Source organism: Choloepus didactylus (assembly GCF_015220235.1).
Source record: "Choloepus didactylus isolate mChoDid1 chromosome 25 unlocalized genomic scaffold, mChoDid1.pri SUPER_25_unloc1, whole genome shotgun sequence".
Taxonomy (NCBI): domain Eukaryota; kingdom Metazoa; phylum Chordata; class Mammalia; order Pilosa; family Megalonychidae; genus Choloepus; species Choloepus didactylus.
Window position 1 is genome coordinate 2213389 of NW_023637606.1, and position 51375 is coordinate 2264763.

The 51375-nt window shown below is 41.8% G+C and overlaps 2 protein-coding genes across 3 annotated transcripts in view; both read right to left on the minus strand.

Annotated features, from left to right (window-relative positions):
- LOC119525237 (zinc finger protein 77-like) overlaps nucleotides 1–7706 on the minus strand; it is a 12159-nt gene extending 4453 nt beyond the window's left edge. Inside the window, exon 1 of one of the 2 annotated variants that reach the window (XM_037823865.1) lies at nucleotides 7603–7706. In XM_037823865.1, coding sequence (XP_037679793.1) covers nucleotides 7603–7686 — 84 coding nt within the window. In that variant the 5' untranslated portion in view covers nucleotides 7687–7706. Of the gene's footprint in view, nucleotides 1–7468; nucleotides 7487–7602 lie in introns of those variants that run through there. The other variant, XM_037823866.1, reaches the window with a different exon arrangement.
- Nucleotides 7707–19676: 11970 nt separating this feature from the next.
- On the minus strand, nucleotides 19677–44383 carry LOC119525418 (zinc finger protein 14-like). The gene is made up of 4 exons (XM_037824155.1): nucleotides 44314–44383; nucleotides 23949–24075; nucleotides 22610–22670; nucleotides 19677–22186 (listed from the first exon to the last, which is right to left on the minus strand). The coding sequence occupies exons 1-4, from the start codon at nucleotides 44314–44316 to the stop codon at nucleotides 21067–21069; spliced, it is 1311 nt and encodes a 436-aa protein (XP_037680083.1). The 5' UTR covers nucleotides 44317–44383; the 3' UTR covers nucleotides 19677–21066.
- Between the last annotated feature and the right edge of the window lie 6992 nt (nucleotides 44384–51375).

Consider the following 51375-nt stretch of genomic DNA (forward strand, 5'->3'; position numbering starts at 1 on the left):
CAAATTAGCTAACTTAGATGAAGTGGGCAAATTACTAGAAAGACACAAACTACCAAGTGACTCAAAAAGAAATGGAATATCTGATAATGTGAAACAAATAAAAAGATCAAATTAGTAATTACAAAGCACCCCACAAAGAAAACAGGGCCAGATGACTTCACTAGTGAATTTACCAACAATTTAAAGAAGAATTAACACCAATCCTTCATAAAATCTTCCAGAAAATAAAAGAATAAGGAATATTTGCCAACTTATTCTATGAGGCCAATATTACCCTGACACCAAAACCAAACAAACAACCCAAGAAAAAAATAAAGACCAATATCTCTTACGAATGCAGATGCAAATAATCCTCAGAAAGTGTACACTGAATTCAGCAAAATGTAAAAAGAATCCCCTAAACTATTATAACAAATAAATGAGTTCACCAAGGATGCAGGATACAAGATGGATATATAAAAATCACATGTGACAACTGGATAGCCACATGTCAAAGAGTGACACTGATCCTTTACCTCATGCCATTTACAAAAATTCACTCAGAATGGTTCAGAGATTTGATGTAAGAGATAAAATCACAAAACTCCTAGAAGAAAATTTAAGAATAGATTCTACTGTCGAATATAACATAGATACATAGAAGTGATAACTTTCCAAGTGCAACTTAACAAATAATTAGAGCAAATTTCAAAAAATATTATAGTTACAGTTCTACAGTTTCAGTTATTTCCTTATTAAGATATATATACAAATATATTTACACACACAAAAAGGTAATATCTTTCAAATTATGATTTAACTAGTAGATATAAAGGAAATTCCCAAGTTGTTATGAGTTATAATATCATAGTTTCAGTTATTTCCTTACTGTGAAATATAACATATATACACAAAGGTATAGCTTTCAAATTACAATTTAACAAGTAGCTATAGAACAAATTTCAAAGGATGTTACAGTTCCACCATTTCAATTCTTTCCTTCTAGCTATTCTAATATCCTAGCAACTAAAAAAAAGGAAATTATATATAGATTCAGTATTCATAACCCTTTGTTAAATTCCATCTTATCTTTTGCTACCCTTTCCTCTAGTTTAATCACTTTCCCGATCTTCAGGGATGTCTAGGCAGTGACCACACTAACCTGTTCATGTTGAAAAGGGGTGTCAACTTTATGAGCAAAGGGGACACATTTAGTTAATGTTCTTGAAGAGGCTGCTGCCTCTGGGTTTTGGCACTTAGCTGGCACAGGAGCACTATAAAGGATTTAAGTCTCTGAAGAATAAACTTAGTGAGTGAAACTTTTATAGAGTTCCAAATAGGGACCCAGGTATTCCTTAGGGTTTTAGGACTACTGTTGACTTGGGCTTACCACACTGTGGCCATGTGGCATATCTAGGTGAAGCTTGCATAGGAGTAACCTCCAGGACAGCCTCTTGACTCTATTTGAATTCTCTCAGCCACTAAAACCTTATTTTGTTGGCTTTCTTTCCCCCTTTTTGGTCAAAAAGGCACTCGCAATCCCTCCATGTCAAGGTCAGGCCCATGCCTGGAATCCATGTCCCGCATACTCTTAAGGAAGTTACCAGGCAATAAATAAAGGGCAAACAGAGATACCTCTTCATAATCATCACAACTCCTGCCTTGTCTAAATTTCCCATGAGTATAGTGCCCACTGCCCTAAAATCTCCCCAGGAGAAAACAGTTAATATCATACAACAGAAATTGAAAGAAGTCTCACAGGAATTAAGATCCATCATAAAAGACGTTCTAAAAAAGGGGATCATTGATCCTACTATCTCGTCCTTCAGTAGCCCAATCTGAGCCATGCTCAAACTTAATGAGCACAAATGACAACCAAAAGTGGGCCTCCATGACCTTAGGACCCCCAAATAAGGCCCCCTTGCCCAAATTTTTAAAAATTACTGAGCCCATCCATTTCGTAACTGAAACACATTTAATGTTATAGATTCGGCTAATATGTTCTATCCAGTTCCTATTTCTGTACCCTAATAGCCACATTCTGCTTTCACCTTTGACAAAGCACAATATCCTTTCACTTGGCTCCCCATGGGGTATCTCAAAAGCCCTGCCTTCAAGCAAAATCATTACAAGCAAGACCTTAGCTGTATCCAACTATCCGCAGTGGCTTTGTAGGATACCATCATCCTATCAATGGATACATATATATATATATATCAAGCCCTCCTGTGAGGACCAGTCAAAGGATACACTCATACGTGATATACAAACACACGTCACAGAACTTGCTACTCAGGGACAAGCCAGTACACCCATAAGGTACAAGGCCCCAGCACCCCATGAAGTTTCTGGTCATTTTTATGGTCAGCTTAAAGACAAGCCATTCCTCACCTTGTCCATATCCCCCACTTTAAGGCAAGCCTAACACTCATTGGGGCTATTTGGGCTTGAGAGGCACGTATGCCTCATTTACAAATTTTACCCTAGCTCACTGATGCTGTCACTCACAAATCAACTCACTGTGAATGGGGCAACAAAAGACTTTAGAATTGATCCAAAGCATAATAACAACAGATACTCTATCAGTGCCCCTCTTCAACCATAAAGGCTTTGGCAGCCTCCTCTTATGCTTCTGGGAGTGCCTAAGCCACATAATGGATATAAATTTCAGTAGTCCATGGGTATTTGGTGCAAGAAACAGCCGTCCTGGTGCTACACACCATTACAGCAGCCAATGCCGACTACATATTGGGCCCTTCTGGCAGCAAGGTTCTCACAGATCCTGAGCCTGTGATTCTCCCCACCCAGTTGCCCAGTTTCCCTTGGGTCATGGAAGCTTGCACAACCACAGAGGCCTCCATATCAAAAAGAAAATGGTACTTACAAGACTGAGCCAAACCTAGCCACGTGGAGTGAATTACCTACAGGCCTTTCGCACGTGACCAGATGCAATGGCACCAGAAGAGGCCAGCAATCTTCTAGGCCCAGGGAGAGACTGCCCCTCTCCTTTGCCATGGCTAATAACAGTGATGAACCAATACACTTGATGTGGGAAAACACCCCACTGGCAAGAGTCTATGATGCATAATCCCTGGGGGTCGGAGAGCGTCCCTACGGTCAATGGGTCCCTGCCCTCCTCTGCAAAGTTTATTCCTTAGGCTCTGGTCATCGGAGGCAGAGAACTTGCCTATCCCCCAGACATGCTACTAATGAAGCCATAACATAAGGCCTCACCAGGACACTCCCTATGTCCTTAAGAGTTTCAGACATTATGGATGGTGCCCAAGGCACTCAACTCACTTCTCAAAACACACAATGGGCTCTTGTACAAGGCATTCAACAGAATGTTCACCTCTCTTGCTGTGGCAGGAGGAATTCTCTAAAGATATCAGGTCCTAATCCCGGGTACCTGTAAACGTCACCTTTCAGGCCAAAGAGACTTGGGAGATTAACCTAGATTATTCAGGTGGGCCTTCCTTCTAAGAGAGGGGCAGAAGGAGATCAGACCACAGACCAAAGGAAAAGACAATGTGACCACAGAGGTAGCGAATGGAGTAACACAGACACAAGGCAAGGAATGTAAGAAGCTACCAGAAGGTGGAAGAGACTAGAAACACATTCTCCCCTAGAACCTCAGAAAGTGAATACACTTGCCAAACTCATGCTACAGGCCTCACAAAATACCTTAATGACCAACTTCAACAAACCTTACTAGTATTACACAGCAGTATTTGGTCTTTTAAATGGGTCTCCCTCCTGTCAACAGTCTTAATTAGATTCAACTCCCAGCAGCAGGGTCCTGGTCATTCAGCTTCATGAGTAGAGTCCTCCCCATACCAGAAGCTTTTACAACATGGCTTCTTGCAACACGGCCTCTCCCACACGCCTTTGGTTTGTCATAATAGTGCCCATTAGGCAACTCTCATATCCCACCCCCAGGCCTTCCTCCTAACACCACCTGTACACTATGTACCCTGGGTGCCAGCATATCATCATGGGCACTTACCCCAGGCCTCCTCCCAGCTCTCTCGACACAAACGTGCTATTTTCCTGCCAACTCCACACATTTTACTTCATGCCATGGAAGTCAGTCACTGCCTGTGCTGGTTTGGATATATTATGTACCCCAGAAAAAGCCATGTCCTTTAATACAAGCTTGTGGGGGCAGATGCATTTAGTCTTGATTAAGTTGGAACCTTTGGATTAGGTTGTTTCCATGGAGATGGAATTTACCCAACTGCAGGTGATAGCTCTGATTGAATTATTTCCATGAAGGTGTGGACTCCACACATACAGGGTGGGTCTTAATTTAATCACTGGAATCCTATAAAAGAACTCACAAACAGAAGGAGCTCAGAGCAGCTGAGAGAGACATTTTGAAGACAGCCATTGAAAGCTGATGCTTTGGAGACGCTAGCTCAGAATTTGCTCCAGAAGCTAAGAGAGACAAACCTAGAGACACTTTGGAGAAAGCCATTTGGAAACCAGAACCCCAGAGTAGACGCCAGCCACATGCCTTCCAGCTAAAAGGTTTTCTGGATGCCAACAGCCTCTCTACAGTGAAGGTACCTTGTAACCAAATAAACCCCCTTTATAAAAGCCAGTCCATTTCTAGTATTTTGCATAATAGCAGCATTGGCAAACTGGAGTACTGCTCTAGACACACGATGTCATCCAACAAACTCCCATCACTGATGTCAATCAGGAAGCATGCACAGGTGACAAAACTATGAAGAAAAGCAAGGAGGTTTCCTCATAATTCAAGATCATCTGAAGAGAGAAGGGACCTTTGGGAATCATTTCAAGTAGGGTGACTGGTGCTTCCAAATCTCAATGAAGTTCATTTTATACAGTTTCTGTTGACTATACAATTGTTTTCTGCACTTTCTACACGTCTTACAATAAAATGCTATGAAATCATCTAACAATTTATTACAATACCACATTAAAGGATAACTAGGTGAAATCATCTGAATACCTGCAGAAAAAGCACTTTATAATGTTTGGAACTGCATGTATCCCCAAAAACACCATGTTCTTTTAATTCGTTATTGTGTGTGCAGAGCTTTCGTGGGTAGGACCTTTGGTTAGGTTGTTTTGATTGGAATATGTCCCATCCAATTCAAGGTGAGCCTTAATCCTTTACTGGAGCCCTTTATGAGAAGACAAAAGGCAGAGACAGAGAGAGAGGGCAGAGAGAGAGAGAAACTTAGAGATGCTAAGAAAGGACCCACAGACGCTCAGAGAGAAAGTCACTGAAAAAGAAGCTAAACCCAGGAGAGAAGGACCAGCAGACTCTAGCCATGTGCCTTCCCACGTGACAGAGGAGCCCCGGAGGCCAGCAGCCTTTCCTCAGAGAAGTTTTCCTCTTGTTGATACCTCAATGTGGACATTTTTCATGGCCTTAGAATTGTACTTGTAACCTAATGAATCCCCACTGTTAAAAGCCAGCCCACTTCTGGTATTCTGCATTTCAGCAGCTTTAGCAAACTGAAACACCGTTCAACATCCATCCATATCCAAAACTTTTTCTGATTTGGGGATAGCTGGGAACCTGCTGATATGGATGAATTGTGCCTACAGTTTGGACATGTACTTGGTGTTGATCCGCATCCTGGTGGGTGGACCCCTTATAAACAAGATCCCATTGAGATGTTTCTCCAGATAAGGTGTAGCCCAGGTGAATCAGGTTGGGCTTTAATCCACATTACTGGGGTCTTTTATAAGCAGAGTGGAAGTCACTGAGAGTGTGGAGGTAAGCCACAAGCAGCAGCCAGAAGCTGGAAATCAACACAACCCAGAAGAGAAAGAAGACGCAACCATGTGCCTTGCAGTATGATGGAAAAGCCAAGAAACCCTAAGGATCACCAGCAAACAGCCCCAGAATGCCACAGTCTTTGGAGAGATACATGGCCTTGCTGATACCTCAATTTCAGACTTCTCCTAGCCTCAAAACCCTGAGTCAGTAAATTCCCATTGTTGAAGCCACCCCATTATTACCCCAAATACATGGTATTTGTCTTAGCAGCCAGGAAACTAAAACACCTGGAGACCCTGGCAAAGGGCATAATGAAAAGGAATGTCATCATAGAAGACATAAATGATGAAAACTGCCACCTTCTGACAGCAGCAACTCTGTGCCTCCACAAACCAAAATCAACTGTAGGGCAACAGCCCCAAGGCAACTATGACAACTTCAGAAAGGAAACCACCCCTCCTCAAGCACATCTGCAGGAGGATCTCCCCCTTCCAAAGCTCTGCAGCTTCTCTCAGCATGAACAGCTCTTTCTGTGGCTGGAGGCCACCTGCAGGGGGAGGTTCCCCCAGGAAGACAGGGGACTTTCATTTATCTCTTCCTTTGCAGGCTCAACTTTGCACTTGGCTTGGCGTGGGTCACTGGCTTCAGGCCTCTGCTCCAAATGCCAGGTGATTCACCTGCTTTCAGGTCACCATTGATCACTTAAATAAGACAAAGACCAACAATCTCACGGTTTAAATAAGAATATCATAGAATCTCTACTTCCACGCTATGCTCAAGAATAAAATAGAGGACGGAAATTCTAGGCACACTTTATGGCTTTAAGTAACTGGAAAACTTGTATCCATTCACGTACCAGATGCCAGTTAATTATTATTATCCGTGGGATCACAAACTGTAAATTAAGTAATCTGAATAGAATGCTTCTTGGTCTTACAGGTCACATTTTACAGAATTTACATTAATCTCAGATGCCCAGATAGTAACAGGAAGCCAAACAGAATCACGCACTGTCCACACTCTGTCCATGCAAAGAGTAACCGTCGTTTCTATGAATATTTTGAATCCCTATCTTCATCCACTTCCCTTTTAGGTGTGGAACTGCGTACATTTTCCCAACCATTCTACCGGAAGGGAAAATATTCCTGAAACCCCTTCCCCAGCAGCATTCTCTGGCTGCGCCCCAAAATAACAGGGGTCAGCACCAAAAGCAAAAGGACAGACCTGAGGAACTCACTATCTTCAATCAAGAGCAGAAAAAAGGCAAGGAGTAAAATAAAATAAAATCATTATTTTACATTTCCTGGAACCTGAAGCCCAAAGAGGAGAAAACATACAATACCGAGCTGTACACACACGAGGGTGGTCACAGCAATCAGCCTGGAGTGAAGCGTTCACAGTGGCCATTCCTTACCCTGTTCTGGGTTCAAGCAAGCCTGGGTCCGGCTTCTCCCCTCCCCACTGACTCCTGACCTTTGCCCCTCCCGCAGGCCGGAGCAAGCACCGAGGAGCACCTTATCAATCAGCTCATCGGGGGAGCCGCCGACCACACCGCGGGACACACGTCCCCTCAAACCCGATCGGGCGGCCAAACCTCCCCCAATTTGCTGCTTACCCCGCCCCATAAGGAAACCCTGATTTCTGACTGCTTTTGCGACCCTCACGGATTTCTGACATGGGCGCGTTCTCCCTCCTGCCAGGCCTTTTTTTACAAATCCTGTCTCCCCCTACCTAAGACCCGGTCTGCTCCGGGACGGGTCACCCTCCCTCGTGGGTCGCCCCTGACCCAGCGTCGGCCCGAGGGGCTGGGCCCGAGCGCGGAGACCCTGTCCCGCCGCCCCGGTTGCCCGGCCCCGCGAACTCACCATCTCCGGCGCCCCGGTATCCCCGCGGCGTCCTCCCGGCGGCCCTCGCGGCCGGAACTGGTGACAGAATGACCCGGAAGTCATAGCCGCGACCGGAAGCGGGGAACATCCAGCGAGTCGGCGTCGCCGCGCCCCCAGAGCCGCTGATTGGGCAGTGCTCGCGGCACCGCCCCTGGCGCGCCTGATTGGACATCGGTCCCCGCTTCCTCCGCCCCCCGGAGCCTGAGTGACAGGCAGGACGGAGAGGGTGTGCACCGCCCCCCGCAGGCCCAGGAGCTCCCCGCGGAACAACCTCTGGATCAGAGATGTTTATTAAAATTCTCAGGGGGGACTTTTTTTAATGCAATTTTATTGAGATATAATCACATACGATCATTCAAGGTGTTCACTATATCGTCATATAGTTGTGCTTTCATCACCACAAACTGAACATTTTCATTACTCAAAAAAATAAAATTAAAATTAAAAAGAACATCCAAAACATCCACAACTACAATCAGTTATTCACAGCACCATCAGACAGTTGTGCATTCATCGCCAGAATCAATTTTTGAACCTTTTTCTTACTCCAAAACAAAAATAAAAGCAAAAAAGAAAACCTAAATATTTCCATTACCTAGAGGGGCTTTTTACATGGGAAGGAAATTAGTGTTAGAGGTGATTTCAGTGTGCCCCTAGAGAATTTTTATTTTGTTTTATTGAAATATATTCACATAACATACAATCATCCAAAGTGTAAAACAGTTATTCACAGTATCATCATATAGTTGTGCATTTATCACTACAATCAATTTTTGAACATTTTCATTATTCCAAAAAAATAAAAATAAAAGTAAAAAAGAACACCTAAACATCCAATACCCCTTCTCCCCCCTATTATTCATTTATTTTTGTCCCCATTTTTCTACTCATTTGTCCATACACTGGATAAAGGAGGTGCAATCCACAAGGTTTGCACAATCACACTGTCACCTCTGATAAGCTACATTGTTATACAATTGTCTTCAGGAGTCAAGGCTACTGGGTTGGAGTTTGGCAGTTTCGGGTATTTACTTCTAGCTTTTTCAATACATTAAAATCTACAAGGTATTATCTATATAGTGCATAAGAATGTCCACCAGATTGACCTCTCAACTCCATTTGAAATCTCTCAGCCACTAAAACTATTTCGTCTCATTTTGCATCCCCCTTTTGGTCAAGAAGATGTTCTCAATCCCACACCACTGGGTCCAGATTCATCCCCGGGAGTCATATCCTGCATTGCCAGGGAGATTTACACTCTGGGAGTCATGTTCCACATATGGGGGAGGGCAGTGAGTTTACCTGCCGAGCTGTCTTTGAGAGGCCACATCTGAGCAACAAAAGAGGTTCTCTGGGGGTGAATCTCAGACACAATTATGAGTAGGCTTAGCCTCTCCTTTGCAGTAACAAGCTTCATAAGAGCAAGCCCCAAGATAAAGGGCTCAGCCTACTAAAGTGGTAGTCCCCAATGCTTGAGAGAATATCAGGAATTCCCCAGATGAGGAAGTTTAATTTCCACATTTTCCCACATTTTTCGCAAGTCCCTCAAGGGGACATTGCAAATACTTTTTATTCTCTGCCCAAAGCCCCTGGAGAATTTTGAAATGCAAAAATGCTATGCTATCCCTAAGGCAACTGAATTTGTATTTTAACTGATAAAAGAAAAAACACAAAAAAAGGTTATATAAATTTGGGTTGGACCTGAAAAACCTTAATACACTTATCAGATTGGGTCAAAACACATTTAACATGACTGCTCATGTCAGAAAACACTCTGTAGTTTGACACAAAGTGGAAGCACAACTTCTGGTATCACTTGTCACTTTATTAACAAATGGAAAGAAGTCATTTCTTGTGGTTTCACAAAAGAATGTATACACTTTCATTAAAAATAGTGTTTAGAAAACCAAGTCATAGAACAATTTCCTATGTTAGAAAAGTGACATCCAATTAAAAATGAATTACTCCTTTGATTTATAAATTTTCAAATATGTTAATACATTTGTTGGCTTTTTAAATGAATTAGTAATATGCAAATTTCAAGAAAATCACGCTGATACTCACTCAATCTGCCTTATGACTTGCTGTCACCATGTCCTCATATCGTGTTCAATTTCACCAGCCCCTGCTAGATACAAATTTTGATAGTTTCTTGTACATCTGGCAGAAAAAGAAACATCTCCCCAAACTTCCTTTTCTTTATTCCAATCATTATACAAAGATAACCTGGTTTACATGTTCCAATATACTTTCCTTTTTTGTTCAATTAAAAATAAATCCTGTAGCTCTTTTCATATCAATAAATGACATCTTAAATTTTTGGAAGTTACAGAAAGTGATTGTTCCGGTTTGCTAATGCTGCTGTTATGCAAAATACCAGAAATGGATTGGCTTTTATAAAGGAGTTTATTTGTTTAGAAATTTACAGTCTGAAGGCCATGAAAATATCCTAATTAGGGCATTAATATGAATATACCTTCAATGAAGGAAGGCCAATGGCATCCGGAAAACCTCTGTTAGCTGGGAAGGCACGTGGCTGACATCTGCTGATCCCGGGTTGTGTTCCAGCTCCTCTCTCACCTCCTGTGCGTTCTTCAAAATGTTGCTCTTGGGGGCATTTTGTCCTCTCTTAGCTTCTCCTGAGCAAACTCTGGTCTAGCATCTTCAAAGCATCGGCAAAAGCCTGCTTTCAATGGTCGTTTTCAAAATATCTCTCTCAGCTGCTCTCTGAAAATGTCACTCTCCAATTGTATAACAATGTAGCTTATGGGGGGTGACAATGTGATTGGGAAAGCCATATGGATCACACTCCCCTCTGTCCAGTGTATGGAGGGATGAGTAGAAAACGGGGGCCAAAAAAAAAAAGCACCCAGTGTTCTTTTTTACTTTAATTGTTTACACTTTAATTTTTATTCTTATTACCTTTGTGTGTGTGGTAATGAAAATGTTCAAAAATTAATTTTGGTGATGGACACACAACTGTATGGTGGTACTGGGAACAACTGATTGTACGCTTTGTATGACTGTATGGTATGTGAGTATATCTCAATAAAATTGAATTATTAAAAAAAATTTAAATGTCACTCTCAGCTGCTCTGAGCTCCTTCTGTCTGTGAACTCTTTTACAGGACTCCAGTGGTTTAATTAACACCTCCATGAAAATTATCTAATCAAAGGTCTCTTTCACAGTTGATTGAGTCACATCTCCCTGGAAACACTCAATCAATAGGTTCCAACCTAATCAATACTAATATGTCTGCCCCCACAAGATTGGATTAAAAGAACATGTCATTTTGGGGGACATAATACATCCAAACCAGCACAATGATGTAAGTTCACGTAACCAGTTCTTTCTAAGTAGACACTGGGCTTTTTTCCCAATCTTTTGCTACCAAATCTTACTCCAATGAATAAAAGGTAGATTTCAATGGGTCCAGTATAAAAGGCTTGAAAACCCCTTCTGAAATCAAAGACTGGGGAGGTGGTCTCATAACATGGTAAATATTTGAAAAGTGCATATTTTTCATGCTTCAATCATTTAAAAATTTTTATTGTGAAGCACATTACACTCAAAAAGGAATGCATAAATTGTTTCATGTTTAGGTTAAGTCATAAAATTGTATGAAAGTCCGTGGCCTGGGCACCTGCATTCATGAATGGACCTTGGGCATTTGTCACTTTCCTGGTGAGCCCCACCCTGACCTCATTTCCCTCCTGCCCCTAGAAGGGATGAGTTTCCTAAATTGTATGAATTTAGAATTTTACCATGTATTACTTACCTCTCAGCATTGTTCTGTTTCATTATCTCTCTTTTGGACTCTCAATAATTGAATATTCCTGGAACGACACTGAAAAGCCTTCTCTGTGGTCTCTTGACCTCACATTGTGTCACACATGCTGGCGTCACACAATCTACCCATCTTTTTCAGTTTGCTAAAGCTGCCGGAATGCAACATACCAGAAATGGTTTGGCTTTGACAAAGGGGGTTTATTAGCTTACAGTTTTATAATGCTAAGGCCATGGAAATATCCAAATTAAGGCATCAACAAGAGAATACCTTCTCTGAAGAAAGGCTGATGGCATCTGGGACACTTCTGTAACATGGAAAGGCACATGGCTCGTGTCTGCTGGTCCTTCTCTCCTGGGTTTCATTGATTTCAGGTTCTGGCTTCAGTGGCTCTTTGGCATCCGTGGGTGTTTCCCTCTTTCTGAGCTCTCTGGCTTTTTCTGTCTTTTACCCTCTCATAAAGGATTCTTAAGAGCCTCTGTGCCAGTTTGGATATATTATGTCCCCCCAAAAAAGCCATGCTCTTTTGATCCAATCATATGGGATACTGGGATTCTGTTGTTTCCATGGAGATGTGACCAACTGTGAGTGACACCTTTGGTAGGGGTGTGACCTCTGATTGAATGTTTCCATGGAGGCGTGGCCCGTCCATTCAGCGTGGGCCTTGATTTAATCACTGGAGTCCTTTAAAAATGCTGGCACAACCTTGGCAGGGGATCTCACTGCCCTCCACCCCCCTACTTGGGACTCGACTCCCAGGGATGTAAATCTCCCGGGCAATGCAGGATATGACTCCCGGGGATGAATCTGGACCTGGCATTGTGGGATTAAGAACATCTTCTTAACCAAAAGGGGAATGTGCAATGAAACGAAATAAAGCTTCAGTGGCTGAGAGATTTCAAATGGAGTCGAGAGGTCACTCTGGAGGGCATTCTTACGCACTACATAGATAACACTTTTTAGGTTCCAGTGTATTGGATTAGCTAGAAGTAAACACCTAAAACTACTAAACTCCAACCCAGTAGCCTTGACTCTTGAAGACGATTGTATAACAATGTAGCATATAAGGGGTGACAGTGTGATTGTGAAAACCTTGTGGATCACACTGCCTTTATCCAATGTATGGATGGATGAGCAGAAAAATGGGGACAAAAACTAAGTGAAAAATAGGGTGGGATGGGGGGTGATTTGGGTGTTCTTTTTTACTTGTATTTCTTATTCTTATTCTTATTCTTTCTGGTGTAAGGAAAAAGTTCAAAAATAGATTGGGGTGATGAATGCATAAATATTTGATGGTACTGTGAACAGTTGATTGCACAGCATGGATGATTGTATGGTATGTGAATATATCTCAATAAAACTGAATTTAATTTAAAAACAAACAAGCAACAACAACAACAACAACAAAATGCTGGCACAGACCTAGACACTAGCTGGCTTAGCTCAGAGATTTGGAGTTGTGAACCCCTGATGTTGGCTGCAGCTCAGAGGGACATTCTGAAGACAGCCATTGGAAGCTGACACTGACATTTTGGAGAACTCCATTTTGAAATGCAAGCTGGGAGCAAGTAGATGCCAGCTACCTGCCTTCCCAGCTAACAGAGGTTTTCCAGATGCCAATGGCTTTTCTCCAGTGAAGGTACCCGATTGTTGATGCCTTACCTTGGGACACTTTATGGTCCGAAGACTGTAACTTTGTAACCAAATAAACCCCCTTTATAAAAGCCAATCCATCCCTAGTGTTTTGCAAAACGGCAGCATTAGCAAACCATAACACCCACCTTGAATTGGGTGAGTCACATCTCAATTAAAACAACCTAATCAAAAGTTCCCACCCACAATAGATCTACACCCACAAGAATGGATTAAAGAACATGACCTTTTCTGGGGGTACATAACAGCTCCAAACCAGCACACCATTCATTCTGATGCTTATGAGACCTGGTTTATTCAAGTTTAATTTTTACTCTGGTTGACGATGCTGCTACAATCATTTTTACTTGTCTCTAAGTACAAAAGCATCATAAATTTTCTACCCACTGGAGAAAATTGCTGGATTGTAGATTATGGATAAATTCAAATTTATTAGGAAATGCAAAAGGACTGTAGGAATTGACACTCTCACAGTTGTCCATACATCTTTATTTATTCCAAGTGATTACCAACACTTGGAATTATCTAACATTAATTTTTGCCTATGTAGTATATGAAACAGGTTTTCTTTGTGATTATGTACTGCTTTTTACTGATCACACTTGAGGATGAGCACTTTTCCTGTGTGGTATTTCATCTTCTGTGAAATAGTTTTCAGTCATTTTCTCACCCTTAATTCTTAATTCATTTGCATTTATTTGTTTCTCATATTTTCTTTACATGCTCAGGATGCAAATCCTTTTCCACCTGAAGGTACTGAAAATATTTTCTACCAGTTTAAGGTTTATTTTTTCACTCCTTTTGCCGGTTTGGATGTACTCTGTCCCCCAAAACACCATGTTCTTTGATGCAATCTTGTGGGGGCAGATGTATTCATGTTGATTGGGTTGGAATCCTTTGATTGTTTCCATGGAGATGTGACTCAATCAACTGTGGGTGAAACGTTTGATTGAATTATTTCCATGGAGATATGGATCCTGCCCATTCATGGTGGGTCTTGATTTAATCATTGGAGTCCTATAAAAGAGCTCAGACAGAAGGAGCTCAGTGCTGCAGCCAAGAGAGACATTCAAGACAGCCATTGGAAGGAGACTTTTGCTAGACCAGAGTTTGCCTGAGAGAAACTAAGAGAACACTGCCAGATACTTAGAGAGAAACGTCCTGGGAGAAAGCCATTTTGAAACACAACCTGGGAGCAAAGGAAGAAGATGCCAGCCACGTGCCTTCCCAGACAACAGAGGTGTTCCAGATGCCATTGGCCATTCTTCTGTGAATGTAACCTATTGTTGACACCTTAGCTTGGACACTTTTATGGACTTAAGACTGTAACTTTGTAAGCAAATAAACCCCCTTTATAAAAGCAAGTCCATTTTTGGTATTTTGCATAACGGCAGCATTAGGAAACAAGAACACGTTTCTTCCCTATGAGACCCTTCACTTTAGCATAGGAGACCTCCAAAGGCTCTGAATTATTTAGTTTACTCTTTATTCCAGCACTTCATATAATCCAGTCCTAGAACTGGTTTCACCAGCTGCAGGAGGAGAACTTTTTAAACACTGTCATGGAAGCCACCTGACATCACACTATGCTCCATGTTGACAAGTGGTTGACATGAGAATCTCATGAAACTGATTCCTCAATAAAGTCAAGCAATAAGTGCCCCCTTCCAGACTCCTTATAATCACCATAACCTCCACATTTCTCAAAAATCCTGGGACATTGCAAGAGCTGGTTGCATTCGTTTCCCCCTGTATCATGCCAAAACACAGGCAAGGTCAAAAATATTTGCAGGGCTACAGCATTTGGGGACTAACAACACTCCACTTAGAATCATTGCTGGGATTCATTAACATCCAGAATCTCACCTTTAGAGTCTGGACCTCCAGGGCCACATCTAGGTTCTGTCTCCACTAGATCAAGCTCCCCAGAAGTAGACCCTGAGGTGAGGAATCCTGAGCAACTGATCGACTAAGGAAGTTCTCCCAAATAACCTGGTGAGGGAGAAGCATGGTGTAGATGTAGAGGCCAAGCAATTGTGTGATTTGGGGTAAAGGCCCACAAGGGATCTCTGGATGATAAATTAGGTGCCAGTTTGTCCCACCCCAAAGAAGTGAGCTTGTCTTTCAGACAACTGCAGCCAACAGCCACTGGCCAAAGGCCTCTCTAGAGGGGCAGGAAATGACCAGGCACTTACGGATCCCTCTATATGTGAGCAAAGGGGCTCCACTAGTCTTCAGAGACCACTAAAGAAGAATCACGTCCAGGTCATTGGAAGCACCCTGCACTTGTGTGCAAAGGGTGCACATGGATCAGGAAAGGATGAGGGAATCTTGGCAGAGCATCAGAAGGAAGCATATTTTTGGAAAGTGCACTGAGAAGCATACCACTGAGAAGCAGGTTATACTCACCTGGCTCCCACCACCCCATCTATCTACATCCATATGAGGGACAAAGTTGAGGCTGAAGGAGCACAGGTTTGCATACATGGAATCTAGTCCACATCCTGACTACAGAAATCACTAAGAGAAGCAAGGATGGCTATGCTGACTGGGAGCCAACAGGCCCATGTGGGGCCCTCCCCAGGGGTATACCAGATGCCTCACCTCTTTCTCAGGTGATATGGGTATAAAATTGTGTTATCATACTGGCTTTCCTGGTGTTTCTTAGCTTTAGAATTTTCTACATAGTGCCTACTGCAGGTCTAGTAATTAGCTTTCAAAATGATAGTTTCCTTGGTTAACAGAATGTCTTTGAATGTAAGCAAACCACTTTATTTCCCTGTGCTTAATTTTCTGCATCTGTAGGATATCAAAGATGGTGGGGAGAAGAATGTGTGAGATAATAATCTGCAAAATCACCACTGAAATCTCAGCAATACCATAAAACCATAAGTTCACATTGGAAAATGGAAATATTTGGTTTCTTTGATCTTTAATAAATAAATATTTTGCATTTTTTGCTCAGTTTCCTAAAATGTGTTGGAAGTCAAGCCCTTTGCAAATGAGGCCAATCAAAAACAAAACGGCTGTATACATTATTGTTGTCCATAGAATGTTATTTGTTCTGGAAACAGGTACATACAGATACGGAAATAGATACAGCTGTGGATACGGAAATAGGATACCACATCTCTGCACAGTAGGATCCCCAGTTTAAACAGCAGAAGAAACCAAGGCATGGGAAGGTGATAAAAGAACACACATCAACTCCAGCTGAGCACTCCGATGAGATTTCTCAGTCCTCTCCACATTGCCAAGATTTGCATGTTTTTCTTTTGGGCAGCCTTGGGAGTAAAACAGAAAAATGCAGCGCAACCAAGAGTTTTGACATGGGCTTTATCAGCAACATACGACACTCCAAACAGCAGCAACTCGACTTTAGATCTTAACTCTGTGAGCATCTGCATCAACACCCACTTTTTATGTTGACAGGTGACTCATTCAGGAGGGGGAACATATTTTTTTAACTTTTTATTTTGAAATACGAACAAACTTACAGAACAGTTACAAAATAATACACATCCCATACAGAGAAGTGCAACCTACCCCTCCCCTGAAACCCAGATCTACCACTTTTAAATTTTTGCCACATTTGCTTTATCATTCTATATGTACATCTATCAGTCTATTTATCAATCCATTTTTTGAACACTTGAGAATAGGTTGTATACGTCGAACTCCTTGAACACTTAATACTGTCATGTACATTTTCTAAGAACAAAGATGTTCACATATGTAACTACCTTAAGTACAGTTACAAAGTTCAAGCAATTTGACATTGGTATAAAGCTTACAGTCTATCTTCCAAATTTTTCATCTGTCCCAATGACCCTTTGAGTCTTTTCTCCCCCCTTGTAGATGTCATCCAGGATCATGTATTGCATTTAACTGCCAATATCTCTTTAATTGCTCTTTCTTTCTTTCTAATTGTGGGAACATATATACAATATAAGCTTTCCCACTCCTAAGCATATCATTCAATGGGATTAATAATATTCACAATATTGCTTTACCCTCACCACCTTCCATTACTAAAACTTTACCATCTGCCCAAACAGTAACCCTACACCCATAATGTCTAACCCATTAACCCTAACGTCCAATTCTCCAAGTTCTGGCTCCCACCCCTGGCAACCTGTACTCTTAATTCCTGTTTCTCTGAACCTGCATATTCTCTGATATTTTCATGAGCTTAAATGTAACATCCCAGCACCAAGCCAGTGAGGGGTGGGGGAGAGGCCGGCTAGGGCACCACTGGGATCCTACAGCTTTGAAGTGCCCCTTTTTTTTCTACAGCACTCACCCTGTCCTTTAACTGTTTTCTGGAGCCCCCAGAAAGATGTTCCTGCCAGTACTTGTTGGCTGGAAGCTTCTGTGGTGAGGCAGGGCCCTGCAGCATCTCACCCTGTCACCTTGTTTAGGGCGGGGCCCCAGGAATGTATTGTTTGCTATCACAAAATACATATGTATATATCACCCTCAGAAAAAAGGGGGACAGGAGTTCTTTGGGCTTTAGGGATCATTAAAAACAATAGCTCCCTTTAACAGGGCATTAAAATTTTCCCATTTGAGGCTGTCAAACATACCTCTCTCCACTGGACTGGGATATCACTCAAAAAGACACTCTCTGGTGCTCAGCTCCATTGTTTCCCGGACAATTCTCATTTCACGGCCTAGAGCTCTTCTTGCTTTTACCCAGAGATCTCACTGGGCTTCCACAGTTGTCACCAAAGTCATGGAGAAAGAAACATGATGGAATAGATCTGGGCAGAAGGCAATCCTTCCCCAAGCTAGGGGAAACTTACGGACTTCTGGAGCAAAAAAGCAGGGCTGCACATGCAGCAAAATCATGTCAAATACACAAGAAATTTACAATTCTTTCAGGAAATCTCTAAATACAAATTCCCTGTGACTCAAAGTAACAGGGAGGTCTCTGGTCTCTGAAACCCAGGTCCAAACTCATAAACACGCAGCACATGCCCTCTTAGACCAAGACTGAAATAATGACACTGAGTAACGGCACCATCTTTATTTGTTATGGAGGCATCATTACAACATAAACACAAACGCAAGGCCCTGTCTGATTGCCTCCCCAGTATTTAGAATCCCCCTTGGGCAGTCCCTGAAACACTGTTTGCTTAAGACCTATTTGATGGTGGAGGTATAAAGGAAGGAAGTACACCATCCTTTCTCACAGGGGCTCCAACCTCCGCCATCGAGAGAATACCACAGTTCTGCCTTCCTGACTTCCCACGTCTGGCTGGTTTTCCTCCACAGACATCACTTTCACCTCATAAACCACATCTTTACCTAGCTCTCTTTTCCATAAATACATAAGCACCCTGAAGGATTTTTTTTCCATCCTATATACTGAACTGATTGGAATTCTGAACTCAGTTGATTACTTTGAGCCTTGCCTCCCTGGCATACGGCGGATGCTCAAGGAATCACTGAGTTACGAGCATGGTCTCTGCGCCACGTAAACCTGGTTTGGATCCCAATCTTAACCGTCACTTTCTAACCTTGAAACTTGGGCAACCTGCCTATTTCTATACCTCAGTTTTGTAATAATTGGATTTCATAAGAGTAACCTACCTAACTTACAGTTTAGTGAGGACTGACACAACTAATCTAGGCTGAATTGATTCACATAAAACACATAAAACAGTGTCCAATCTATGGAAAACAATACTTAAGTTTGTACATAGTAAGTAAGAGACAGAAAAGCAGCCAGACTGAGACACCCAGCAGGTAGGTGGACACCCACAGCTAGTCTTCAGTATTCTGCTCTTCAACATAAACCATGTCCCAGAGTACCAACATCAGAGATTGCCACTCTGCGACATGATGGATCAGGACAAATACACAACCACTCCTTCAGCATGTCTGACCACAGACTAACAAGAATACTGTCCAATCCACAAGAATGACCAAACATTAATAAATGCAATTTGTAGCTACATGAGTAGTACACAACAAAATAAAATTAGATTTTGGTTCTTTTTTCTGGCAAACAACTTTAATCTTCCCCCTAGATGAGTAGATTGGGCAGAAATTCCTTCCTGTCACCAAGATATTCTGTTAAAAAAAAAAGTGTGCTTTCTTAATACATAGTTCAAACCTTATAAGAAGCATTTTCATAGTGTGAGGGCTGCACCATTGCAATCATTCAGAAAACACAACTTCATTTGACTACAGGTGTGTTCTAGATGATGTGTGGCTACAAAGAATTTAAGTAAATACTATTTTCATTTTTACCATTATGATTTATTTTAATAGCGAGAAAAGGTTGGGTATATAATAATGATAGAAAAATTCACCTTAAAGATAACTGTCTAAATGTGTATAAACCTATCAACACTGCCTCAGAATATATAAAGAAACACTGACAAAAATGCAAATATCATTTAACAACCCATAATCACAACAGGATATTTTAACACATCCTCTCATTAAAATAAAAATAAAGAGATTAATATTTCTAAGTGCAAAACATGTAAAAACATATTTAATAGGTTTCTGTAAAATATAAACACATTTATTAGGTTTCTCTAAAATATATACAAAACCATATGTTTAACCAAAGAAAAAGGAAAAAAAAAAAAAAGGACATTGTTTTGAACCACAAGGAATTATAATAAAAGAACACACACTAGGGTTTATCATTACAGACTGCATGCAGCTACAACAAAAAAACAAAAACAAACAAACAAAAACTCCCCAATCATCTACAAATAGATGCAAAGTGCTTAGTTATCTCATGAAGAATTACAGGTTCAGTGCAGCCCCTCAACAATGAATTCAGGGAACAAATTTTCCTGTGTTTCTGGCTGAGATACTGCATTTCCCTAGGTGGTGTCAGAAAACAGCTACTATTAGAGGAACATACTACTCACTACAGAAATTACACACATATTGAAAGAGCAAGAAATAAAGGAAGTTGGAGGATGAGAAAGGGCTACTAGCCGAAGCAGTGGCCTGACTGGACAGCAATAAGCTTGGAGGAAAATCTAAAGAGCTGAGAGGGTCTGACCATGAGGGAAGGGGTGACAAAGATGTCAGTGGGTACCATCACCTCTGATGAAGCTGGATGTTTGCTTTGGGGCAAATGTTAACTGGTGGTATCAGCAGTTGGGAAAATAAATTGAAAGCTGGAGCCACCAAGGCCTTCTGCATCTGTCTCCTTGACTGCCTGCAAATTGAGAGCACTACTTTGCTTTAGATCAGTTCTAAAATGGAACCATCCAAGGGAAAGGATTCTGCAAAACACAAGACCTACCTTGACTCAAGTTGACTTAACACAATCCAGATGAACCATCTTTACCTCGACATTTTATCTTTATGCTACAGGGACTCCATAACTCAAAAGTTACATATCAAATTTCCAGCTAGGATCAAGTAAAAGATGAAGTGCAAAATATAAAAATAACAAGATGCAAGTGCCAACTTTCAAGATTTTTTCACAATTACTAATTTCTGCCAAAAAAAAAAAAAAAAAACAACAACAACATGGAATATGGTCTCCAATTTCTACAAACATAGGTTTGAATCCCTATCTTTCAATAATGACTGAAAATCTCAAAAGATCGAGGTTCTCTCAGTAAGAAAGAATTGAAAGGTAGACATTAGGTCAACACTATTGGTCAGTTATCTGCCAGAAAGAAAATCATACTGCCTTCAAAGTGCATTATCATCATGACCACCACATGCTGAATTAATGGAAAATAGAAATCAGTTTAAAATTATCTAATTTTACTCCAGTTGCATACTAAGAAAATATGCTTCATATCAGCAGGAGTCTAAAAACTCTTCTAATGTAAATGAGAAATGCATTACACAAATGAATAATAATTGAAACACTAAACATCAAAACTTTTGTGGGCTAGCTAAAGTAGAGAAATAACTGTCATTTTAAATAGTAATAATAGAAAGAACTGAGAGTTAAGGAGCTAGGAATTCCCTTGAAGAAAGACACACTAATCAAGGCAATATTTTACACCTTTCATAAGATTTCTCTCCTGGCATGAATTTTCTTGTGTTCAGTAAGTGATGTATTCCGTGTAAAGGCTTTCCCACATTGCTTACATTCATAGGGTTTTTCTCCAGTGTGAGTTCTCATATGTGTCCTAACAGAAGAAGCACAACTGAAGACTTTCTCACATTGCTTACATTCATAATGTTTTTCACCAGTGTGAGTTCCCACATGCCCTCGAAAATATGAGGAACACCTGAAGGCTTTCCCACATTCCTTACATTTATATGGTTTCTCTCCAGTGTGAGTTCGTACATGTCTTCGAGAGGCAGAGGAACAACTGAAGGCTCTCCCACATTCTTTACATTCATAGGGTTTCTCTCCGGTATGAGTTCTCATATGCAGTTTAAGAACTGAGGACCAATTGAAGGCCTTCCCACAATTCTTACATTCATAAGGCTTCTCTCCAGTATGAGTTCTCATGTGCGCCTTAGTGTGCGAGGAACATCTATAGGATTTCCCACATTCCATACATTTATAGGGTTTCTCTCCAGTGTGTGTTCTTGCATGCTTAATAAGAGATGAAGAATAAAGGAAGGTTTTCCCACATTCCTTACATTCGTAGGATTTCTCTGCATTGTGAATCTTCATATGTCTTCGCAGCGATGAAAGAAGAGAGTACGGTTTCCCACATTCTTTACATTCAAAGAGTTTCTCTCCATTGTGAGTTGTCATATGTGTATTAAGGTTTGCATGAGAACTGAAAGCTTTCCTACATTTATCACCTTCATGAGTCTTCTCTCCAGTGTGTATCCTTGTATGAATTCTAAGCTGGTAGGAATTAATAAAGGCTTTTCCACATTCTTTACATTTAAAAGGTTTCTCTCCAGTGTGACCTCTTACATGTACCTCAAAGGATGAAGAATGGATAAAGGCTTTCCCACATTCTTTACACTGATTGTGTGCAGGCTGACATCCTATGTGAGTGTTAAGGGATAAACGATCCACGAAGGCTTCTCCACGTTGATTGCATTCATAGGATTTTACTCTAGTAGGATTTCTCTTATTCACAATGAGATCTTGAATCTGGCTGAAGGATTCTCCACATTCAATACCATCATTATTTTCATACAAGCTCTCCACCAAATGGCTGTTAGAAAAAAGGAACTGCATTAATGATTAATAATTTATATCTTAGTGACTTATCAATGTTTATAATGACTACTAAAAGTTTATCCTTTTCAGTGAATATGTATGTATTCTGCCTGACAGAATTGTTTCACAGAATATGGTGACTGCTCTGGTAAAGGACACTTTCATAGGCATTATTTTCAGTGTTCTTATATATGTATGGTCTTACTTAATAACCGCTTCTAATTATATTTCCGACACAACAGCTGCATGGCATTTATGGAAATATTGCCCCATGTATGTTCTCTAGGAATACAAGTTCGTATTTCATATACATATATTCATATATAAACATACATATATATTTACACACACACACACACAGTGTCAGCATCCTAAAACTCTCCAGAAACAGTGCTTTCTCTCATGGGATGTCACTCACCTCAAATGCCCCTCCTGGTTCTTGTGATGTGCTTTGCTGCAATGTGATTCCCAGTGTTCTCCTAAAATACAGCAGGAAGAAGAATGCTTTGTGAATCTTGCTACTTAGTGTTCACTGGGTATTTCTGGCCAAATGTATACAGTGGAAGATTCAACCCGTTGGTTTTAAGTTGAATGCAACCATCTGAAACAACCGGTAACAAAATTTAACTTCTTGGGAAGGAAATGTTGCAATGAAGGAAAGGAAATAGGTAGGATATGTGGATTTTTTTTATAAGTTGTCAATTTTATTAGCAATTTTTATAAAATTGACCTATGAGCAAAGAAAGACCTTAAAGAGGATCCAAATGGTCAGCAATAAACTAGAAATACTCCCATGAAAATTGAGACTGAAGGTGACATAAATAGAATGCTATCAGGGAAGCAAAGTAGGATGAGTATGGACAAAGTCCATGTGGTTGTCTGAATCACATTCCCCCCAAAAATCCATGTTCAAATTTTAATCTGCATTCCTGTGGGTGTGAACCCATTTGTCAATAAGACCTTTTTAGATACTATTAGTTAAGATGTGGCCAAACTGAATCACGATGGGCCTTAATCCCTATGACTGGAGGCCTTTTAAAAAGAGAGGAAATTCAGTTGGAATCAGGAAAAAATCAGAAAGTCAGAAAGCAGTAAGGACAGAGAACGTCATGTGAAGAAAGAGACAGAGATTGGAATTATGCATCTACAAGCCAAGGAACGCCATGGACTACAGGCAGCCAGCACCAGAATACTAGTCTCTGGGAGAAAGCAAGCCTTGCCAACATCTTAATGTGGGACCCCCTCTAGCCTCAAAACCATTAGCCAATAAATTAATGTTATTCAGCCAAAATCAGTTTGTGGTATTTGAGTCAGAGCAGCTTGGCAAACTAAGAGAATGCATGAGCCCAAAATGCAAGCGCTGCAGGAGGAAGAGTGGGAGGATTTTCTCTGAGGACAAGCAAACTGTGGGAGGATGGATAAAAAGTCAAAAAAAAAAAAAAAATGGTAAGGAAAGAGAGAAAACTCAGCCTCTTCAGATAAAAAGATGAATTTGTTTTCCTAATTGATATTTCCGAATACAATGCCCCCAAACAAAATCTATCCCTCCCAAAGACACACAACAATTTAAGGAGACCAAAAGCCATAACCGAGAGAGAAACAAAAGTTCAGTTTCATTCAGACACAGAGAAATTATGAGATTATAAACTCCAAGAAGACTGTGACTTTTTCTGTTTTCTTTAGCAATGAATTCCTATTCTTCACCCAAGTTCTGGAACAAGGTAAGTGAATAAATGAAGGAATGAAGCCATCCTTACCTACTGAAGCCAAGTGCCAGAAGGTTTCCAGCATCACATCTCTGTAGAGGTTCCGCTGAGCATGATTCAGCAAAGCCCACTCCTCTGGGGTGAAGTCCACAGACACATCCTCAAAGGTCACTGAGTCCTAAAAAGCCAACAGACGCTAGGTCAGTGAGGGCCCATCTCCCCCATTGTGGGTAGGAGAAAGGGCAAGGCTGGCAACACTTAGGAACTGAGAGTCAATTCATAGCAAGTTCACACATGGTTCTTGTGGCCTCCAACACCCAGCAGGGAATATGACTCATTGGAAAACAAGAACCTGCAAACGCTACAGCAAATATCCGATTTAATAAGGTGAAAGGTAAAATTGTTCCCACTGATATCAGGAAGATGAGAACAATTCACAGTACATCCCATCCTACAATGGACTGGAGAAAGTAAAGGAAATAAGATGTAATGATTTGGCAGGGGAAAAAATGATATGTCCTCATATGCAAATAAGGCTTTGCATATACAAATCCAAAGATTCTACAAATACATTGTTAAAATTTTTAAATCAGTTCTTTTTATGTTATCATGAAAAATGTATTTTAATAGATACCATTCCAGTTTGCTAATGCTGCTGTTCTGCAAAACACCAGAAATGGATTGGCTTTTGTAAAGGGGGTTTATTTGGTTACAAAGTTATAGTCTTAAGGCCATAAAAGTGTCCAAGGTAAGGCATCAACAATCAGGTACCTTCACTGAAGGAAGGTCAATGGTGTCCGAAAAACCTCTGTTAGCATGGAAGGCACATGGCTGGCATCTGCTGATTCCGGGTTGTGTTCCACCTCCTCTCTCAGCTCCTGTGCATTCTTCAAAATGTTGCTCTTGGGGCGTTTTGTCCTCTCTTAGCTTCTCCGGAGAAAACTCTGGACTAGCAAAAGTCTGCGTTCAACAGCTGTCTCCAAAATGTCTCTCCAAGCTGCAAATGCTCTCCCAAATGTCACTCTCAGCTGCGCTGAGCTCCTTCTATCTGTGAACTCTTTTATAGGACCCCAATGATTCAATTAAGACCTACCCTGAATGGGTGAGATAACACCTCCATGGAAATCAATCCAACCAAAGGTTCCGCCCACAGCTGACTGAGTCACATTTCCATTAAAACAACCAATAGGTTCCAACCTAATCAACACTAATATGTCTGCCCCCACAAGACTGCATCAAAGAACATGGCATTTTGGGGGACATAACCAAAGTGGCACAGATACCATTTAAAATAGCATTTAACATCAAATGCATAGTGATAAATCTAACAAGGGTTGTACAAAAGTCCTATAAAACAAACAGTGAAATGTAATTGGAAGAAATTTTAAGAAAGATCTAAATTAACGGAGACACGCTAAGTTCATGGACTGAAAGGCTCAATGCTGTAAGGATGTAAATTCAATCACAAATTCATCTGCAGATTCAAGGCAACCCCAAATGATTTCTTATTTTGGAACTTCACATGCTGATTCTAATACAGGTTTTACATGAAAGAAAGTCAAGCCACTGAGCTATTTACTGAAAGCATAAGAATTGCAAGATGCTCTTCTACATGGCTGTGAAAGAGCAGTGAGAAATTTAAAAATCTCCTCATTTATTATCTTAACCTCTAGGAAGCTTGGTGAGTCAGACAAAAAACAAATAAAATGATGTGTCTTACCACCCAGAGGAGTGAATCTCCCTGGCAACGTGGAATATGACTCCCGGGGAGGAATGTAGACCCGGCATCGTGGGATGGAGAACATCTTCTTGACCAAAAGGGGGATGTGAAAGGAAATGAAATAAGCTTCAGTAGCAGAGAGATTCCAAAAGGAGCCGAGAGGTCACTCTGGTGGGCACTCTCATGCACACTTTAGACAACCCTTTTAGGATCTAGTGAATTGGAACAGCTAGCAGTAAATACCTGAAACTATCAAACTACAACCCAGAACCCATGAATCTCGAAGACAATTGTATAATAATTGTATAATAATAATAAAACTTATGAGGGGTGACAATGGGATTGGGAAAGCCATAAGGACCACACTCCACTTTGTCTAGTTTATGGATGGATGAGTAGAAAAATAGGGGAAGGAAACAAACAGACAAAGGTACCCAGTGTTCTTTTTTACTTCAATTGCTCTTTTTCACTCTAATTATTATTCTTGTTATTTTTGTGTGTGTGTGCTAATGAAGGTGTCAGGGATTGATTTAGGTGATGAATGTACAACTATGTAATGGTACTGTGAACAATCGAAAGTACGATTTGTTTTGTATGACTGCGTGGTATGTGAATATATCTCAATAAAATGAAGATAAAAAAATAAATAAATAAATAAGGGGAAAAAAATGATGTGTCTTCCATAAGGAGAATAAATTCTTTAGGAAAAAAATTGAAGATTAGCCAGAATTAAAAGTACGGAGAGTTGCAGAACTACTTATGGTATTCAGAGTTGGCTTCCTTGAAAAGAAAAATATGAGGCAAGATTTCAGGAAAGTCAGTGGAAGCAGCAGCCAGACGTTACACCTTCAGGTAGAAGTGGGCCTCGGATACATGAGGCACAGCCAGAGGCCAGTGGGGCTGGAGCACAGTGAGATGAGGGGAAACACCAGCAGAGGAAAGTGGAGTGATGGGTTTGGTGGGCTCATCACTTTGCGGGGCATTGGTTGGCCTCTTTAAGGACTTGGGCTTTGCCTTTGTGAAATGGGCAAAATGAGGCATGATTTCATCTGGAAGCTTTCAGTTGTATTGAGAACAGAGTGTAGGGGGCAGATGTAGAAGCCAGGAGATGTGTTATGAACCACAATGTTCCAGTTTGCTAATGCTGCCATTTTGCAAAACACCAGAAACGGATTGGCTTTTATAAAGGGGGTTTATTTAGGTACAAAGTTACAGTCCTGAGGCCATAAAAGTGTCCAAGCTAAGGCGTCAACAATAGGGCACCTTCACTGAAGAATGGCCAATGGCGTCTGGAACACCTCTGTTGTCTGGGAAGGCACATGGCGGGCATCTTCTTCATCCCAGGTTGCATTTCAAAATGGTGGTTCTCCAAAATGTTAGTGTCAGCTTTCAGCAGCCATCTTCAAAATGTTTCTCTTGGCTGCAGCTGCTCTGAGGTCTTTCTGTTTGTGAGCTTTTACAGGGTTCCAGTGATTAAATCAAGACCCACCCTGAATGGGCAGGGCCACACCTCCATAGAAACAATCCCATCAACAGGTCACACCCTAATCAAAGGTGTTAGTAGTCACATCTCCATGGAAACACTCAATCAAAAGGTTCCAATCAACACCAATAAACCTGCCCCTAGAAGATTGCATTTAAGAACATGACGTTTTGGGGGACAGAAAATATCCAAACCGGCACACATAACCAGGTGAGAAAAAGGTGGGTCAGCCTGGTGACTGCAGCTGACTGCTGTGCAGGATTATAATTTGAAGTAAGAGTTATAGAATTTCTTGGCAAAGTGAAGTTGGGCAAGACTGAAAAACAGGAGTAAAGGATGCACCACATTTTTGCACGGGAATCACTGGAATGATGGAGTTTCCATCAGCTGAGATGCAGAAGGTCACACCTCCATTAGGTCCCTGGGGACATGAGTTTGCCTTGGGGCACACTGAGACGGGATGAGGATAAAATATCCACTTGGACACAAGCATGATGTTTTTAAAAGCATTAGTCATAATAGCAAAAATTTGAAAACACCCAGACAGCCACCAGCAGAAAAATCAATAAATGATAATCGTATATTCCTACCAGCAAATAAAAGAGAATAATAAAGGTGAATGAACTGCAACTCCAGGGAGACTGTGAAATAACTGTGAACAAAGGAAACTTAGCATAAAATAGTACAGTGTATTCCATCTACATACCATATAAAACATGCAAAGTTAAAACATATTTAGGGATGCTTTCTTACATAATAAAACTATAAAGAATGATCTTCATCTATTTAGAGTATTGGCAACAGCTGGGGGCACCTGCCAAGGGGAATCATTTCCAGTGGGGTGTGTGGTGTGAAACCATGTTCCCCGACAAGGATGAAAAATGTTAATTTTTTATTGTTTTATGTGACCCATACCTATATCTTACACATTTTTCTGCAAGTATGTTATATTGTACAATAAAGCACTCTAAAACCAATTCATGTAATTTAGCTAATCATCTTAAGAGTTACATAAGACCATTTTATAATAGTCAACAGGGACACAGGAAGAGCATTTGGGAGTGGATGGTAACTTGCACACCTGATAAAAGGCAAACTGGTAAGAGCATGTTCCAAAGAGGATATTCAAGTGGTGTGAAGTTCACTGCTTTCTCCAACAAAATTAGCTACAAAAGAAGGATGCCCATCACCTCACTCCTGGTTAACATTGACAGGAGAAAGGCATTGCAGTGCCACCAGAAAATACACAGGAGCACAAGAATTAGAAGAGAAGAAACACTTGTCTCTCTGGATAGTTGGAACAACTATACATGTAGGACTCCAAAAGAATAAACTGATAATCACAGAACCAGATTTTTAGCAAGATTCTAGCATAGAAAGTCATTAAAAAATAAATTTCATGAACTTTCTCACAAATAGCAGCATCAAGTTGGAAAATTGATTTTTTAAAAGACACACAGGATGGAAAAAGCAGAAGTCAAATAGTAAGTCTAATGAAGGATATGAAGTGTCCATAATGGAAAACTTTTTAAACTTTATTGGATAAAGTCAAAGCAGAAGGACATAAATTGAAAGGATGGCTCATATTCTTCGGATGAAGTCTGTACCACCAAGCTCTCAGTTCTCCCCTAACAGTCATACAGTTTCATAAGTTTCCACTCAATCGTCAACCAGATTTTCTAGGACTTTAGTAGCAAAACAAAAGAAGCCAAACTTCTCTGAAAAACAAGTTGGGGTCTTATGTAACAATCTTAAGGTTTTTAACGCTAGAATAATCCAGAAAGTCTGCCATCAGCAGAGAGGTAAAGAGAGCATTGGAGTAGGAGAAACCAAGATGGCAGCTAGATGAGACAGGGCTAAGGAACACCTCCATGGAAAACACTAGATAAGGACCAGAGAGTGACCCAGAATACTGGTTACAGCGATGTGCCAGCTGGACGAGATCTGCTAGTTCCCAGGGGCTGTATAAGTGGTGAAACTGGGAGTCTGCATTCTGAAATGAGTGAGTAAGCTGGCTGGAAGTCCCACAGCCGCACAGCGATCCGGGGAAGCCAGGGTTTGGCATCTGGAGACCAACGGGTTCTTTTAATAAAAAAAAAAGGGGGGGGGGACCCAGGAGCGGCTGCAGTGCAATCGTCGGAAACACGCAGTAAAACACGGCAAGAGGGGGCTGGGCCGGCCTCTCGGTGTCAGGCCTGGAAGATAGCCCGCTGCAGATATCCCGGGGGCTGGGGGACGGAGTGGAGAGCCAGAAGCTGAAAGAATCCCCGCGGCTAGCAGCTCGCTCCCGGGAGGGCTGGGTAAACTCCTGCCTGGGGCCGTACCCACAGCCCAGAGCCCTGCCAGTTGTCCCGGAGCTGGGAAAGAGGAACTGTGTGAGGAGGGGGGTGTGGAGACGCCCCGTTTGGCCATTTTTGCTTCAGGCTGAAAGCGAGCCGGCTCGGCTCCGCAGCCCGGGGCTTCCCTGGAGGGACAGTGCGCACTGATGACGTAGCATGGCATGCCCTCAGCAGAGGTCCTGGAGGAGCACAGCTGGGCGGGGGGACCCGCTCGGGGATCCCAGCGACACTACGCCAAGTCCGGTGGTTTGTGAGACAGCGAGAGAGAGGGGCTGGGGCTGAAATGAAATGAAGGCTTGGGCTCTTGCGGCAGCCTTGAATCTCCGGGAACCGGGGGGATCTGAATATTGAGGCTGTCCATCCTCCCTGACCACCCGTACAAGTGCCCTGCATTCAGGGTGGACGGCTCCAGCAACACACCCAGGCTGAGTTCTCTGGCTGGACCCCACAAGAATCATTTCCCCACTCATGGCGGGGACAAGGCGGAGAACTGACTTGAGAGGTATAGGTGACTCACAGACGCCATCTGCTGGTTAGTTAGAGAAACTGTATGTCACTGAACAGTGTTTCTGAAAAATTAGATAGATAAAAATGTTTTTTTTACAAATTAAAAGAACCCTGTCGAGCAGAGCAAATGCCAAGAGGCCAAAAACAACAGAAAATCTCAATGCATATGACAAAAACAGATGATATGGAGAATCCAACTCCAAACACACAAATCAAGTTATCAGAAGAAACGAAGTTCCTCGCAGAATTAATCAAAGAAATACAATCAAGGAACGAAAAAATGGCAAAGGATTTAAAGGACATCAAGAAGACCATGGCCCAGGATATAAGCTACATAAAGAAGACCCTAGAAGAGCATAAAGAAGATATTGCAAGAGTAAATAAAAAAACAGAAGATCTTATGGAAATAAAAGACACTGTTGGCCAAATTAAAAAGACTCTGGATATTCACAATACAAGACTAGAGGAAGCTGAACAACATCTCCATGTCCTAGAAGCCCACAGAACAGAAAATGAAAGAACAAAAGAAAGAATGGAGAAAAAAATCGAAAAAATCAAAATGGATCTCAGGGATATGATAGATAAAATAAAACGTCCAAACTTAAGACTCATTGGTGTCCCAGAAGGGGAAGAAAAGGATAAAGGTCTAGAAAGAGTATTCAAAGAAATTCTTGGGGAAAACTTCCCCAACCTTCTACACAATATAAATACACAAAGCATAAATGCCCAGCAAACTCCAAATAGAATAAATCCAAATAAACCCACTCCGAGACATATTCTGATAAGACTCTCAAATACTGAAGAGAAGGAGCTAGTCCTGAAAGCAGCAAGAGAAAAGCAATTCACCACATACAAAGGAAACAATGTAAGACTAAGTTGTGACTACTCAGCGGCCACCATGGAGGCGAGAAGGCAGTGGCATGACATATTTAAAATTATGAGAGAAAAATTTCCAACCAAGAATACTTTATCCAGCAAAACTCTCCTTCAAATTCGAGGGACAGCTTAAATTTTTCACAGACAAACAAATCCTGAGAGACTGTGCCAATAAAAGACCTGCCTTACTTCAGATTCTAAAGGGAACCCTACCAACAGAGAAACAACAGAAAGAAAAAAGAGATATAGAGAATTTTAACAGAAATATATAGTACCTTACACCCCAAAGCACCAGGGCGCTCATTTTTCTCTAGTGGTAACGGATCTTTCTCCAGAAGGGACCATAAGCTGGGACATAAAACAAGCCTCAAGAAATTTAAAAAAAAAAAAATTGAATATACTTAAAGCACATTCTCCAATCACAATGGAATACAAACAGAAGTCAATAATTTTTGAACCATAACTCCACTATTTACTTCCTACATGATATAAATTATACAAACTCTAATGACAAATCAGTGGTTTTGAACTCAATGTAAAATGTGTAATTTTAGACAACTATATAAAGGTGGGGGAATGGAGGAGTATAGGAACATAGTTTATGGGTCCTATTGAAGTGGAGGTGGTATCAAAGAAAAACAAGATTGATATGGATTTAAGAGGTTAATTTTAACCCCCAGAGCAAACACAAAGAAATTATCAGAGAATATAACCATAGAGATGAAATGCAGAGTTCAGGTTAAGAGAAATGGGGGAAGGAGCAATGGGGAGTTAAGAAATGAGGGTGGAGTTGCTGTCTGAGGTGAAGGGAAATTTCTAGTAATGGATGGTGGGAAAGAGCATTACAACATTCTAAAGGTGATTAATCCCACTAATGGAAGGCTAGGGAGGCGGTGGAATGGGAAGATTTAGGCTGTCTATATGTTCCCACAACTGAAAAAAAAAAAAAAAAAAAAGACAGTTTAAATAGATGATTGAATGCCAAGGATGAACTTGGATGGGATTGGAGGATAGAGGACAGGTGGCTCAAAGGTACACAGTTGAGACACAAGGTAAAGGAAATATAGAATGTAAGCTTTGTATCATTGTTGAATCTCTTGTACTCCGTAGCTGCGCTTAATGGGATTGCATAAAAGAATGTTCTTGTTCATGGGAAGTGTATTCGAGAATTATAGTGTATGTTCAAGGATGTGTGCAGCTAACTCTCATGTTCAGAAGACAGAGCAATAGATGATGGATGATAGATAGGGAGGGAAAGAAACAGCGATGTGACAGCATGTTAAGGTTGGTGGATTGAGATATCGGGGGAGGGGGGTCAGAGTAGGATGGAATTCTGTGTTTGGGGTTCGTATTGTTTTTGCTACTGTACCTATAACTTTGAATTTATTTCAAAATAAAATAAAATAAAAAATTAAAAGAGAGCATTGGAGAGGCCCTGAAGCCTGTAGCAGCCTTGTGGGCACGGAGGTGTGACTAATGACAGGGAGGCTGCGCAGAGCAGACAGAAATGGCAAACACTCTAACAAATGGGAGAGTGACAAACTGTCATTTCAGTGGGAAAACTGATTGCATTCCCCTCTATTCCATGAACAAGAATCAGTTTATTGTAGATGCAGATGTTAAAAACAAAATCAGAACCACTAGAATGGCCACTATTAAAGAAACGGGGAATAGTGTCGGAGAGCGTGTGGAGAAACAGAAACCCTGGCACACTGTTGGTGGGAATGTAAAATGGTGCAGCTACTGGGGAGAACAGTTTGGTAGTTCCTCAGAAAGTTCAGTATGGAATTACCACATGACCCAGTAATCCCACTTCTAGGTATATACCCCAAAGAATTGAAAGAAGGGACTCGAACAGATTTTTTAATACAATTTTATTGAGGTATAATCACGTAACAAATACACAGTATCGTCATAAGAGTTGTGCTTTCATCACCACAATCAAACTGAACATTTTTATTACTCCAAGAAATAAAATAAAAATTAAAGTAAAAAAGAACATCCAAAACATACCACCCCTCTACTCCTCCCATTGTTCATTTACTTTTTTTTAATAGTTTGAGATATATTCACACTTCCCACAGCCATCCACAGTGTACAATTACTCACAGAATCATCATATAGCTGTACATTCATCACCAGAATCAATTTTTGAACATTTTCCTTACTCCAAAATAAAAATAAAAGCAAAAAAGGACAACTAAATCTTTCCATCCCCTCCATCCCACCTTATTCATCTAATTTTTGTCGCCATTTTTCCACTCATCTGTTTATACACTGGATAAAGGGGGTGTTAGCCACAAGGTTTTCACAATCACACAGTCATATTATGCAAGCTACATAGTTATACTATTGTCTTCAAGAATCAGGGTCACTGGGTTGCAGTTTGACAGCTTCAGGCATTTCCCTCTAGCCATTCCAACACCCTAAATACTAAAAGGTGATATCTATATAGCGCATAGGAATACCCTCCACAGTGACCTCTCGACTCCATATGAAATCTCTCAGCCACTGGAACCTTATTTTGTTTACCTCTCTTCCTCCTTTTGGTCAAGAATATCCCCCTCATTCCCACAGCGCTAGGTCCAGGCTCATCTCCAGGAGTCATTTCCCACATTGCCAAGGGGATTCACACTCCTGGGAGTCCGACAGATATCTGCACGCTGACGTTCATTGTGGCATTATTGGCAATTGCCAAAAGGTGGAAGCAACCCAAATGTCCATCAATAAAGGAATGAATGAACAAAATGTGTTCCATCCGTACAATGGAACGTTATTCACCTGTAAGAGAAATGAAGTTCCGATACTACATTACAACATAGACAGACCTTGAAGGCATCATATTGAGTGAAATAAGCCAGACATAAAAGGACAAATTTTATATGATCTGTTATACAAAATAACCAAAATATGCAAATTCAGAGTTAGAAAGTAGAATACCATGGGGGGGGCAGCATTCAGGGAGCAAGGAATGGGGAATTAATGCATAATTGGTACAGAGTTCCTGTTTGGGGTGATAGAACTTTTGGTAATAAACGGAGGTGATGGTAGCACAATATTGCAAATGTAATTAATAACAGTGAATTGCTTATTTGGAAGCGGTTAAAACGGGAAATTTTAGGTTGTATATATGCAACCAGAATAAAAAACTTTAAAACCCATAGAACTATACAACACAAAGAGTGAACCCTAATGCAAACTATGGACTACAATTAATAGTAAAATTATAATAATATTGTTTCATCATTGTACCAAAGGCACCACACTAATGTAAAGTGTTAAAAATAGGGGAAAATGGCAGGGAGAGTATATGGTAACCCTGTATTTTCTGCGTGATTTTTCTGTATACCTATAGCTTCTCTAATTTAAAGAAAAGAAAAAGCAACAGTCTTAGAAGTTACAGACAAATATTTTTATGGCATAAGAATAGGGAGAATTTTATTATGTACGAAAAAACACAAATGCATAAAGGAAGAGATTGACAAATTCAACCATATTAAAATTAAGCAAATGAAAAGATAAACAACAAACTGGAAAAAAATATCTTCAATACATACAAATATAAAACAATTAAGGGTGCAGAGGGGGACATGGCATAGAGAGGTGTGGAATTTAATCAGTCCTCTAGAGCAACTAGTAAATAACCAGGAATAACTAGTAACAGCTGATGGGACACATCCGTGAATGGACACACATTGTACACCAGCCTGGAATGGCTGGAATGGCTGAGACTGCAGCACAGCATAGTAAGTAAAGCTCCACAAACCCGGAGCTGACGCCCCTCTCACCTTGGGCATGGCAGGCAAAGCTGAAATAGGGAAAGTAACTCAACCAAGCTCCAAATGCGGTTTTAATTAACAAATCTCGACTACTGAATACAAGCTATAAGCACAGATAATCCCATACGGAGCAGGGAGGGAAGCAGGTTCCTTCCAGCAGGGAGGAGGCAGGGCTGATGGGAAAAAAAATACATAAATAAATAAAAATAGAGACTTTGGGAGACAGATGAGCTCAGAATACTGGAAGATGACTGTGTCCCAAGAAAAGGGGCACAGAGAACTGGGTACCAACTCCAGTAGACAGGCAAAACTGGGGGGCTGGGCTCCTTTTCCTTTTTTTTCCCTCTCACTCTAAGAAGCCCATTAGAGAAAGCCTCAGGCATCTTCAATTCCCTGCTGACCCAGGCAAGGGTGGAGTTAACGGACAAAAGAAGAATTAAAATGGAGAAGATAACTCCCTAGGGGGTGCATTTCCCTAAGAAAAGGGGGTGGAACCAGCTTAAGTGGCTGACCTCCATCAGAGAATTCAGACCCCAGGGCCTGGGGGAAAACAAACCAACCAATCAGAAACAACTTAAGCTTGGCTCCTGACAACCTCAGCTCCTCGCCAGGAAAGTTTCCACTCTTTATACCAGTGGGGAGCTGCGGGCTGACAAACACCACCTGCTGGGCAGGATAGGAAAAGCACAGAGTCTAGAGGCCTCATGGGAAAGTCCGTCAATCTTCCAGTACTCACCCTCAGGGAAACCTAATACTGAATACACAGCCGCGTCCTGAGATCTGAGCCCCTCTGGTCTGAGAAAATCTGATTGGGTAATCAAGGAAACCAGATGTCTAGACAACAGAAAATGAAAAGTCACACTAGGAAAAAACGAATATGGCCCAGTCAAAGGAACAAACTTACACTTCAACTGAGATACAGGAATTGAAAAAACTAATTTTTAATCAAACAAATCTCCTAAACCTACTCAAAAATCAATCTAAAAATCAACGAGTTGAGGAAAGATATGGCAAAAGAGATGAAGGATATAAAGAAGACACTGGGTGAACATAAGAAAGAAATTGAAAGTTTTAAAAAAACAATTGACAGAACTTATGGGAATGAAAGGCACAAACCAAGAGATGAAGGACACAATGGAGACATATAGCAGCAGATTTGAGGAGGCAGAAGAAAAGATTCATGAACTGGAGAACAAGACATCTGAAACCTTACACACAAAATAACAGATGGGGAAAAGAATGGAGAAATATGAGTGATGTCTCAGGGAACTGAGTGACAACATGAAGCACATGAATGTATGTGTCATGGATGTCCTGGAAGGGGAAGAGAAGGGAAAAGGGGCAGAGGCAATAATGGAGGAAATAGTCACTGAAAATTTCCCATCTCTTATGAAAGACATAAAATTACAGATCCAAGAAGTGCAGCAAACCCCAAACAGAACAGATCTGAACAGACTTATGGCAAGACACTTAATAATCAGATTATCAAACGTCAAAGACAAAGAGAGAATTCTGGAAGCATCAAGAGAAAAGTGATCTATCACATACAAGGGAAGATCGATAAGACTATGTGCAGATTTCTCAGTAGAAATCATGGAGGTAAGAAGGCAGTGGTATGATATATTTAAGATACTGTAAGAGAAAACCAACAACCAAGAATTTTATATCTGGCAAAACTGTCCTTCAAATATGAAGGAGAGTTTAAAATATTCTCAGAGACAATGAGAGAGTCTGTGAACAAGATACCTGCTCTACAGGAAATACTAAAGGGAGCATTACAGACAGATAGGAAAAGACAGGAGAGTGAGGTTTGGAGCACAGTTTTGGGAGATGGTAGCACAATAATGTAAATACACTGAACAAAGATGACTGTGAGTATGGCTGAAAGAGAAAGGTTAGAGGCATGTAGGATACCAAAAGGAAAGACGGAAAATAAAGACTGGGACTGTACAGCTTAGTGAAACCTACAGTGGTCAATGATTGTGATAAAACGTACAAATATGTTTTTACAGGAAGCAGAACAAATGAACGTCAATTTTGCAAGGTTCAAAAAAGGGGGTGGTATGGGGGGGGAAATACAATCAATGCAAACTAGAGTGTATAGTTAACAGTAACACTGCAACATGCTTTCTTTAATTGTAACAAAGGCAATACACCAAAGCTAAATGTCTATGAGAGGGGGACATAAGGGAGAGGTATGGGATTCTTGGTATTAGTGTTGTTGTCTGATTTTTTTACTGTATTTTATCTTTTCTTCTGTGGCTTTTTAGTTGCCACTTCTTTTTCTTTTGTCTTTTTACTTTTTTCGCCTCTTCCTCTTTCTTTGTGGCTGTATTTTATCTAATTCTAATTTTCCTTTTATCCTTTATATTATTCTCTTGTTTCAATTCTTTCTCTGAATAATGAATAAATGTAAGTGCTAATTGTGGTGACAAATGCACAACTATATGATGATACTGTAAGCAACTGATTGTACACTGTGGATGACTGTATGGTACTTGAATATATCCCTATAAAATTGCAGGGGAGAAAAACAGAGGGACACAAGTGCTGGAGGGAACTTGGAGAGAGAGAGATGTATGTATTCACTGTTGGTCAGTAAGTAGAATGGTGCAGCCTATCTGGGAAACAGTGTGGTGGTTCCACAAGAAGCTAGGTATGTGGGTGTCACAAGGTCCTGCAACCTCTTTATGGGGTATGTACTTGGAGGATCGGAGAGTAGGAACATGAATGGACATTTACACAGTGGTGTATATGGTGGCAGTATTCACGATTTGCAATGTACGGAGGTCATCTAAGGGTACACTGATTGACGGACAGAATGGTGCACTATGGTGTGTGCATACAATGGAATACTGAGCAGGTACAAGAAGGAATGAAGCTGTGAGACATGTGAGCTGAATGGATCTTGAGTACAGTATTTTAAGTGAAGCACACTAGAAATCAGAGGACAAACATTATAATGCCTCACTAACATGGACTAACTATAATATGTAAACTCTGAGAACTGAATCTTAGGGCACAGCTTATCAGGGGAATGCTTATTGTAATGGTCCTGAGACTGTAAGCTCTTACGGCAGTCCCAGCTATTCCTGAGTTGTAATGGTTATCTCTAAATCCTGAGATGCAGAGCTCCTTGGGTATAACATGGTTGGTCTCTGGAACTTTAGGTATCTGTTGTGGCATCCAGGACTTGGAGTTAGAGCTTGGCAGCTATGAATGTCAGTATTTACCCAAAACGCAACAGTTGGAAGAGCTGAAAAAGAGTCCAGACTTCAATTAGAGATATGAACAAAGAGGATCTGGTTAGGACTAAGGCAAATCAGGCCCAAGGGTAAAAGACAATACTGACTGGGTTTTCAAACTACAACTTTTGTGAGAGACCAAGGGAGATATTTATTTGGTGCAGGATCTTTATTTTCTGTAGCACACAGAAAATTTAACCTGTATGATCAGTTTGTTTAAACACCATAGGCACATGGAGCTGCAAAACATTGACCTTGATTCTTGAAGGCAACTGTATAACCTTATAGCTTGCACAGTGTGACTGTGTGATTGTGAAAACCTTGTGGCTCATACTCCCTTTATCCACTATATGGACAGATGAGTGGGAAAAAATGGGACAAAAATTAGACGAAGAATAGGGTGGGATGGAGGGGATGGAAAGATCTAGGTGCTCTTTTTTGCTTTTATTTTTATTTTGGAGTAACGAAAAGGTTCGAAATTTGATTCTGGTGATGAATGCACAAGTGTATGATGGTGCTGTGAACAACTGCACACTGTGAAAGACTGTTGGGTGTGTGAATATATCCCAATAAAACAGTATTTAAAAAAATAAATGAACAATGGGGAGGGGACGGAATGTTCTGGATATTCTTTTAATTTTAATTTTAATTTTATTTTTTGGAGTAATGAAAATGTTCAAAGATTGATTGTGGCGATGAATGCACAACTATATGACGACACTGTGAACAACTGATTATACACTTTGAATGTATGTTATGTGACTATATGTCACTAAAATAGCATTAAAAAAAGTGCAGAGGAAAAAAATGAAAAGACAAATGAATAAAAATTGGGAAAATGACAAAAGCATATTTCACAATAAATGACCACATATGAAAATCCAGCCAACCTCATTGGTAATGAGAAAATAGCCAATAAAGTTTCAAGTAGAGCCACCTCACACCCACCAGAAGAGTAAAAATTAGTAAATTAGATAATCCCCAAAGCTGATGACGGCAGCAAAGCTATGCACAGGCGTTGGGAGGGTCAAGTCCTACACTCCACTGGCATTTCCTAGTAAATTTGAACTTGATCATGACCTACAACCCAGCAATTTTTCTCCAATATGTGAAGAATTTATGGTGGATTTGCACTTGGAGACTAAAACAATAACAACAGGAGCAGCATTTTTCACAAGAGCAAAACAGACTTGAAACAACCCAACACGTAAGTACTGGAAGGGATGAGAGCATCAGATAGCCCACAACCTCGGACACCAGCAGGTGTGATGCATACAGCAGGCAGGGGGCAGAGAAACCACGGAAAAGCCATTTCAGTGTAATCTCATTAACATTCATTTTGAAAATGCATGAGTCAAAACTAAATGGGGTAAGGCTTAGGGATAAAGAATAGATGGTAAAGGTAAAAAAATAATAATAACCAAGAATCAAGAGACTGACAACTGTCCAAGGCCCCTTTACTAAACTTCATGGTGAGTCTACAGATGTTTACATTGCTACTATCTATAAAACCATAAAATATTTTATGCATTCTTTACTAACCACATTTCACAACGAAAATTTTAAAGCACTAGTTAAATTTGGAAAGGAACATTTTGCAACTAGGCAACCTCGATTTTGATTCGGTCTTAGTTTGGAGAAGTCTTTCAAGTTTTACAACCCTGGACTATTGAAACTGTCTATATTCGGTGGAGCAAGATTTGTCTTAGCAAGAGACTGGAAACAAGCCAAGTGCTTAAAGAGAATCGGTTACGATCAATTCCATCACCCTGGGCATCTTTATAAAATGGGAAAGGATGCGCTCTGTATTACTAATACGAAAAGATAGGCAGGCTATATCATACAACAATATTAGCAAACTGTATTGCAACATGTACATCATTTTATCTTTTCTACAGCAAAAGTGGGAAAGAAAAATATTAATTTGTTTAAAGTTGTTTCTAGTATAAAAGAAACAACTGGAATTAAAGGAATTATTAAATTCCTTTAATAATTTTTAAAACTGGTTTTATAATTATTAAGTTAAAGGAATTATTAAAACCGGTTTTATTACTAGAAGAAATTTTTAAAACTAGCGGCCTGAAGATAGCGGGGACAAGAGGACTGTGGGGACAACAAGAAGCTGAAGTCAGACTTTCAACATGTCACATAGAAATTTTTTTTTAGGGTGTGCCATGAATTATTTATTTAAAACAGAGAAATTTATAGAAACCATAATTTATTTTTATGTTTTTTTTTAATTGGAAACCACTTTTCTATGTAGAAGTAGCCATTCCAAGAGTTAATCCAATAAACACTAATGTTTATGAAAGTGCAAACCTTAAAAAAAAATTTTCAAATCTCTTTGAAAACAAAATGACGTGTCATCAGCTCGTGCTTTCGCTCTATCTGAAAAACTGGGGGAGTATTTTCGGGGATAAGGAGCATATTTAATGCATTAGGGCTTGGCACCTAATCTGTTCAGTGTAATAGGATTTTCAAGGATTCACAGAACCTTTCAGTAGTTTTTGTTACATCAGTTAAAACAGAAATCCAACTGCTTTAGAAATAGTATTGGCTTCCTCCAGGAACACATGCATCCCAAAGCTGATCTAAAAAAAAATGTAAAATCTGAGAAAGTAAGTACACTCATCTCATATTCTGAGCTCTCTCACAGAAAAGGAAGCAAAATTGTTCGGTTCCAGAATCCTTTGGTCTTCTATCTTGTCTCTCAACCAACTTAGATTTTGACCCAAGAAAAATAAAAACCTTACATACCCAAAGAAGGAATAAAATTACCAAATGCTTGGGGAAACTGGGTGGTTATATGGCAGCAAAAAAGAAAACAAAAGCCTCCTCCAAATGCAGTTGGCCAGGGAAAACCCAAATTCAGAAAGTTAAACACATCCCCAACCTGGGGTCCCAAACTCTCACTGCTGATCTCCAAGCCCCCGAGGGTTGGGGGGAACCAAGCAGCCACAGGACTTAATTCCAGGAGCTCCACACACCCTCCTCTCCTCCTCCAGGCCTCAATTCACACGGATGAGGAAACTCTCACCAGGAGTTCAGCTTAGGATTTGGACCCAAAGGAACTCTCCAATCAGAAATCCTTTCTCAGGAGACAGAACCCACAGGAGCGTTTTGCCACCATCTGACCTTCATAGACTTTCCAAATTAGCCCAAAGTGCGCTCTGACTGCACTGACTCAGTGGATGCAAAATCCAAACCCCCTGTTCTGGAAACAGGCTTGAGACAATGGTGACCACAACCTCCCAGAGGACACCACCCCGACGCATCTGTGCGTGACCGCCAGCTTTCCCAGGTCTGCGGCTTCTCTCCGCGCAAAGGCGTCTTCTGTCACTGGCGGGGGCAGATCAGGACACTGCTGCAGGGGCCCAGGAAGAACCAGCCGGGCCTCCACTTACCTCCCTTTGCAGGCTTGGGGTCACTGGCCTCTGCTCCCCAATGAAGGTTTTTTTGCTCGCTTTGGGCTAATACTGATATTTTAAATAAAACTCAGTGTTTGAAGAACCCAGCAAAATCACTCAAATCCAGTGTTTACATAAAAAGATGAAAATCGTAAGAGCTCTTTTTGTAAGCTCAACAAGAAAAGCACAAGTGTCCAACCCTTTCAGGCAACAATGATGTCGGTGAATTATACCTGTTTTTGAAACAATTAATCATATTGTAACGCTTCTAAATGTCGCATGGGATTTAGCATTCCTCTCTGAAGTCCAGGATAACAAGAAACAGAATAGAATGATACATTGACACAAATTCTCCACCCTGCAAAGAAGAGGAAGTGGTATTTTGGTGACTCTTTGTAAATCATCAATTTATCTACTACACTTTTTGTTAAGTCGTAGTCTTTTTTTCTGCATTCATAATAGAAGAAATGTTTTCTCTTATTTCTCTGAGATTCTTTTCCCCAGTAGCATTCTCAAGGCCAAGCCCTGGAGTTCCATGTGTTATCACCCAATGGAAAAGATCAGAGAAATTACTACACATGCTCCAGGGGAGAAAAAGATAAAGAAGGATTTTTAACAAGTAGAATTTAAAGCTGGACTATTTAATACTTTTTTGGAAGTTTACCTCTTTGTTGCCTCTTCGGAAATATTTGATTCTATCTTTCAAACCCTATTAATTAAGGATATTTCCGGTTTAAGGAAAAACTGAGGTTCAGATAAGTGAATAAATCTTTTTGAGACTCGCAGGGAGGGGCAGGGCTGAACGGGGACACAGACAGGCCGGTCCCAAGTGTTGGCCCAAGTCAGCTCATCTGACCACAGGGACACTCCCTGCCATCTAACTCTCACCGAGCGCTCACTGCCCATCCTCCCAGCCAATGACAGATTGTGCCCCTAACATGCATCTGTAGGGAATTTTGCTTTTCAGGTTTCGTACCACCTCACTCAGGTGGGTTTTCCTTGTCCTTTGGGTTAGTTTTTCTTCCTTCACTAGTGTGTTAGAACCTGGAGCGCAGGGGGCATTTCTGTCTTCTCCCTCAGATCTCACCATCCGGGTGTCAGAGAAGGCCAATGGCCCAAGTGTCTCCAAGGAAAGAAAACCTGAGTATATCAATTTCCTGTAGCTGCTGTAACGAGGTACAAAGATTTATTGTCTCTCAGTTCTGGAGCCCAGAAGTCCCAAATCAAGGTGTGGGCAAGGCCACACTCCCTCAGAAGCCCGTAAGGGAGGGTCCGTCGTTGCCTCCTCCAGTTTCTGGTGGTTGCCGGGATCCCTTTGTATCCTTGGCTTGTAGATCTGTCCCTCCAGTCTCTGCCTCCATCATCACATGGCCTTCTCTCCTTTGGTTTCTCTTTTCCTCTTCTTAAGAAGACACCAGTCACATTGGATTAGGTCCATCCTAATTCAGCATGACCTCAGCTTGAATACGTCTGCAAAGACCCTATTCCTAAATAAGTCAAATTCACAGGTGTGAAGGTTGGGACTTTGACATATCTTTGGAGGGGACATAATTCAATCACTGGGGTTGAGGGAAAATAGTTGTTCCAAGATATTGCCTTTTTAGACAGAGGATGTAGAGGGAGATTCCTCTCAGCCCTAGGATATCCCAGCAGCTTTCTCTGAGTTCCCAGCTCTGTGGGACTGATGTTCTCTTAATCTCCCATGAAAGATGGATGCTGTGGGATGATCCAGGATCATCGCCAGGAAGTTCTGAGACCCAGGACTAGAAAGAGGCAGGATGGCAGGCTAAGGAGACTGATCAACCAGTAAGATTTCAAAGAGGGACCTCAACCCAAAGAGGTTCTGCTAGCATGTCTGTCCCAAAGGAAGATTCTGAGAGCAAAGACCCAAGGGTTTTATACAGTGAGGTTTCAGGTGATATTCTCTGCTTTCCTCTCATGTAAAAAGTTCACAGACAGAAAACAAATCTTTTAAGAAGACCCACCCATTGCTCAGGAGAAAAATGATCATTCAAATAATGCAGTCTATTACAGTGTAGCACAGGAAGACAAATAGTTGATGGTGACGATGTGCTCTGGAGTAGGGTAGCTGGCATTTGGGGACGTGGGGAGGTACCTGGGATTACAGGTATTTAATGCTAGCCCTAAAATGAGCTAGAATGGGGAGGGCAGTGTCGTGGATTTCAGACCCGGATTCCCATACACCTGAATAAGTCGGGGAAACTGATTAAAAGGGGAGAGGCTGGCAGCTCACAGACCACCCTGCCGGGCTCGCCCCAGCCCGGCTCCGTGGGGAGGTCCTCGGTGCCTCTCCACCCACGACCCCACAGCCCAAGTCGGGGAACTCCCATGATCCCCGGCCTCAATCTGTCACCAGGATGAAGTCTGACCAAAAAAAAGCTGTTCTACCTAACTTCTGCTTCTGCTTGAGTTGGGCTTATTTCCAGAAAAACACAGCAAGCAAACACCTGCTAAGGAAGCCGTTGAGAACTGCAGCTCCTCCAAGCCTTCCTGGTGAACCACAAAGTCCCCAGCCAAGGAAACAGCAAGAACCCATCTGGGCGCCAGCCACAAGTTCCCTGCCAGCGAGGGAAGCCCCCAACCCTGACCTTACTTCATGAAACCCCACTGCCCGCGAGCCAGCTGTGCGCACCCCTGGACGCCCCTATAAAAGGACCACGCTCAGCTGCCTTAGGAGAAGGTGCTTTTAGGACACGAGTCCACCCTTCTCCATTCTTTGGCCAAAGAACACAAGTTCTGCTTTGCTTCACCGAATCTGGTTTCCTTCTATTGTGAGAGCCACACCGCACGGGGGGCCGGTTTCCGGGGGCGACCCAAGGAGGGTCGGGAACAACCCCAGGGCCGGGGCGGGGCGAGGGGCTGACCCCGAGAGGGCTCCGGGCGGGCCGGGGGCGCAGGCCCACCTGGGCGCCCGAGTGGCTGAGGCCGGGCCGCGGGGCCGGGGACCCGGAGACGAGCGCGGAGGAGACCGGGGCCCCGAGCACAGCCGCCTCCCGCCGGCCCCCACCCGCTCTGGGGCGCCTGGCCCCGCGCACTCACCATCTCCCGCCTCCCGGGGTCTCCGCGGCGTCCTCCCGGCAGCCCCCGCGGCCCGCACAAGCAAGAAGGCGACGGGGGCGGGGCAGACGCGCTCGCGCCGCCGGAAGCAGCGCCGACGCCGTAGCGGGTTGGCGTCGCCCCGCCCCTGGCGCGGCTGATTGGACAGTGCGCCAGACACCACCCCTGAGGCCCTGAATGGATAGTGCTGGTACAGCCCTCGGCGCTCTGATTGGACCACGGAGCCTCTGATTGGTCATTACTCTCCCCGCGCTCCCGGGGCCTGGGTGACAGGCGTGGTGGGCGCACACGTGTCCGCGCGGGCGGGGGCATCTTGCTTCCCGCGACAGTCGTGTTTTGCGGGAAAAACTTCCTCCCGACCCCGCGGCCTCTAGCGTCTGCCGGCAGCTCGGCGGCTCCTCCTGGACGCGGGGCCCAGAGGTGCGCAGGGAATTCCCGGCTCGGTGTCCAGGGGAGCAAACCCCTGGTCCGGGGCAGCAGGGGAGCCTGGGCCGCGGGGGCGGGAGGCCTGATCCTCCCCGGGGATTCAAAAATAAATAAGCCTCGGTGGAAATGGAAAAGGGAAAGTGCTTTTACTGAATACAGAGCTGGTAGAAGGTGTAAGTTCAGGCATTTCCTCGTAATAGAAACTACGTCTTGGACATTTTCTCTCCCCAGACCTTGCAAAAGGTGTGCAGTGACTATTGAATGTGGATTGGGCAAAGCCAGACCCCGGGGCCAAGTCAGGTGTCAACTCAGCATTTCGAGAAGCTTAATTTGAGAACTGAATACTCCTACTTTGGCTTAGGCATAGAGTGCCCTATAATTTATCGTCCAAACTGGGGTGCCCAGGAGGCAATGGGGTGCTATGTAAGTGTATGCTGGGATAACAGGCTTTAAACAAGAACTGTCCTCGGCAAGCTAGGATCTGATCAAACTAATGTGAGGCCACTCTTCACCTCTTAGGAGGGGCGATTTGGAGAGTTTGCGCTTCTCCAGCAATTGTCACAAAACAGGAGCCATCCTTGGATTCTCTTTGCCATTATAGGCTGTCTACTTGACAGAAGTTTCTTACAGCGGTTCTCTAGGGGAACACTTATGCTGATTAATTTCTTTTTTTTTTTTTTTTTTTTTTTTTACTTATTGTACTGTTCAAAAGATTTTTGAAATTTTTTTTGGTGTCACTTTTAGCCATGGTCTTATGTGTACATTGTAGTAAAGATTCAAAATACTCCAAGCTCTTGCTTTGTGATGTAAATATTATGTATATTTATCCTTATAGACCGAATCTTCACCATTTCTTAAATCTCTCTTTGCAAAAAAACACTAGCACGAGGATGGCAAGAATCTGTTTGTTTTAGGCCTTTGTATCCAGATCCTAGATTGCCTTGACCAGTTTTGAGCCTGTGTATGCTTTGAAGGGAGAGTACGTGGCTTATGAAGCATGTCCCAAAATAAGCATCAAGTAGAGTGCACTGGGTCTGAGTAAGAAAGGCTTAATGTGATTTATGCATGATTCTATCTTTGTCTCTTGCTGGCTTTTTTTTTAAATTCAGTTTTATTGAGATATATTCACATAACATACAATCATCCATGGTGTACAATCAGCTGTTCACAGTACCATCATATAGTTGTGTATTCATCATCCCAATCTATTTTTGAACATTTTCCTCATACCAGAAAGAACAGAATAAGAATAAAAAATAAAAAAGAACACCCAAATCATCTCCCCCATCCCACCCTATTTTTCATTTAGTTTTTGTCCCCATTCTTCTACTCATCCATCCATACACTGGATAAAGGGAGTGCAAGCCACAAGGTTTTCACAATCACACTGTCACCGCTTGTAATCTCCATTGTTATACAATCGTCTTCAAGAGTCAAGGCTACTGGGTTGGAGTTTGGTAGTTTCAGGTATTTAATTCTAGCTATTCCAATACATTAAAACCTAAAAAGTGTTAATCTATATAGTGTGTAAGAATGTCCACCAGAGTGACCTCTCGACTCCATTTGAAATCTCTCAGCTACTGATGCTTTATTTTGTTTCATTTTTCATCCCCCTTTTGGTCAAGATGTCCTCGATCCCACAATGCCAGGTCCAGATTTATACCCAGGAGTCATATCCTGCATTGCCAGGGAGATTTACACCCCTGGGAGTCAGGTCCCACATAGGGGGAAGGGCTGCGAGATCACCCGCCAAGGTGACTTAGTTAGAGGCCACATCTGAGCAGCAAAGAGGCACTCAGGGGGAGACTCTTACGCACAACTATAAACAGATCTAGCCTCTCCTCTGAAGTAACACCTTGCTGGCTTTTTAATATCTAGCAATTTACCTAAATTTATAGGTGTCATATAACTCATAAACGCACTCATTCCTCAGCCAAATCTTTTTCCGTTCAACAGAAACAATTTCACACAACTCCATTATGAGACAAAGCTATTTGGTGATCAAAAGCACTCTATAGTCACGTCTGTAAAAAGGCTAAAAGAAAAACTACAAAAATGACCAAACATCCCCATCTTCTCACTTATTATGAATGCCTGCTGCTTCACTGCTGAGTACTTGTAGCTCTCCACCATTCTTCTGCCTTTTCAAGAACTAGTAAGATTCCCAATCACTGAATTACACTGATATTCTGAGAGCATCCAATCCAGAGGAAAGAGTTCTTGAAGGCTCGCTCAGTCACTTAACCAATCTCTTCATGAGTCTTTTGAGCACTGTCTTGCTGATAATACCCCACATTCACTGATGTATTCCAACAACCACAATGCTATAACTCAGTTACCCAATTTTCTTTGACTACAGTTGTGATCTTGGTGGTCTTTGGGTGGAAGGAATTGACAAAATCATTAATTAAGGTTTTGCTATTATTATGAATGAATACGAACTTTATTTTTAATGTCAAAAAATTTAACTATATACAAATAAAAATGTAAATTTATCAGAAAGAAAAACACCGAAGCTTGCATGCACCTGGGGATATTGATTCAGAATAACTGACAAAATTATAAAGTTGATTTGACAACTCATGAGTGTAATGGGATATTTTAATGTATCCTCTCATGAATAAAATATAAAGAAAATAACATTTGTTACTATACAACTTATTCATAAACAAAGTTAATAGGATATTTCCCAGAAATACCTACTGAAGCATTTGTTTGACAAAAAAATGCACACTGCTTTTGGGTTTTTGTTTGTTTTATTTTTTATTAGAGCAGTTGTAGGTTTATAGAAAAGTCATGCAGAAATTACAGGGGTCCCATATACGTCCCACATCCCCCTACAGCTTTCCCCGTTATCAGTATTTCACATTGGATCTCATGGACCAGTATTAATAAAATTATATTAATTATACTCCATAGTTTACATTAGTGTTCACACTAAGTGTTGTATAGTTCTGGTTTTTTTTTTAATTCCGGTAACATAAACAACTTAAAATTTCACTCTTAAAAATTTTAAATTTCCCATTTTAACCCCTTCAAGTATACAATTGAGTGGCAGTAATTACATTCACAATGTTGTGCTACCATCATCACCACCTATGACAAAACCTTTTCCATCATCCTATACAGAAACTCTGTTTCCATTGGGCAATAATTTCCCATTCCCCACCCCCTCCTCTGGTAACCTGTATAAGAATTTCTGAGTCTATCAATTAACATATTCTAATTATTTCATATTAGTGAGATTATACAATGTTTGTTTTTTTCATGTCTGGCTTATTTCACTCAACATGACCTCCTGAAGGTTTGTCCATATTGTAGCATGCATCAAAACTTCATATCTTTATAATGAGCCCATTTTATGTATTTTGTTTAGCCTATAGGGCTCCAGTGATTTCTATATACCTAGGTATATATGCAAGATAACTGAAAACAAGTTCAAACAAATACTAGTACACAAATGTTTGTAGCAGAACTAGCCACAATACCCAAAAGGTGAAAGCTGCCCAAGTGTCCACCGGCAGCTGAATGGAGAAACAAAACGTGGCCCATCTGTGCAATGGAATATTATTCACCTGCAAAAAGGAATGAAGTTCTAACACATGCTACAACACGGATGAACCTTGAAGACACGATGCTGAGTGAAAGAAGCCAGGCACAAAAGGCCAGATACTGCATGATTCCATTGACATGGCTGGGGGAAGAGGGAAACGAGGAATAACTGCTGAGAGACATGAGGCTTCTTTTCTGAGTTGATGAAAATGTTCTGGAATTAGATAGTGGTGATGGTTGCACAACCTTGTGAATACATTTTAAAAAAACAACACTGAATTCTTTAAATTAAAAAAAAATTAATGGCCACCTGTGGAGAGGGGCTACCATTTTGGGTAGGAAAAGCAAAAAGCAAGGATCACAACCTATTAGTAACACTGAAAACTGTAAGAATTCACTCTGAGAAGTCAAGACATGGTAGAAAAAAGATAACTATGAACCAAAACTGACAAAATAATCAAATCTTCCTGACAAAATCGAGTTCTGCAAAATCTAGCTCAGAGCATCTGGCCAGAAAAGGAAACATCAAAAAAGTAGAAGCTTTGATGGTGAATTTAACACAGCCACACACCTGACAGCTGACTCCACTCTTCCTTGCTACCACAAAGCAGGATCTGAGAACTCTGATGCCATCAAGAATAGGCCCAAATGTGGCAAAAGAGCTCTTCTCAGGCCCTGCTGGCCACTCAAAGGGACAATCTGGCAGTTTTTATTACGACTTAAAATGTACGCACCAAAACTTTCCCATCACCCCAAAGAGAACCTCTTTTTCCAGGGGTAATGGATGATGGTGAGGGTAACACCACACTGTAAGTGTAATTAACAACACTGAACTGGATCCTTGAAAGTCAGGGTTACGATGGGAAACGTTATGTTGTATATATGTTACCACAAGAAAAAATTTAAAAAGAAAACGTACCCCCCAGTTTTCACTCGGGCTTCAAGGGGAATACGCATTCCTGTGCGCACAGACTATTTCTGAAAATACGCACAAGCAACTGGACATTCTGGCTTTCAAGAAACTCAACCTACTGAGGGGGACCGGTGTGGGCAAAGACTTCCTTTTCACAGTATACCATGTGGCACCTCACTTTTCCAAATTCTCTCACAAGGAGAAATTGGCCACGTGATTGTGCAAATAATATGTGTTCCACTTCAATCATGCTTTTTTAAACATGGAGGCTCAATGAAAATATTGTCTTCAATGACCTGACAACGACCCCACAGCTGTGCACTTCCCGTATCTGCACCCGGGATTCATAAGCCAAGATTGTCGGTGTGTGTGAACTGATGGAAAACAAACTGAAACACGGTTAATAAGATAATGGTTGAGAAAGTCATGAAAGTCATGGTAAATAGAAAACAGGGCACATGAAAGGAATTAATTACATCTTCAGTATAACAAGGGTTCTCGACCAGGGGTGATTCTGCCCCCAGGGGACACCTGGCAGTGTCTGGAGATGGTTTGGGTTGTCACAACTGGGGAGGGGGAGCTGCTGACATCTGGTGAGTGTAGCCCAGGGAGGCTGCTCAACACCCCCCAGTGCCCGGGACGGCCCCACCCCAGAGAATGATCCGGCCCCAAAAGTCAATATTGCTACGTTTGAGATATTGATGTTGTGCTGGTTTGTATATATCACGTCCCCCAGAAAAAGCCATATTCTTTGATGCAATCTTGTGTGGGCAGACGTATTAGTGTTGATTAGGTTGGAACCTTTGGATTAGGTTGTTTCCATGGAGATGTGACCCACCCAGCTGTAGGTGATGACTCTGATTGGTGATGGCCCCGCCCATTCAGGGTGGGTCTTGATTTAATAACTGGAGCCTGATAAAAAGAGCTCACTTAGCTCAGAGATGCATGGAGTTGTGGACCCCTGACATTGGCTGCAGCTTAGAGACATTTTGAAGACAGACATTGAAAGCTGTCATTGACATTTTGGAGAACGCCATTTTGAAACACAACCTGGGAGCAAGGGAAGACAATGCCAGCCACGAGCCTTCTCAGACAACAGAGGTTTTCCAGACGCCATTGGCCTTCTGTCAGTGAAGGTATACTTGTGTTGATGCCTTAATTTGGACATTTTCATGGCCTTCAAACTGTAAATCTGTAACCAAATAAATCTCCTTTATAAAAGCCAATCCAGGAGAGAAACTAAGACGGCGGCTAGCTGAGAAAGGGCAAAAATACACCTCCGTGAAAAACACTAGATAAAAACCAAAAAGTGACACAGAATCCCGGTTACAGTGATGCGCCAGCTGGACGAGGTCTTCTAGCTCCACAGAGCCCGTGTACTTGGTGAAACCGGGAGTCTGCATTCTGAAATGAGTGAGCGAGCTGACTGGAAGACCTGCAGCCGCATGGTGGTCTGGGAAAGCCAGGGTTTAGCGTTTGGAGACCAATGGGCTCTTTTTTAAAAAAAAAAAAAAGGAAAAAACCCAGGAGCGGCTTGCAGCTGCGACAGTGGGAACCACACAGTTGAAACACAGCAACGAGGGGGCTGGGCCGGCCTCTTGGTGTCTGGCCAGGAAGAATAGCCTGCAGCAGATACCCCTTGGGTCCGGGGGAGGGGGAACGGGAGAGGAGAGCCAGAAGCAGATAGCCAGAAAGAAACCCCGCGGATAGCAGCTGGCTCCCCGGAGGGCTGGAATAAAATCCCTGCCCGGGGCCGTGCCCACAGCCCAGAGCCCCACCAGTTGTCCCAGAGCTGGGAAGGAGGAACTGCGTGAGGAGGGGGGTGTGGAGACGCCCCGTTCGGACATCTTTGCGTCAGGCTGAAAGCGCCCCTGCACGGCCCGGCAGCCCAGGGCTTCCCTTGAGGGACGGTGTGCACTGGTGACATCGCACGGCATTCCCTCGGCGGAGGTCCTGGAGGATCGCGGCTGGGCGGGGGGACCCACTCAGAGAAGCCAGGGATGCTACACCAAGTCCGGTAGTTTGTGGGACAGCGAGAGAGAGGGTCTAGGGCTGAAATGAAATGAAGGCTTAGACTCTTGCGGTGGCCTTGAATCCCCGGGAACCTGGGGGATTTGAATATTAAAACTGTCCTTCCTCCCTGGCCACCCGTA

Excerpts from the sequence above, each read along its gene's own strand:
- LOC119525418 (XM_037824155.1), bottom strand. Across the intron at positions 22,671-23,948 it reads CTGGCACTTGGCTTCAGTAG|GAGAACACTGGGAATCACAT; the intron begins GTAAGGATGGCT and ends GCTGTATTTTAG. Across the intron at positions 22,187-22,609 it reads AACCAGGAGGGGCATTTGAG|CCATTTGGTGGAGAGCTTGT; the intron begins GTGAGTGACATC and ends TTTTTCTAACAG.